At 37.8% G+C, this 72,089-nt stretch overlaps 2 protein-coding genes across 2 annotated transcripts; one reads left to right on the plus strand and one right to left on the minus strand.

Annotated features, from left to right (window-relative positions):
* Positions 1-3,877: 3,877 nt before the first annotated feature.
* Positions 3,878-15,455, plus strand: LOC145780555 (voltage-dependent calcium channel gamma-4 subunit-like). Its single transcript, XM_082592182.1, has 4 exons — positions 3,878-3,960; positions 12,578-12,664; positions 14,258-14,401; positions 15,262-15,455. Exons 2-4 carry the CDS (start codon positions 12,613-12,615, stop codon positions 15,453-15,455), a joined length of 390 nt encoding a protein of 129 aa, XP_082448308.1. The 5' UTR covers positions 3,878-3,960; positions 12,578-12,612.
* Positions 15,456-22,265: 6,810 nt separating this feature from the next.
* On the minus strand, positions 22,266-52,143 carry LOC145781383 (serine/threonine-protein phosphatase 2A 56 kDa regulatory subunit gamma isoform-like). The gene is made up of 16 exons (XM_082593174.1): positions 52,024-52,143; positions 47,094-47,144; positions 41,113-41,278; positions 39,758-39,957; positions 34,762-34,872; positions 34,026-34,118; positions 33,398-33,528; positions 32,744-32,803; positions 32,413-32,521; positions 31,751-31,804; positions 31,050-31,220; positions 29,403-29,530; positions 28,793-28,894; positions 27,715-27,787; positions 26,503-26,658; positions 22,266-25,809 (listed from the first exon to the last, which is right to left on the minus strand). The coding sequence occupies exons 1-16, from the start codon at positions 52,060-52,062 to the stop codon at positions 25,675-25,677; spliced, it is 1,779 nt and encodes a 592-aa protein (XP_082449300.1). The 5' UTR covers positions 52,063-52,143; the 3' UTR covers positions 22,266-25,674.
* Between the last annotated feature and the right edge of the window lie 19,946 nt (positions 52,144-72,089).

Here is a 72,089-nt window from a genome sequence, read left to right on the forward strand (position 1 = left end):
ATGAAGTACGGTAATGAAAATTTTGCGAAAGTCTCTATAAACCTTCTCTTTAGATTAGATATTTCGATTCATCTGTCAGTTTCATTTGCTCATAGGCCTATGCTATAGGCAATGTGTGGGCAGTCTGGAAACTCTATCTAGCTCTATAGTAGCTATTCTTTTGCTGTTTTTTTTTTATGTGTGGGCTACGTCTTTGCAATGTAATAGGCAACTAACCGTGCCAACAACAAATAAAAGTATCTAATACAATGTGCTTCAACTCGTTTTCAAGGTTGTTTATTATTGTTTTCAGCTTGCTGGTTGTGAAGGTTTGTAGACAGAGCTCGGTTTGGTAACAGTATCCATTCTTGTGCACATACAACGGGTTAATTTAAAAGCGGTTGACTTCGTTTAAAACCAGCAGCAACTCAAAAAGTGTTGTCTTGTTACAGTAAATTTTGTTGTGAAACTGTAGAAAAGCAATTGGCATGCGAAGGTGTAGCTGGTCAAATAAGAGACGATTTCCTTTCGGGAAGCAAAATGCAAAACATGAACTTAATTTCATACATTTGAGATCACAATAAGACAATGGCATCTAAAATATGGCCAGGGGGCCCTTTGTGGTTATGTTTGCTCCTTGGCACAATCATAAAATTACGCTACGTTTTGGAATATGTTGTTTAGTTAGTGTTGGCACTTGATCTTAATATGACTATTTACATCTTCATTTACATTTGCATCTTCATTTACATTTACATCTTCCTAATCTTCATCTTCACCGATACCAATATCCATTCTCCTCAAGCAAGTATCTACACCGAAAAGTTCGTTTTTACAAAGGAAGGTTACCCCTGCCACCAAATATGTACTGCAACTTGTTGTCACTGGTAGCCAACATAAATCATCAACTAATATCAAAGTTTATCTGTACTAAAATCTTTAGAATTTATTTACAAGTAACTTGCAAGCCATCTGCAATTATTTCTCGAAGTTCAGTAGGCTATGACTGAGTATGTTGGAACTAGTATGTCATCAGGCTTTTTGAAGTGAGAATTTTCACTAGACAAATATTTTAACTGTGTAGTTCAAGCAAACGTCCAGTTGGAATGATTATAAAGCTAATTTTCAATTGCTCATAGTTTTTTCTTCTGATCTGCAGTAGCCTATATTTGACAAATTACACTATTTTTCAAGACTGTGGAGTCAGGCGAAAGTACACGACTCTGACTTTTCGGTGTATATCTGGCCGACTCCGGACACGCCAAAATCTCTCCGACTCTAGAGCTCTGCTATTTCTACAAGATATACTGTATACGTTACGCCGCGTGTTAGGCTACGGTACATTTAATGGGAACAACTATTCTTCTTTCATGTGAGAGATGTGTAACTGTTTGTTATCATAATATTAACGTTTCGCAGTTAGGTTAAGTGATGACAAGGATCGAGGAAGTTGACAACATGAGTCCGGAACTGTTAAGACTATAAAGTTGTCCTTCGTTATTTAACGTCACAATGCATCATGGCGACCTTTACACAATTAGCAATTAATTCATTAATAGCAATCAACACCAATCAGCCTTATGGCGACCTTTATACGTCGCTGTCAGTGGGCGCAGAGCGACCATGTGTTTAGGCGTATGCTTTTTTATTAAATTTTAGTCTATCTGTATTTAAAAAATCCCTGGGCGCGGTTCAACCCAGTCAGCTGCACTGTTTGTTTTTCAACCACAAGTAGAGTGTGAAAGTTTATTGAATTAAAGTTTACTGAAAAAGTGATCACCTAAAACAATGGTCGCACTAAGCCACTGATCGCTATGGCTAACATCTATAACACAAAAAGGATCCTAAAAATTTGAAGTCAACTTAAATAAAAATGTCAGCACTGTACTGATAAAGGTCAACTAAAAGTACTGAGCCAAAGTCATGGGAAGCCATATAATTTTTGGCTGCATCAGTCCAATCCTGCTTGTCAGTAAAGTCTATTTTTTCTCAATAAAAAAGCAAAAAGAAAATTTTGTAAAACAGATTTGTTTATGAGAAGATAACGTTAGCTGGTGGTTAAGTTACGATATATGTGTGATAAAAATTAAACAGAGCCTTTTCTCCATTAAAAGATGCTGTAGCTTGCAACAAAGCGAAATTACGATTTTTCGATTGGATCTATATTTTACAAAGTAGACAATAATAAAACCTCATTTGCAAAGTTGGTATTTTCTTTGTAATTGACAACTGATCAATGATACTTTGAGTAGCCTACCTCTCTTGAGACTATTGCAATGACTTTTTCGCTGAACCATATTGGCTGAAAAAACTAAGAGTGTTGTGTTTTCGAGCTGCTTCAGCTGGTGCATTTGAACTAGAAGCCTTTGTTCAGTGCACAAAGTTATATCTGACTGGCAAGGTTAGGTTACGCTTCATAAGGTTTGATATGTCGAATCGTAGCTGAGTTTGTTCATGTATGACTAAATGTTTTGAACTTCGGCAACTAGTTCTGACCTAACTTTGACTAACAATTACTTCCAATACAAACAGACTAAATGTTTATAACTTTCTAGGAATACCATGTAAATGATTTTAAACAGCGATACACATATGTGCAATATGCATACATAAAACAAAAAAAGTTTTTTTAAATGTGCAATGAAATCTCTGATGGAGTGATATAGCAAGCAAAATTTTAAAGCTGACTGTACGAGAGGAAGCTAAGCCCTGTCTAACACCGTGACCGTTTACGTTCGCTGTTGTGTATTTTTTACATTTCGCCATCACACATACCATAATATGGATTAAATAAAAGCAGCTTTCAAAACAGTTTCAGTATTTTACGAACAAGGATTGTTTTAATACTCTGGCTGAAACTTTAATATGCAAAAAAGCTGTTAAAAACTTCAACTCAAATATTAAAGATAGTATGAGCTGCATTGGAAGATTCTTGGAAAAGATGCTGAAAAAAACAAAAAGACTAATATTTACTCGGGTAAGTGAAAAACACATTTCAAAGTTGTAAAGAAGCAAAAAAAAACGAGTGAACTTTTATGACTTGTTTCAGACTGATGCAAATAATTTATGAGAGTGTTTACATTCCCAGCTAACCAATCAGTTTCTTTTTGCATTGATTCATGGTCTGCAGACGTTGAATGAATGTAAAAAAAGATTGAATCGCTGAGTGAATTGCTATTTAGCTGAAGACTCTCTTGCAGAAGGCAGATTGTCTATTGAAGGAATGTGAAAAACGTCTTACTATAAATCTTTTTGCTTTGCTTTCACGTATATTATTAACCTTTATGTTGTGTAAAGATTAATTCCAATGTTAAAAAAGTATCACATGAGTAAATATTGCATTTTTACAATCTACACGTTGAGAAAATTGTAGCAAATTTTTAAGTTTTCGACGCCTTTTGCATTTAACCAAATTGCAATATTACAAATTATTCTAACCAAGGGGGTAGCCAACAAAATTTTTCTCGGGGGGCAAACAAGTATTTTTGTACATGTGAATGAGCCCGGCAGCGAGTCACGAGCACCCACAGGGAGGTCTGGGGAACATTCCCCAGAATTTTTGAAAAAATAGCTTAAAATTGCTCATTCTGAAGATACTTTTAGCCTAAATCAATACTAAAAATTTGTCAAATGATGTTGTAACAGAGTGTAAATTTTAAGTAAAAATATTTCGAGGGGGGAGTAATTGCTCTCTTTGCTCCCCCTCCCCTGACTACACCCCTGATTCTAAGAAAGCTTGACGAAGTCAAAAATAATTAATTTTCTCTTAGACAATAGGAATAACCATTGGATCTCTCTCCACCTTTGTGTTGCTGATATGCGCTTTGTTTGGGAGGAATTGGTTAAATCAAAGAACGTCGTGGACAATAAACACGTATTCTGCGAGCAAATCGGATGGAAGAACTTCTACAAATCAAATCGACACCCTTCAAAAAGAAGTCAGATCGTATTCAGGATTATGGGAGATATGCTGCGACGAAGGTAATGCATTAAAATATAGGCCTAACCATGGCTGTCACGTACTGTAGATTCGCCTTTCTCATAAATCTGGCATGGCCTTTTAACCAACGATGATATCAGAGAGATATTTTTTATTAGAGTGGCTTCACAATTTTTTTGGTTTTTATACACTACGGAATATGCTGCGGTCGTGATAAATCATTTTTACCTTGTGCCTTAATTCCGTCTCGATTTTTTTTTAGAAACTTTCACATTTTCTCGCTTCTACCATTTACGGCTCGGTGAAGTAGATCTCTGTTGTGAGGTATAGCTGCTTCAGCTTTGATGTACCGAAATAAGGTGAAATTGAACGGAAGACAGGGTTAAGCGGTTGCTTTTGCTGCTGCAGGGTAGGCAACGCGGTTTCAGAATATGATGGAGAGCAATATTTCATACTTTAATTTAGTGAAGGTTTGAGTAGCAAACAGCACGACATTAGTACAAAAATTGTATGCTACAACGTCTTGAAGCAAATCAGCTTGATTGAACGTTCTCAACTTCAACAATTCACCTAAATGAAGAAGTTTATAAATTGCAGCCTCAAATTGCAGATAGACTTGGTAGAGTATCTTTGTTAGACCTGCAATAGCACACACTGAGTCTTCTACTTTACGAATTAGTTCATGCCAACTTGTTAAAAGTAAGCTGGGATACGTCCAGTGCTGTATTCGTAAAAAAAGCAGGGGGATAGGATAGGCCTACTGTCAGATTTTCCAAAATGATAAATAATACACAACTTGCAAAATACTAATCTTTATTCTACCATAACATAAATTATTATCAACATCAAAATTGGACGAGAGGTACAAAATTTTTTTGTACCTCGGTACGGAATTAAGTTCATGGTACACCCGTGTACCATTGGTCCTCAATGGTTAAGTAGTTACAGTAGTTAGTAGTTGTCAAGAATTAGTAAGAATAGCATTGGCACTCTCCTTGGAAAACCAGAGAGTATACTAGTATAGTTGCTCGAAAAAGCAAAGAGTATACTGCGTATATCGCCGTATACCCTCGAATACAGCACTGGATACGTCAGCCGAGTTACAAAAATACTTTCACTAAAAAAGTGAGTAAATTGTCTAAAGTAGGCCAAAACTTATGACATAAAGCTATAACCTCCATACTGCATTCTGATGGTGCTTAGGCTATAGGCTACGACCACGAGCAACTTTCAAGCTTTCGAAGGAGGCAGTTTGTAAACCCTTTCCGAATTTCTTAAACTGCAACATGCAAAAGGATTGAAAGAATTCATCAAATACTAAGCCTGAAGTTTGCTTAAAGATCTGAACTTTTTTTCGCAACATGGGCTCAGCTTTACTCCGGAATAGCATAAAGCTTTACAGCTTTATGCCATGGTTTCCATCCACTGTTGATTTACATTGATGAAATACAGTAGTTAATTTCAGAAATGGCTGAAATTACAGAAATACAGTAATGATGATGATGATGAGTAGTTAATTAATAGGAATAGTTACAAGGTTGGTCCTATTTGAAAACTTAAAAACTATGAAAACCTTTGCATTTTGTTATTTCCACGCTGTGATCATCAGATAAACACGCGCCGAATACATGCACAGCCAAATCGCATTGGAGGATATCACAATGCTATGTTTTCAGTTCTGTGCCATGCTTTGACTGTTTGTTTTATCATGAACTTAAACTTTTCACTACATATAAACAACCCTGCGTTTCATCCTGTATACTCAACCAGTGCTCACTTTCAATACCTACTTGTATTGTATTGGCATAGGCTATGCTATAGAATTATAGATATACGAACATGATCACTGAGAGCTGGTCAGTCACAAATCCAATGTCTTTAGACTAGTATTGAGACTGGAAGTCTCAACACCAAGCTTAATCCTTTTGAACTAATATTTACAACAGTTTTGCTAACATGAATGTCAGAACGAAAAGTACTAGTTACAGTTTCAAAACCTATAGGTTGAGTTCTGGTTTGCTGGAGTTTACATTAAGCCGTGGGTGGAGAATAATTTTATGCGAGCATGTGGAACATAAAATTGAGTTCCGTCCGGATTGAGTTCCGGTTTTCTCTGACTTTAACTAAGCCCGGCCAAACAAAAAATACTACCTCAGCCGGTAAGCGAGTCCTTTTTTTCATTGATTTAGCGTCTGCAGACGTTGAATTAATGTATAAAGCAACTGACTTGTAGGCTAGGGTTTGAACTTGGCGAGTAAGCAACCTTGTACCATGATATTTAATCTTTTTGTTTGAACAAACATTAAAACAGATACAGCCGCTGATTTCACTTCGTAAGCTATACTATTTGAACACTGTTGTTTTAAATGCCATCGTACGGAACAATGTTTTGAAAATAACATTTGTTACAATATATTTAGTCATTTTTGCCAACCTAAGAAAACAGCAACATGCAACATTGATCACACATAAAGTAACAGTTAATAGATTGTTGACTGCGTGTTTAGTCATAGCTTTATAAGTTAAACGGATATCGATCTACAAATATGTGAAATCTCGCCTAGCTTGCATAATCTACCAGTTTTGTCAACCTTAGCGACCTTTATTCCTATCAACTGTGTACCAACTACGACTAAATAAGCTTATGAATAACCCATTCAAACCTCATTCGACCAAACACACACTCTGCAATAAGGAGGTAACTTGTGAAAGCTAGATGACATGATAAATTCCCTTTGTTTGGAACCAATGTCATTTTTATTCCTTGCGACGCTATACACGGAAACTACGTCATGCTTCATCGATAAAACGTTTAAGGTTTCGTGACACGTTTGTTTTTGTCAAACTTTTTGACAAAACAACCCACATCCATCACGCAATAAACATGGAATGAAAGTTTTTTTTTCTCAAGTCATGCATTTCCGATGTTCACCAATCAATGCTGATGAAAATTTTTGTAGCATTCTGAGGTCACCTCTGCAATGCAAATCCGGACGTTATTTTAACGTTACTTTATGTGTATCGCGCTATTGTGAAAGCTTCTCGCACTTTGCGCTATGTTCATGGTTTTCGTTGGGTTCATGCAGCTGTTCTAAAATTCAACAGATACAAAAGCCGTGGCTTTAAGCCAGAATTTTAAATAAGTCATCTTCCCAGAGTCCTTGTGCCTTGCCGCTAAGACAAAAGTGCTAAAGATATTGATAAACAACGTCTTATATCATGTTTCTTAATCTATCTGCGGTTCTGTCAGTCTATTTATAAAGTCAAAACTACCCTTTCCTTCACAACGAACTTTTAAAGTGTGGTTGCCAGATCACTTTCTTTCTTGTTCCTGCACAATCAGTAACTTTGCTTCATAAATTTCCCAATTAACAGTGAAAATAATCACCTATGCTTTAAGTGATAAACTTTTTTCTAATCCCACAAAATATCAGCAGTCATCCCATTGATTAATATTTGCATTGCAAACCACCCAGCAATCAGAATAAGCGTGGTTTCAGCCAAGGATTTATGAGCAGTTATTTCAGCAATTGCTTCCGTTTCCACACACTTTTCATGTGGTCCACCACAACATCAAAGTAGCAACAGATATTGCAAATACAAATGGACAGCGGACATCTTTTGAAACGTACATAAAATAGCGAACCGGAAAAGAAAAAAAGCTGCTTTCACGCCTTGTAAGGTTCAGCAAGTATTGCATCATATTTACATATCAAAACAACATTAGCTTTTACCTCAATAAGTAGAAAGTGGAAGTAACAAAGTCAAATCGTTACTTTCGCGCCTGCATTCCCAATTCCCATGTACTTGAGCGGTAACGGCAACAGATTTCAACATACACAACTTAAGAAAATTGATAACTTCAAATGTCTTATGCTGACACTGTTGACAGAAGTTTTAAACCTTTTTCCCGCCATCTGACGTTCTATTGAATCTAACCGCTTATCAAATTCTATGTGTTTCTTCCTTTTTCAGTTTGTCGTGTGCTTTCAATCGTTAAATCATTGGTCTATAGTCAGGAATTATTTTCGATGAAGAACTCAACAAAAGTTGTGATCAGAAATTCAGTTGTTGGGACAAACAATCGCTAAGATTGTTTGACAATTTTTAGGGTGAGACTGCTATTTAAAATGTTATGCACTTGGATGGCAAGCACTAGCACCAGCACAAAATGTATCACATTATCACAAAAACTCCTATTAATTTATTTTTGTTTCGTTTTTAATTCTCACATGTGTTTGTGTCCAACTTTTATTGATTTTAAACGGAAATTCATTGGTGTTTTCAAATACAACACTGAAATAGGTAGCTACAAACATAAGTTCATAAACACAAAATTTCCAACATGCACGCACAGGTATAGAGGCCACTCGCTCACATTTAGGTGCAGTATGCAGTTACAAAGTGAACTGTAGTAAAAAAATATTGATAGCAAGAGATGTTAACTGCCTTAAAATGGTTTCGTTTAGTTTTGAAGAAGTGAACCAGCGCAACACAGTTTTGTGCAATCATTTATTGCAACTTACATAAATAAACGAGCTGCTAAGTAAAATAAAAACGTACACATAAGCCAACTATGCTTACTGCAATAGCATGCCACAATGTATCAGCAAAAAAATTAACCAATTTAAATTTGAGACACTGTAATGTTCATCCAGTACTTGTTGACTATCGGTATGTTATCTTCAACGCACCCAACATTGGCAAGAAATGGTTTAACTGGAAAAGCATGTGAAAGTAGTTCTCATCCTACGCCCACTTAATCACAACAAACATGACATATTGACGGATTTGACGTAATGCATATATCGCATATCCTGTATAGTGTATATATTCAATGATAAGTATGATGACCCGGCAACAACAACGCGGCGGTGCAAACCAGGTTGCAGCAACAAGCATTTGCGGATGCGCGTCGGCTTGCTGATGACATGGCGCGTCATAGATACGTGACGTGACGCTTCATGCCGCAGAACCACTTCAGCGGAAATGTGAAAACGTTGTGCCGGTACTTCCGATGTGAATTTAGAATTTGAAGCTGTGGTGTAGCGTGGCCACTTTTAGGTGTTCACTTTTTTTCAGCAAAATTTAGTCTATTTGACCCCCTGGGTGTGATTCAACAGAGTCAGCTCTACTGTTTTAGTTTGTTTTTTTTACATACAGGTAGTTTATATGTTTAAAGTTACAATGAACACCAAACAAATGGTCTCGCTAGGCCACTGATTTGAAGTTATATTTTAAAACGTAGCGCAAATGTTTCTTGAACTTAAGGTTCTGACGGTCTCTTTACCATAACTATACTTTTTGGCAAATAATATGGTAAAATCGATAAATGTATTTTAGCTAAAGTAGTGTAAAATAATGGATAAATGTCTGACCAAACAGTTGAATACCGCTCTGGAAGTTATTTATTCAAAAATTGACCATTAAATTTGACAATTAAAACATTTATCTGACATAGCCTATGTCTTTGTTGAGCAAATAACCAGCTTGCTTTGAGCAATAGGCTACTACACTTTGATTGCTGCAACCCTGAGGCACAAAAACCAAATACAATCTTCGCACCACTTGGGACTTTCGCAAAAAAAGAACTATTAAAACGATCAGAAATATAAATAAACACGGCTGATCTGTGAGTAGTTTATCGACTAGAAATCTACCAATCTACAATCATCAAGTTTTCGTAATTAAATTAAATGCCTAGCCTTCGGCATCACGCCTTAGGTTACAGCTATATTCGCTGGCCACCGCACACAAACAGTTGGCTACTTTTGGCCAATTAGGAGTTTGCATTTAGCCTTAAAAGCGAATTGAGTTTGTGATCCCTGACCTAATCTATTACTCAAATCAAAACTAACTTTAAATTTGATTGCCATGCTGTCTGTCTATATATCATACTTTCAACAGGGCTAAGTTAGTCGTAAACAAACACTACATGAGTAATAATAATCAAGATGAGTAAGTGATGATCAATTAATTAGTTTCTTCAAAGCTTTCAGTGGACGAACGACAACAATATTAAGAACAAATGACACCGCAATTGACTTCGAGTAGGCTAGTCAATTGCAGGGACAGACCTTGAATCAAAACCTTTAGCATAAGATATCAATAGATGTACCGGTAGCGGTAGGCTATGCAAAAGTGTTAGGCTAATGCAGTGATGCTTAATCTGAGTAAAATTTACCTTGGGATAGGCCTAAATTGTTATCGCCTTGGGGTAAATTTCTCCATTCATTTACTTGAAGAAATCATTTACAGTAACTGCCATTGGCAACAACTACTGCTTACAAATTACTGGCGGTCTTTCGAAAAGCAAACTGGGCAACATATATTCTAACTTTGTAAATCAATACTTGCAGCTCTCCCTTTGTCATTGTGACTTCGTTTTTGGCTTTCATAATAATGAACGACGGTGCCTCCAACTAAGGTAAAGTGAGCATTGTTCATTCACATGGTGAGAACCTAGGTGTAACCTAAAGTTGCTTCAAAACAAGAGGCCAACTGTTTCAGGCAATAAAAAATTAGCTGGTGGAATTATAAAAACTCAAGAAAAGCTTCATACTATTCTCTTGTGAACTTGAATTAGAAATAGGCACAAAAAGTACGATAAATTATTTATTTATTTCACTCTCAGCTATTTTTAGTGCATACTTATATCAATCATTTACTAATCGAGTAGTAATGACCTCGTTTCACTTGAATAAAATGATCAAAGTGGTACTTGCTGCTACTCTGCAAAGTTGCAATGGGGGTTGCGTAATTGTGAAATCTAAGGTCAAGGTGCAGCCTTGAGAGGGTGGAATGTTCAAGCGGAAATGCGCTAAATCTCAAATCTATTGAAAGCTCGTGGATTAGTTGCAGATTGTAAATTATTTCAGGTTTACTTATGTAAGCCAGTTATTTTGAAATGTTTCAAATCTCATCTCCTACTCTTATCACTAATGAATAGGCTATTCCCATTCCTAATAGTGGACCCTTTTTCTGCGCAACATACAAAGGAGTTACATGATGAAAGAGCATCTGGCATTTCTTCTGAATAGCCTACCACGTTGAAAACAAAAACATTACTTTTACAAGTGTAAAGCTAAAAACATTTATCCACGCAATAACCAAAAATATATCAATGCTGTTTTATTTATTGTCGCTCGACGAATGTTAAGTTTTTTACCATTGTACTTTTTATCTTTTTACTATAGTTAATGATGTTACCTAATCATTGCTTCCCACCTATCCTCATTTCTACAGTACATACAAGAACACAAATGTTCTTGAGGTTGGAGCAAGGACAAAATTTAGGCTTGCAAATCACCACGATACTTTATGAACGCTTAACTTCTGTGATGCTGGCCGTCGCCAACCAACCTACGCTGAGAAAGCTTAATTTTCCAGATCCACAATAGCCTACTTCCCTACCGAAAAACAGTAGCCTACAATTAAATAATGGATCTAGGCTTTTTTGCCTACATGGTAATCGCTACCTTTCTGATAACAGCAGGGTCCAATAACATTCAAAATCATATGTTCCGGTCACCGAATTCAAAAGTGTTGTATGAAACTCCGGACGTAGCCTGACAGTGTTTTGTTGCTTCATGAAACACCAGCTTATGCAACGTCTTTAAACGTTTGATGAGATTCGTGACGCGTTGTTATGGTTTGATTGAAGTAGCAAACTGCTTTCTAATCTTTAGCGCGAAAAAAATAGCCTGAGAGTTCGCTCTGGCTACATTACGGTACAATGTTACAGATATAACCCAAAGACTTTAACCCAATCACTGATGTCAATTTTGGAAGAAAAGATAATTTATTCACAGAGATTGCAAAGCAAAAATGAAATAAATTTGAGAAGGAATGCAAATCGCAAAAGACATTGCATACTGCACCGTCAACTTACATTGATAGGCTACTAAAAATGTCTTTACATTTTTTTAAATGGTCAAGCTACGCCTTACACTAGATTTGCACTAGATTTATTATCGCAATGATAAGTGTAGGCCTGATGCTACTTTTCACAAGGATTTAGGTGTGATCAGCTCAGTAACCTACACCTTACTGTTGAGAACTGGCGGTCTATTCAGTAGGCTAGGGAGTGAACACTCAGCATACCACATACCTTAGCCTACAATAGCAAAGGAGAAAGGGAAGAGGATAATGGTTACTATTACAATATTCTATTGCTAAAGGTTCCATTTCAAAATCAAACATGATGGATGCTACGCTTTTCATGAAAATTGGCAATTTCTGGCTTACATAGTTGAAATAGAGACAAAACGTTGCATTAGAGCAGATATAAACATAGACATTCTAAACATTTTAAGCCAAGAACCAACATTCTAGCTTAACCTGTTTCCAAGGTATGAAATTTGACCTCCGGATGACCTTTAGGGGTCATGGGTCACCTGAGTGTAGGTTGCACGAACGAACCCCAGTCCCCAAACCATCTAAAAAGTTGGTTCAGGTCCATACGCCACTTTTGGTACCGTACATATTAATTTGAAAAAAAAAATTTTTTCACTCCTCCCTAAGTTTATGGTCTGATTCTGAAATATATCATATGGCAGCCACATCAGCGTTTTTTTTTTTAGCTTGAATGGAACAAGGACAGACATAGCATGGGAAACTGTAATTTTCTGTTAAATAGGTTTCTTTTTGTCTTTACAGATATTTGTCAAGATCAATGCAAAATTTTAGATTTCATGAAATCTGACTTTGAATCGAAAACTACAAGCTCTTCTCTATATCTAATTAGTAAGTATTAGCCACTATTAGCCTACCACAAAATATACACAAACAAAAATGAGAAATAACGGATATGGCGTTGACTTTCCAATTATGCAAACCTGGTTCGACTCCCGGCTTCAGCTGGTTGTTGAAAACACCGCTCACCTCTGCCTAGGGTGTAATAAGTTGAGTGGGCATAGTTGCTGAAGGAAAGGTGGCCGAGAAAATGGAACTGGCCAGTGGCCACCCTACTCTGCGTAGTGCCGAAGGCTTACTACAATGACAATGAGAACCTTATCTTCTCATACACGACACTTGAATCAAGTATGGGATCACCTTTACCATTTTTTGCGGTAGTCAGAACGAAGTGGACCCCAAAAGATTTAAAGACAGCTATGAAGGAATATTGCGAGATAACAACGAAGAAGAGATTGATATCATTGAGATGAGCAGACGTAGGATGGCCGGCAGATGATAATCGGTAGCGTTCAAAGAGAAGTCAAAGGGATGCTTTTAGGTCTAAGCCCAGGGTCATATTAGGGTCCCGGATTTTTTTTACGAGGCTAAAAAACAAAAAACACTGTGTATTGGTTGGAGATTTTATTGCTTTATTTTTATGTTTTGTTTGGGAGACCCGGCTCTTATTAGCATCGGGCCGAATGACCCCCCTCCAAGGCTTTGATGATTATGATGCTGATTATGAGGGTCACAAGCGACCTAGAAGAGTGATAGCATCATATTTCTGCATTTCAGGCCTACATTTTATTTTTATGTGAATTTTTTCAATAATTATTTTTGTGCATGATGTTGAAAGCGACTCAAGCGAGTGAATTTTGTCTCCTAGCTCTGCCTGTCTCCTGCCTTCTACGACAAGTAGGCAACCGACTTGAATCTATTAATAGGCTCAATAATTCCAATTAAAGCGAAAAATATGGAAGCAAAAACCACTTTGGGACAATGCAAGACAGCAAAGCACTGATGGGACCGCACGCGTTCAGGAAAGGCTGCAGCCATCATGAAAAGCTAGGATATACAAACTCAATCCATCCGAAGAACTTAGACTAATTCTATGATATAAATTAAATCTGAAAATAAAATGTACAACGGAGAGTCGGAAGTATGCTACATGTTTTAAACAGTACGATAGGCCTATAATAACAAAGTTAATCACACTTGCTCTTGCTGGTTATTAAAATATTACTTTTAGATGAGATGAGTTTTGTTTGAACTACATATTATCTAATGGTTTTACTCGCTCCTGGAAACAAAACGAGAACAACTTTACAAAAGGTACCCTATGCTGAAACTTCACCAATTTAACCAATCAGAGTTCCGTTTTTTTTACAGATTGTGCCTGCTGTTCAATGCGATTTGCGTGGATGTTTTGTTTCACAAATTTTAGCCTAGTTGAGTTGTCAATATGAAGGATTGTAAAGTAACTAACAACTAACCTGTATAAATTATGTCACATGTCGGAGGCTATAACAAATTGTATATACTTATCCAATCTTTTCTTACCAATCCTATGCAGTAAAATGGACGTTAACACTTGAAAATGGCACTAACAGCCCAGTTTAAGATATAGGCCAACTGCATACAATTGATCTATTTTGATTCCAGCCTCTCTTCGACGTTGGTGTATTCTCCCAATTATAAGCCTCGTGATGGAAGGAATCGGAATTCTATTTTTTCTCACAAGTTGCTGTTTATTTTCTAAAAGATTAAAACTGCCTCTTTTTGGAGGGGTGCTATTAATTTTATCAGGTAGGCTATGTCAAAATTTTTTTTATTTAAACACTTGTTTTCACAGACGTTTGTAATCTACAAACCATTGAAAACGTTCACACAATTGCAGAAAATATCACCAACAAAGATGTTGATTGTTTTCAAAGAAGTACCGTAGCTAATAAAACCAAGCAAAATGTGGAGTAGGCTAACCAGAGGCTAACCTACACGAAGTGCAATTTCGCGAATAAACAAATTAAGCCAACTAGAGCAAGCCGTTTAAAAACACAATTTGGGCTATCGTTTGGTATCTTGAACTAGTAGCCTATGGGCTACATCTTTACGACTTTTCCATTTCCCAAAGTTTCTTTTGAAAGCGGTCTACGGTGCTCTTATGGACTGGAAATCAAAGATTTTATTGATGGCTAGTGGATATTTAGCTCACTGTGTAAGGTTGCTTCAACATTCTTATCAGGTAGGGGACTGCGCACAAAACAAAATGTAATGAAGTGAATGATTGATTTTTCACTCCCTCAATTTATAAAAAAAGTTTTAGTTTGACCTTCGTTTTAATGAGCTAGAAATTATTTTTTAGTTATGTTATATCGGTTCCAGATATAATGTGCAATCAATATTCTTGAATTAGACATAAATTAGATTCAACGCTTTTATCATCCGCAATGATATTTCGCTTGCAGAACTAATTATGAAATGCAGAAATTATTTGACAACGTCAAACAAAGAGACTCCTATGGTACTAAAAGAAAGTAGCTTTTCTTATTTCAAAATCCTGAAAATTTATGACCAATTTCGTTCTGATTCTTAGCCGACTAGTAATAACCAAGAAATGAGTGAGCAATAGCAAAGCTTTACTAATAAGCATCTCGTTTTTTTCCCAGGCTTATGTAATGTCTTGGGAATTATTATCTATATTTCAACCAATGACAAACTAGGAAAACGCAAGTCATTGGATGCCCAATATGGCTGGTCTTTTTATTTTTCTGGAGGAGCTTTTTTCTTCAGCGAGATGTTGGGGGTAATGATGATTGAAGATGTGGTTAAAAAGGTTAGACAGTTGGCGTGGTTTAATTAGTTTTAATCTGCATTTTACAACGCTATTTTTCAATGCAGGCTAGATTTCAATAAAACATCTCTGTTTTGTTCAGAATTAGTTCAGTTTGTAAAATAATCTAGGCCTACACTATAGTCTACTTAGGCCACTCTCTTTTTTATTTCAGCCTAGCGGTCTAACTAATTTGTTATATAGGCCTTTTGATAAATGGATAAGTCAATTGACCCAGTTTGCATCGATTATCCTGGAAGTGACAATTAGTTTGTAATCTACAGTAGCCTAAATTTCAAGGTAACCAAAGAAACTAAAGAAATGGAATCTGACACTGAAAGCAATTCAGACATAAAAACTGACTGCAGACAAAATTTAGATCCACCTCCGTATCCACCAATAGGGTAAGATAGTTTGTAAACATTTGTTTAATTGTTGAACAATAATATTGGTTAGTAGGCTAGTTGATTAGCCTGTGTCATGCTTTAACAACTATGAACAGCTTTTGAAAAATACTAATCAACTGTGTGAAACCTTCAGTCGCCTAGGCAGCAGGATGGTTTAAACTGCAAAATCCATCTTCATAGCCTTCTGTATTTTTTATTCTATAATATGCTTCAGCCAAACAAGATATAATGCGGTGAAATAAAAATCTCAAGGTTATGAAAAAGGTTAATAGTAGGTTTTATATTCTATAGGGTCCTATAGCGATGTATTTCTTAGCCTATGCTTCTTCTAGAAAGGCTTCGGTAAGAATCAGCGGCTTGGTTGTGTGAGTTAGTAAACAACTTTCTCCCGCTATAACTTTTCCCTTTGTAGCCTATTTGGATGTTTGAATAATTTAAAACACAACTGGAATAAAACCTGGGAAACAGTGTAGCCTATTACCTACCTGCCTGTACTCACGTAGCCTACGGCTGCGCTATAGACCATTTTCCGGGTGTTTAAATTATTTACACTGTAGCCTGAAGCTCGAACATCCAAGCTGTTGTGTCGAGTGAGAGAGCCTACTGTATGCAAGATTGTGAACGAAATTGTTCTTTGCAAACAGTCGGTAAAATATTATGTTGTACTTTTCTTTTCTACACTTCAAAAACTTTGCCCTCATACTTAAGTACAGTATCGAACCGTTTAATGTCTTGTCTAATATTTTGCGTGTTGCGTGGAAAAAGAAAATACGAACAAACCAGTGGTAGGCTATGTTGTAAATAAATAACACAATTGATCACATGAGCTACGCATGGACTAGGCCTATCTGAATAATTGTTCTTTTTCGATGATCAAATCAGTAGCCTATCGCAAACATTTCAGTCAGGTTTATTTTGTAAGTTCGGTTGGCCAATAAAACAAAAGGTTCACTGCTGGAATCTTTTTGTAAACCCAGTTGACTGTATTCGATTGGTTTCGGCTCAGCAATGCTTTGTCCGGTATATTATTGTTATAGGGCTAGGCTATAACATCGAAATAACCTATTAACCGAAAATAACTGCTAAACTGGACTTCAGTTCTTTTATGCCTTCGACTACGCACGTTTTCCAAATGTTTTATGACAAAATATCAAATGTGGTTTGAAATGACGCCACTATTAGGCCTTTCTGTTTATTCAGATCGCAGGAGTTTTCACAACATCATTCTCCCCTTCCCCAATCAGACAGTGGGTTTAACGAAATGACCTTGAAGAGAGATAAACCAGACAAGTTAGCTTCAAGTCAACAAGTGTACGATTGTGACAAGCTCAACCGAGCAAAACTCACTTCAAGAGTTACAAAGGTTATAAAAGTCCCCACTGAATTAATGGATGACACTGCGCCAAAGACTAGTCCGTTAGAAGGAATAAGCGATAGTTTCTACGTCAATGTTAACGGTAAGCAGTCGCTATTCGCAATGTTGTTTTACTGTTAACATTTAATCACCACAGAGACCACGATGTTTGTTTTATAGATGCTACTCTGCCTCTCGTAGCCTACGGTAATGTTTCACTACAAAAGATTTGCTCTTTGTAAAGTTTACTGTAGACTAAATTGCAATGCCTATAGTCTATGTAGTTTCTCTAATCTCCAACAGCTGAACAATAGCAGTGAATCATATCGAAAACACAACATAGGCTAAGCCAATGGCATAGCCTCCGTGCCAGACAACCATGAGACTGTTTAGAAGATTTTACAATTCTAGTAATCAATCCGCTCAGAAAGCGCAGTGAATAAATAACACCTCTCTGCAAGAGAAAAAACAAATGAAGAGATGATTATACGAGCACTTCGCATTTGAGAATCGCACTTCCAGAACAACTGTCCATTTGGCGCCACATAGAGGATAGAAGAATGCTTAAAATTTCATGGAAAGATAAAATTACAAACAAAGATGTAGGCTACTATTTAGAATGCAAACCCTCTGATGCAAACCAACACAAAAATTGTACACACAATTAAAACAAGAAAATTGAAATACTTTGGCCATATGATTCGCAATAATTCTTTTATCAGAGATTTCTATACAAAGACAACTAGAAAGAAAATTGAATTGAAAACAAAATATGGGCAGACCACCAAGAATTTGGACTAATGATATTATAAAGACTGGTCAGGACTTGATTACAAAACTGAAATACAAAAATATGACAACAGAGAAACTTAGCACTTCAATGCCTCCAACCCTCCACTAGAGGTAGGGACGATGGGCGATGGCACAGTTGAGTGTGTCATTTGCATGTTGCACTTTGCTCCTCCCTGCCGCACTCATAAATTGCGAGTGGTACCATCCCTGGAGCCGTGCTTGAGCGGAAAAATCCGACACCAGTGCCTAGATGGTTGAGCTACACCCAGACTTTTCTTGGCAACAGCATTCCAGTTAGGAAAAAGGCCAACGTCAAAAATGAAGCTTTGAAGTCGTGTGGAGTTCTTTCTCACTCCATGCTTCATTAGGGGTCAGTTATGTGCACTCATGGATTTATCTTCAGCAGTTTTCATCAAGAGTTGTGCGTCCTAATTTAAATTGTCGAGGTTGCTTGCTCGCAGACTCATAAAGCCTGGAATGAAGCATGTGATTGAAATTGATGCTGCGACAAAAAAGGGACAGGATGTTTTTTTCCAGAAAGTTTATCAGGCAGGATGCCTGCAGGAAATGGGAGGTTGCCAGTGGTATAGAATAAAACAACAAAACAATTAAAACGTTTTAGACATATCAGGCTATAGATAGGCCTATCAATAATAAGATCATAGCAATTTAAGTGGAGATTGTAAAAAAAAGAAGACGAAGACTACAAACTCAAACACAAAAAGAGCTATAGGCTACTTAAAACATGGATTGAATTGAACACATAACATCTTCTGCAGCTTCCCTTCAAAAGAAAAGACTGGAAAAGTTTTGCGTTTGGCTTGCTACCTGTGTCAGGGCCAGGCAATTGAATTTGAAGACGGTGTCATAAAAACAACATTTTAAAAGAATCAAAATTTTTATTTTATGTTTATTGTGACAGCATAGGCTAGAGGAGAAGGTTATTGGCGATGCAATACTACAGAAAACTGGAAGCAAATATAAAAAGTAAAATTGTCAGTATTGCGCTTTTGAAGAAGCTTTTTCAGTGTATAAAATCAAGAGATTTTAGCAATCAATCGAGAGGTGACAGCAGACAGGGCGAAGTGAACGTGTAGCCTACCCACTTCACTGAGAAGGCCGGAACGGTGTGCCACAAAAATGCAGTTAATTTTCTTCTCAAATATCCTATCATCTTTACACTTTTGGACATATAACCCCTTGAGCTTATAACATACGATGTGCTCACTGCGAGCTACATAATAAGTTGAGGAGTTAATCTTTTTCATCATTCAGGTTAAACTAACCTATAGCCGATTCACGACTATTAAAACACAATTAATCAAGTGCTGCTTAGTGCCACAGCCTAATGTATTTTTGTGCTTTAAAGATTTATCTTATCCGTTCGATAAAACGCCATCTAAAGTTTCAATGAAAAAATCGATGTCTTCAAAATGTCATCCACCACCAGAAGCCGCCGACCACGAATGCCAATGCCACCTAACACCATTTTCCTTCCAAACTTGCCCAATGGCTGCATTTAACAAGATAACAGATGCACAGGGTGGCATTCAAGACACTGTAGTGTCAACTTCTTTGAAGGTCAAAGATAACACTGCATCTAAAAAGAATTACAGCGGTGAGATTAATGGGCTAAGCAGCATTGTGTAGGCTATTCAAAATGATGATTAGGCCTAAACTTCTGTAGCCTACTATAGCTCCAATAACTTCTTTTTTGGTAATTTTGATGTTTTTTTTCGCAGTAGGATTAGCTTACTGTGGAAAGTTTTGAGAAATGTGAGGATATTTTACGTTTAGTTACCAGCAGGTTGATATTATTCTAGACTTAAAACTTAAACTCTTAAACTTAAGACTTAAACTCAAAGTTTTTTGTTTTTTTTTCGCAGGTATCCCGCAACGTCTTCTGAAGAATGTTCGAAATATGGTTCAGTTTTCACAGACGGATTTCAATGCATCACCTTCAACGAGGGCTCGTAACATGTCGTTGAAACAAGGATCATCTACTGAACCTTCCGCATCAAATCATCTCCCAAAAGATATTTGGAAGAGACATTCAACCATTGACAGGTCACGAAAGCTTATGAAGCGAAACAACAGACGTTTGGACATTTATCCAAGATCTGGTTCCCTCTTCAAGCAATCTGGATTAACTACAAGAAATAATTATGAAGAAACAAACAACAACCTTAATAAAGCCTGCAAGAATCGTGTCGAGGCCACAGCAACACCAGAAGAAAGTCAGAGAAGTCAATCAACCAACATGCTTCTGCAAACTCTTTATCATTCGGTGGGTGGGCGGGACTTCGCTATAGCGGATTCAACAAACCTATCTAGAAGCGTTGCTCATCCAAGCGCTACAAGTCGACTGGGGATGAAGTATTCACATAGTTGTTGCAGCAGAACAGGAAAAGAAACATGGCTTCCACAAACTCAGGCGCCACATCGATCAGAATCCACGACGAATCTCCAACGCACGAAAGAAGCAAGCCAGTTAATGAGCAATTCCCTTCCTTCCGCACGTAGAATCAGGAAATATCCAAGAAATGCAATGACAGACGACTTTCTTACACCGGATACTTGCATGGAAGGCAGAGGAACCGCTATTTAACGCGGCAACGCAAAAACTTTTGCTTGTTGTAAGCGGCTGCCAAACTTGACGGAGAGTCGATAAATTTGGCTAAACTTGCAGAGTCTGCTTACGGAAAAAGACATTTGTTTGTAGGCTGCTCAGTGCTCAACCTGTTGTCACGCATAGCCTACATTAGTCCTGGTTACATACTAACTGATTTTACTTAAAGTGCCTCTGACAGGAAAATAAATTCGCTAAATTTAGGCTACCTAAGATACCAAAAAGATGACACTAACAAACTTTTCTGACCAGCAAATCGTAAAAAATATCAACAGGCTACTAAGTTACACGCTTGCAAACTTTCGTTGACATGGGCGAATCTGGCACTCATTCAATTGCGAAAATAAAAACGGCAACACCGCTGTGACGTCACAGTAAGCGGGAAGGATACATTCTTTCTCTGTGATGACTTTGTAAAGTATCGTACGGCTACTGCAAAACGTGAATGTGTGGGGCTCTGTTGATCTAAAGCATGCGCAAATTAAGAATTACCGAAATGAAAAAGTGAACTTATTATTATTATCAGGTTTCGATCAAATAGGTTGAGTTTACTTTTATCAAACAACATCTCAATTCAATTGAAATTGCAGTTTCATAGGGCTACAATTTTCATACCTTTTTATTTGTCCTAATCTGGCTATAGCCATTTGCAGTGTAACAACAGTATTTCACAAACAGCACCTTTGATTTATGGTTGAGGCAATGCCTACAAATTGCTGTTTATGTGACATTGTCAGTGACAAAGACCGTGTGCTTTCTTTTCCCACAAAACAAGGTAGCCTACTGAAAAGAAAATGATCAAAGTTTTCTTCAAGTGTTCGAAAGTGGGATGGGCCGTACAAAACTAGTCGTATATGTTCACTTCACTGAAGATGATTTTGTTAATACCACTAAAGTAAAAATGCCTACAGGCATGTGTTGGAGTGTATACTACAAGGTGATGCTCTCGGAAGCAACAATCGGATTGTGATGCCGTCATGCATTGTTTGGCGAATCCGAAACAATTTTCCAGATCCAGATGGCCGTTACACAGGATTTCAATGGCCAACTGAAGGCACATTATGAGAGAGAGAACTTTTATTTATTTTTGAATAGTGATGATGAATTAAATATGAATGATGATTCGTACGATTTCTTCATTTTTCACTTAAAGTATATTTTAGGATTTGTAGGAACGTATCCAGTACAGTTTTATTAAACTGCAAAAAAGAATAAATCTTCGAAAAAAGCAACCGCTTGTACCAACTCCGACCAAACTGTGATCCACCAATTACATCTAGGAAGCGTTTGTTTCATCCGTTGCTAACGACGTCCACGTAGGATGACGTAATACCACCAAAGTCGTCCCAGAGCAGTGAAATATGGAGTTTCGCCTGTGGTGGCGCTGCGGAGCAGTCGTTTGATTAAATTACGCCCTAACCAGTCGAGCTACGAGGTTAAGATTAAAAAGATCGCTAAGTGTAATTCTGCGCTAGGAAATGCTTTAAAAAGTTACTATACTTGGATCCCACCTGTCAGGGGCACTTTAATGCGTTTTGGTTTTGCAAACTGTTGCATCATTCCAAAGACCGAGCACAAAAACGCCAGCCCAAAGTTCATTCAAAGCATAAAAATTTCACGATCTACAAAGTCTGCTACATTCAGGAGGCAATTGCTTCAAACAAGCGTCGACTTCGAAACCAGGTCTCGAGACCCAACCCGTCTTCAACTACACCTCAAGACTGTGGTTGGCGTGAAATTGTTTTCACGCCTTAGAAACTTGATCTGTGTGTTTAATTATATCACTTCTTAATCGATAGTTACGTTTTCTTATTTATTGCCTCCTGACGTGAGGACCTAGCTACGGTCTGGCTTAAACTACTTCACTGCGCCAATCTGTTGCACGGCCGCTAGTTGGTTACCTGATTTTCGGAGCTCACACCTGTGGCTTGTTGTTTTGCAAAACACATTTCAACAGACAATCATATTTATCTGCGCATTTTAGACAAACCACATATAGCAAACATTAAATAATGTAAAATCGATGCAATTTAAATCGTGGCCTAACCAGTTATCAACTCTTCAAATAGCAGAATAGATTCAACGAAAAGAGTAATTATTTATACAAGCACTCACTACAAGATAAAACAAAGAAATGGAGAATAAAAACTGTACGCAAATAGCAATACATGAGAACATCTCATATGAGAAAATCCGCCATTTTTCATTCCTAAACGGAACGACAACTCTTGGGAGATGAAACAACTACTTTTGTCTATTTAAGAAACGAAGCACTGCTTGGAAAACTTCTGCTTGGTTTATTGAACCTCGTTCGTTGGTGGTTGACAATTTGTAGCTCTGTAAACACCGAATCTATCATTTTAATATAGGTTTAACATCATTTTATTGTTGAAAAGATGCAAAAAAAAAACGGAAAGATGCCATACAGACAATAACGATGTAAACGAAAATAGGTGACAACCCAAAAAATTAAAAATCTAAGAAACCTATTAATATTTCTATGGACTGTTTTTTTCGGCCACCCTTTTACATGAAGTGAAACACTTGAATTCTGCGATTCCTCAAAAACGGTGCAATTTTTTGAGAAAACATTTTTTTTTCCCGTTTCTTGTCAGGCTGGACGCAACAAAAACACATTTGTCTATTTTGATAAAAAAATTGTCGGTCTTGCAAAGTTGAACACCGACAAGAGTTTTACTAATGCAAACGATGAAACTTTCTCACAGTAAACCAGTCTTTTTTTACATTGATTCAACGTCTGCAGACGTTGAATCAAAGTAAAAAAGGACTGGTTTACTGTCTGGAACAGTATTGACGCGTGAAGATAAAAAATAAATAGAAGCATTCATGTCAACCGTCTTCAAGCTCGCAATCAACACAAATCCATGAGGTTTTGTCATTTCGGATCAAATTAGAAATCGGATGCGACCGGTAACAATAAAACATGTTGCAAGAATTATATTTACGTTACAATACAGAAATAGCTCGATAGAAAATAAAAGACGCTGTAGCAAAATCACATATATAAACTACCTCTGCGCGAAAGCTTTCAAACATTCACGTCAAAAATGTTTTTTAGATCATGTATTTACGAAATAATCACGTCTGCTTACAAAACGACAAGAAAATTATGCAGTTTAGCAAAATTCGGTCCTTTTTACAACGGTCCAACGTTTACAGACGTTGCATCAATGTAAAATGAACCGATTTTGCTAGGTGGAAGAAACCAGAAACATAAAGGTGGCACATGGTTTGCGTGTTCAAAGCAAAACTAGACAAAGAAAGTAAATAGACTTGCTCCTTGCTGAACTGAATCAACAAAAACAAATAGTTCTCGTGACAAATGACGTACGTACTGTCGGTCTTTATTTCGTAAATCACTATGGAAACAGACGCGGCAAATGCACTTTCGTTTGTAAAAAAAGCCCGCCAAAATTAATGCCATTAACTGGTCAATGAAACAGCACAGAATATGTGTAATTAGCTACAGGATAATTAAAAAGACACTTATTGAGCAAGTTGGGGCAATAATCATGCAAGGCATACCTAGACAGAAAAAAATCCGTCATTTTTACATTGATTCAACGTTTATGAACATAAAAATGATTGATGTTGCTGTCTGGGTAGTTGTTGCAAATTATTATATTCATAAAAGACGTTAAGGTCTCACAATAAAATCGTAATAACTAACTCTAACATAAGAATAGACAACTGGGCAATGGGCAATTGCCTACTTTGTTGACCAATGACCAGCCAACCAGATTATTGAGAAACAAACAACCGAACAAAAGCAAGATAGTTCAAATCGTATCTCAGTGGTAAACATATCCATTCGCTTCACTGGTACGATGAATGAAGTTGTGGAAGAAGTTGAAATCGGTGAAACTGGTCGTCTAACTCCATCAACATTACGCACACATTTGGAAGGAGATATGCTGACGCCACTACACTGGCAGCAAAATCCGTCATTTTTCCATTGATTTAACGTCCGCAGACGTTAAATCCATGTAAAAGGGCATATTTTGCTGTCAGGGTATAAGATTAATGGCATCACTAAAACAGCATACGTGTGCCATTCAACATCGAAAAATCAACTTTCATGGCTTTTTTTCTAAACATCACCTTAACAAAGAGACCGATCAATTACAATAGAGCTAGGAATGAAGTTGATAAACTGAGCACTCCAGGCCGATCAAACCACAAGATTTCGGTGCATCTGTGACCTAGTGAGCAAATCAGTCACTTTTTACATTGGTAAAAATTGACTGATTTCCTGGCCGGGGAATTGATTTAACCTCGGGCAATTCTGCACCCGTTCCAGTTTATGGACCAGCTTTTGTCACATCGTGGGTTAATCTGTCCGGAACCAACAGCAGTTAGGCCGTCGCTCAGTTTGCGATGACAAATATGACGTGAATTTCAACGAATTTTTTTTTTTTTGGTTCGTGTTAATATAATGCTTGTTTCGTCGGATAGTCGACAAAAATAGCAACTTTCAATTCGATTCTCAAGGGGGAAAAAAATCTATTTCGGTCAAATCCCTGATCACGACGGCGAGCAGATGTTTAGCGGTTCGGCATAAACAAGACAAAGAAATTTGAACTATAGCGTACTTAGACGATGATTGATTGCTAGACGATATTTTGACTCAATATAATTCGTACGGGTCCATAACAAAAAATTTGCAAACCATCTTTCCCGCGACAAACTAAACGTATTTACAGATTGTGTAATGTTAACAAAGAAAATGTGTCGTAACACACTTTTTCAATGTAAAATTTACTTAGAAACAAAGAAATTTTTTCAAAAAAATAAAAATAAAACAAGTCCATTAAAAAAAAACTAAAGGAATTACACGGATGAAGCACTAGAGTTTAAATTACGCTATATTAGCGTTATTCAACATTATACTAACGTACTTTATTAACTTCAAGAACGGCACTATACAAGCCAAAAAAGATCCTAAACCGTCCAAAGACATAACACAAGACAACAAGTGCTAGAAAATTGTCTAGTCATTAATCCCATCACCTCATACCGCTAGTCAGACAACACAGCTCATCATGTTCAGCTACCCTCTGAGCTGGTAGTCAAGTGATCCTCAAGTCGTTTATGCGATGCAAGGGCCTTATTCGTGTACAGATCCTGCGGTAATTCGGACTTGCGTCTCACAAGAGGAACACTCTTTCCTTTCTTGGTGACCTGTGTGAGTAGGCAAAGCTGCTAAGTTCATGTTATGACTCTGCGCTGGCAAGGCAGGAATACAAGTTGCCGAACGACACGGGCGATGGTTTGAAAGGAACATGACGTTTGAAATTATTTGCAATCTTGCTGCGTCTTAAGTCAAGCGTAAAAAATTCAATCATTAGAAAGTAAAAAAAAGACTGTTGTTCTTTTAAATAAAATTAATGATGATCGTAATAATGCAAATAAACAGTAGTATTACTCAAGATACTATGATAATACCAAATTAAAAACAAATAAAGAGCCTATAATGTAAACACTAAACTTATGTTCAGCAAACTTTTGGAATACTAGGCTGTCCTCACGTTCAGTGCTATTGAAAACAATTTAGTCATCAAAACGTTTGCTGAACATGAGTTTAGTAATAGTATCGACAATTTGGGCTTTTTATTTCTTGATTAAAAACTCATTTCTTCATTATAGTTGAATGTGTTCAGACCAAACAATTAGATTTGGATGAAGTGAACAAAAAGGCACAAAATGATAAGGTCATGAAAGGCCAATCTACATAGAAACACTTTTAAACATGTTGAGTATTTTGCAAAGAGATGACAAGCCATGCTCTCGGTGGGTGTCGACCTGTCGCCCTCTGGAACATCGTTCTGGTAAGTCGTGACTCGGCCATACAACTGACAACGGACTCAGCCTCACCTCCACAGCTTCCTTTATGACGTGGTCGGGTTGCAGATCCGCATCAATGCTATCCGTCTCCATGTCATCCTGGCCAAGATCAACCTGCATGGCGGTGGCATCCCCTCCTTCCGGAAGACTTTGTGGAAGAGACCGGTTGCGCATGAAATCCTTCGCCTGACCAAGAAAGGCAAGCATGATGTCACAACACTGACATTTTGTTCAAATTGCTATCAGGTTAGTTACAGTGTGGGACATATCAGCACGGTCGGAAACCATAGCAAAGGCGCGGGAAGCCGAAGCAAATTTGAAACGAGAATAGGGAACTGTTCAGTGGGAACCAGGATTTGAGAACCGGGATCCACATTTCGGGAATTTAGTGAGTTTTTGATTTCCCGTTTTCTCGAGTAACAATTCCCGTTTGTTTTATGCAAAAAGCCAGGATGAGAACAAGCGATCAGCTGGTTCACAGAAATCAAAAAGGTGATAGGTTCTAGAATGCATTTTTCGTTTTGATGATTCGATATGCTACGCCCTAGTGTTTGTATTTACAAGTTGTTGGTTTACGGCTATTAGCAGCCCGCCTGCAAAAACGCAAGCCGCTGTGCAGCCCAGTTTCCACATTGTACTTACTGTGTTGGCTATTTCTGCTTTTTTAATGATTCACTGCTAGAATAAAGACAGAACGCAAATTGAACGAAACTGCATTTATTTCTCCGCACCACCTTATGCTGAGTTCCAAAACGGATAGTTTTATTTTTACCCGATTGAATAGTTGAAACTCAATTTCCCGACATGAAAACGGACGTTCTAAGCAGGTAACCAACTCAGAATACTGTCCTCAAAAACCCTGTTTTTTTCCTGGTATTGGGTTAAATTTTTCACGGTTTTCCGGAATTCTTTCAAAACCGGGTAATCGAAAACCTTTGTAGGAACGTATACCGGTTGCCAGCATGGTTACATAACGATCACCTTACAAACAGTAACTCTTAAAAAAGCATTAACTAATGTAGTTGGTATGGAAAAAAGGCTAGGTTATATTTAAAACTATTGTATTAGAACTACTGAAGATCTATAGTTAGTCGTGCTAACTTAAACTCCCACATGTGGCTATATTCAATTATTCATACTTGTTATCATTGAGTAAACCAATAGTAGTAGTATGCAATAAATAGAGAAAAGCAAAATAAGTTAGTTTCTGTTTGCAACTTATTTAATGCACTTCCTACTTACCAGGGGACTCTTCAAAGCCAGACTTTGGAGTTTCGTCCAAAACTCTTCACGGTCCTTCAGTTTTTGCGTCTCCCTGAAAAATTACGTAATTTTTACGTAATCAATTTGCAGGAGTGAAATTTTCTTTCGGCTCATAAAGTCAACTTTTCAAAAAAACTGATACTGCTTCGACTGAGGTAATAACAGAGATTTGAACGTTTTTTTTTTCGGTAAGTTGTTTTCGTGGCTATTATAGAGGTGCCTACCTATACCGAAACGAAGGAACTTGTTGCGAGAAAAGTTATCTCAGCATAAAGTTATCTCAGCATGATGTAAAATGGCGCTTATGGATTGTTTGAATGCTAAAAAATAGCGAACATTGACCAAACACTACGTCTATCAGTCAACTAAAGTTTCCCTCATTTTTGCACGGCCTTTTCTTTGAAACTTTTAGGATTGAATTCACCAACAGCAGATGATCCATCGATTAAGTAAATCGGCCGATTATGCGTCTTAATTCATAAACTAATTTTTCTGTGCACTAAGATTAAAACGCCGATTACTGATCCACAGATACACATTGCGCAAACTGATCCTTAATTAATTACTGCAACAACTAGCTTAATCGACGGATTAAACGATCCGTTGTTGATGCATACAACCTTTAGTTTCAATATTTTGTGTTATATACATATTGTAGGAGCTTGAAAAGACAAATCAACCATTACAAAATATAAACAATCGCTTATCACCAATTTATCGAAATCGAGCATTAAGATTTATTTTATATAATATTATTCGCTTCGACTTTGGTTATAATATTTAATATCTTTTCAGGAATTACAGGTTTAAAGGTTTTTTTTGCAGATTAAATTACAGTTGTAATATTTAATATCTTTTCAGGAATTATCGATTCATTACTTTTTGCATGTTTTTCAGACCTTCTGATGATCCGTTAAGTGAAACAATTTGTAAAGGCTTCAGATAGTAATAACTATATTTGATTTAATTCGCTCTGCTTTGCCTTTTTGCTTGGCATTGAGCACTTTTTGTAGTATTAATAGTTTTCATTGTTTTTAAGATTTATTTTATATATTACTTTTGCTTGTCCAGCTTGTACTGTTGGGTGCATTCATCGAACAAGGTTTGGTTCATTTCCATGAAGATCTTGAGAGCGTTGTAGATGAGACCATGGATGGTCCTGGGTAGAAAAGAAGCGGTTGAGGATTGACAACACTTTAAAGCTTGCATTTTGTCACTGCTACCTTTTATTAGACCCTTGCAATGTTATGGCAAGTGATATTTTTTCCCATTGAAGGTCAAAAATAAAATATGAAACTGAACTGATTCACCTCAATTATTGACTTTGGAAAAGTAAAACTAAAATTTACTTCAGTTTACTTTCAAAAGTATTAAATACATTGATTTGACGTCAGTGAAAAGTGAACACACCACCACCGTTTCGGTTACAATGTCCAACTTGTACAGATACGGTAATTTGAAATATTTATGAGCGCCACAATACAGATAGATAATAGCAGCCGAAGATTATCAGGGAGCATCTTAACTCTGCATTTGCAATGCCTGGCACCTTAGCGTTCCCTTGCACACAAAAACTACTTTTGCATAACGAAAAAATATGGTTAAGGCAATAATGTATAAAAAGAATCGCTTGAAACCACTTCGCCATTGAAATGGAATTCACTCACTTGTTCCAGTGGGTTTTTGAGTTTTTATACAGAGCTGGAAATATAATAGGCAAGATGGTGGCTGTGTTGTCACTGACAAGGCTCATAATGTATTCGTTGTTCCAGTAATACAAAGCTCTTTCAGCGACCTGAAGAAAATTGGACAATTACAAACTAACCACAGACACACAAAACAAAGCAAGCTAAAACCAATTGGTCCACAGCGTAGCATTTTGCTAAGCCTCGCATTCTCCTGCAAGCTAATGGTGCTGTCTAATGGTGCTGTCTAATGGTGCTGTAAAGAGTGAGATATTAATTTAAAAGTCTATTCCAATAGCTGGAGGGGTGACCCAGCCAGCATATCTGTTCTGCATCGTTCTGACGTTGAAACGATGTACAAAGCGACAATTTTGGCCGACTGGGTAAGTGCATGGTGATTCTGTAAAGTCTAAAGTTTTAACACCCACGGCCAGGAAGTTTACGCGAAGTTTAAACTCTGATCAGTTTAAAGCATGAACAGATGACGACAGTACAAAAAAGAAGAATTTTTATCCCCGAAAGAAAAAGGCATGCTGGATATACCCTGGCGCAGTGAAAGGAGTTCTTATACAAAATGAACTTTCGGTTCAACTCAATAAAAGCTGCTTCAGTCAACACCTTTAAAATTAATTCGAAAAACCGTTTCAAAAAATGAAAAACAAATCCCGAAAAACTATTCTTGATAAAACAAACACGCGGCGTTCAAATAATGTATGTTAATGTCTTAACTACGCAAACAGCCTCAGATTGCATAAGACAAAAAGTAGATTTGGTGGTCTACAGATAAACTTTTTTTCGTGAAAAAAGGTGATTAGAAAGCAGTTCCAATAAATTTAAAAAATAAAAAATATTGGTGTAAAATATCCTAATTTGTATACTTTTCTTCAGGAAAAAACTCAGTATGCAACACAATAAAGTTTCTGTAAGCACAGGCAGAAGTAATGAAAGAGTTGGAATTTTCTTCTATTTCAAGATAACTTGTTGTCGCCTACCGAACTGAACTACGTCCAATACGAGTTCTTGCGGTTTTGTTTCAGACTCAATAGTGACTTAAATGACAAAACCAGAACAAACCGGTTACAGCCAGTTAGCAGATAGTCGCACACCATATTGCTTCAACGAGGCTCTCAAACCCAAGCCTATATAGGTAGTGCTGCAGCATACACACACAGTGACAAAGACACAGAAATGAATATGTTTGCTTTATTTTCGACCACATCAGTGATAATTTAGTGCCAAGCATCGGCTTCATCGCCAAGATCCAATATCTAATAAACATTTCTACAACAGAATGAGCTTTGAAGGTCATACGTTAACCAACCGTTTTATCAACGAGTGGGCTGTGAATTTCTTTAAAGATTTGGAAGTAAGACAACGGGAAATAAACGATGACGCTGACAGGAACATGGCACGACGCAAGTTTCTACTGTGGCCTCCCACACCAAGCCGTGTTACGACAAAGCGGTGACAAGTAAAAAAAGGCTGCTGTGAGGCAGTAAGATTCCTTGACTCACGCAAACTAAATTTGTGAACTTTTTTAATGAAACCGAATCTTTTATCTTTAACCAAGTGACATAAAAATCGTTAACGTGCAAATAGAATTAACTTTTTTTACAAATTGAAAAGGACCTGAAAGTGTGGACTTGAAACGCATTGAGCCAACTTCTTGAACAGTGGAACCATGATCTTGGAAAACTCCGCTGGCTCAATGACATCCAGGATCTCCTCCAGCTCGTTGATGAACATCACTTCCTTCGGACTGTGGACTTTTGGCCAAAACTTCAACAAGCCATCAATGACCTTTGAATGCAAAAAATATGTTTATATGCAAGTTTAAAACCTAATAAGCAACAAGCGTTCTTCGCAAGTGATTTAACATTGCATCACAGAAAAATAGAAAGCTTGGGAAGTTTATTGATAACTGACAAGTTCTTTCAGTAAGTGTTTTTATAAGTTAGTGTTAGTATGATACATGTCAGAAAATTAAGGTAAGCTGCGAATTGCGATCCAACAAATCCACTTCATCAAATCTACAGCGGAATTTTTTTGTCAACAAGTAAAAACAAGCAGCCTGTTTGCGATTCGTTAACAAAAAAGAAATATAGAAAGACGTGAGAAGTTATACAAATGCCTATATTGCATTATGTCCTTGAGCAACAAAAAAGTAAAAGTTATATGTATGTGTTTATTGAAATTTGTTTCTCCAGTGACATGTTTTAGCGCTATAACATGACTTGAGACTCTACGAATGCTCATTCAAAAATGGGAACATAGAAGGAGCTCAAATTCTAAGATATCTATTGAAATAGAAGTTCAGAAAAACGACTTACAGGTTTTGTTAAAGTTGAATCCTTTTCAAGGAATTGTAACACGCAATAAGCGAGCTGCAAGCGAAAAGAAGATCGTTAAATTACTTTAAGACAGTTCAGGGAGATCTGGATGAATCGAACAATGAAAAGATAATCTGATGAAACTGCAACGCTTGATCGTACCAACTCAAATAGCAAAATCCGCCATTTTTACATTCAACTACTGCAGACGTTGCATCAATTTATAAATGACGGATTTTGCTGTCTGGCAACCACAACGGATCGATATCACTCATACAAAAGATGTTCGGGATATGGCGTCCTAGTGTAAGATCACTTTGAAAACTAACCGAAGTCGTAAATCAACGAGGTATGGTCGTTCGCTGGCCTGGTGATGGGCGATAAAAAAGTTTAAAGCTTGTGAAAGATATAAAATTAGCAAATTGAATTCTTCTAGAATTTAACTATCGCATTGGGCCGATTGTCAATCCTTGTACCATCTCAAAAAGACATGATGGCTTAAGACTAGGACCTTTTGTTTTTGATAGACGACGATCGTTAATGGTGTTGACTGCGAACTGTTCCTCAACGCCACACTTTCCATCCAGCCAGAACAATCAGTCATTTTTTACACCGATTCAATGTCCACAGACATTTGAAGCACAGCAATGCAACTGACTCACTTGAGGATGGTACACCGTTAATGATCGGGCTTTGTGCAAAGGAATTAAGACTTGGACTAAAAACACTTTGTGCTCCTCTTTCAGGGGCAGGGCGAATCCATTGATGATGCTTAAAAAAAAATTTTTTACGTGAATTGCGAAATGCTGAGGCATCGGACTTTTGTTTTAACAAGGATTCCATACTACTGTAGTACGTCATAAATAGTATACCAGTTAAGCAATTAACCAAACGTGATAAACAAGGCTAGTCACACTTGCAACAACCGAGCTAAGGACCACTGGTAATTGAAACGAACGATTCTAAGTCGACGGCTGTTTATTGTCCACATACCTGCCAAGTATCTCCAGCAGCTCTGCGATCCCGTTATGGCGCTCCGTCTCAAAGATAAACCTTCAATTGCACAGAAAAACGTTAATAGGGAAGTCACTGTCCATGCCACATTGCTCGTACTATTACTTTTGTTTCAACGAGGAAAATTACACTCGAGAGCGCCTATGAAAGTGTGCACAAAAATTTATGAATTATAAAAGAAAAACACAAAATGATTAACATAAAATACAATTATTGTTCAGAGCTTTTTAAAGAATCGCAGTGATTTTGAAAAAGAAAGTTGAGATACTTGGTAGAGCCTTGCCAAGCACAGCGTCTTTGATATGATATTACGAACGGTTTCCAATTCATGCAGCTCATAAAACAAGTTTGCTTTGTGTGTCGTTTAGGTTTACAACTAAATCGTTAACTCACAAACCGCATTTGCCACATAAGAAACGATCAAGCCTTCTCTAGCTTCGGATAAATATGTTACATATTTTGACAGAGGCTGGATCATTTGGTTCTAAATCTACAAATTTATCGATCACGGTTTTGCCTGTTCGGCGGATTATAACTGTTCAATAAAACGTTTCTTTCCTGCTACTACAACGGTATTTTGACAGCAATCCCCCAGCAACAGTAGCTTTGAGTTTGACAACTGAGCAAACCTACTTGTGAAATATGTTGTTTATGTGTTTACGAATGTGTGCTCTCAAGCCCAAGAATTTTCCATAGATTCGATGCAGGGTCGTTTTGAGAAAATCTCTTTCTCTCGGATCTTCGCTGTCGAATAAGTTTAAGAGCTGAAACAAACACAGAATGTCAGGCGATGACCCAATCACTGGAAAGTGATCAACGAGCTTTTAAAGTAGATCGTAGATTAACCTACAGAGTCAATCCCGGCTTACTGGACAACATCAGATCGAAGCTAACTTGCTTCAATGAAGCAAGTCTGTGTTGTAGTTTGAGTATTTGTTCATTCACCAGCCCAAGTTAATCTCCGAACGTGCAAAGCAAGTGACTCCGTAAAAATTGTACAGAAAAATGAATTTCGGAAATCGACAAACTGTTCGATTAGATGGGATAGACTGAATATAAACTCAAAGCAAAACTAAACTTCAGTTAAACTTCATTATAAACTGCAATCCATACAGGGTTGAGGAAAAGACTGCAATGCAGCCACGTTAATATCGTCCCTTATAGGTGAAGTCCACTACCCAACCGCATGGTGTGGCTGAAAACGATTTATATAATTAACGTTGCGGTACTTTCACACCAATTTGAACAAGTTTAACCATACCTCCAACACGAATTTTTGATCAATGTATTTCTTTGCAATGTGAGGTTGAAAATCTGGTGATTCCAAAAACCGAAGAAAGAACTCGTAAACCAACTGTAGAAGATGAACAAACCAGTTTGTGGTTATTTGGATCACACCGTCATAGTCAGTAATCGTCATAAGTAAACCATACCGAAAACTTTTTCAACTAATAAACCAAACGATTGGTTGAGGTTTATGTTGTTAACACCAAAATGTCTTTTAAAAACAATTCGGAAACGGCATATGGCAGATTAAGTGCGTTGTGGTCTCACAAACTCACAATTGCGTTGCGCAAACAAGGGATTCAGTCAGCAGAGTTAAACGAACAAACCCCGCTACAATACAATGAATCCATTGCAAAGGTTAAATCAAAAGTGAATTTTCAAGTATGTCTGTTTGAGTTAGAAATTGCCAAAGAGCGAAATTCAACCAGAATGATGCCTTCTTGCTACACGTTTCCAAAACACCTTATTAGACTCAAACTGTGTTTCGAAAAGTAATCTTTCAACACCTTCGTTTACAAGGGTATCATATGTACTTGGATAGCTGCTTAGTGACTGACTATACTGCACTGCAAGCGTTAAGCCTTATTGGTTTACGTTTGACACAGAGCATACGACATCATAAAAAATTCATAAAGAACAAATATTTAACAATGTGGTTGAAGCGTGCACTGTGCAGGATCACAGCTAGATTTCGTGATCCCTTTCCTCACCTGGATGTGAGGCCATGAAGCCTCCAGGGTAGGTTCATCTTCCTCCGGATCAAATTCGGCTCCTGCTGGATTGGATAATGGAGGCAAGGCTCGGAACGTGTTCACTGCAAACTGAAATGCAACATTACGAATGAAATTTTTTAGTTTCCAATAAAACAAATTGGGAAAAATCTACCAGCACCAGTGATCAGATCAAGCTTGCAGTAGAAATTTCAATTGGCCTTGTCACAAGTTGCTGAAACTGCACCAGTTTGAATCCAAGAACAGCTTGGACCAGGGCGAATTGATTATGCATAATTTGTTATGTTAATTTCCGATGTCCAAAGTAGACAATCTTATAATGATACTTTTTACTATACAACAGCAATGATAGAGCTTTGGTAGAGAGTTTGTTTTGTTGAACCATAGACAGACAGAACAAAGTAACTTAACGGGTTTAATCTAACGTATTACACATAAAAAAAATAGAAGACAATTAAAATAAAATAAACTCCAACATTTTCGACACGTTTTTGTGTTTCTCACCAGGAATTACAAATCTGCAATATGCATGAAATGAAAATTATAAAATAAATCTGACTATGCACTATAACTGTAACAACATTTCGAACTGAAAAGCACAAACTTTTTATGTGTAATGCATTATGTTAAACCCGTCAAAAATACTTTGTTTGTCTGTTTATGATACAACAGCAATCTCCTGCGATTGCTGAACCATTCAAACGAGGTACTTGAGGTTTTACGAAGCAAATAATTCGCTTGGAGGAAAGGCTTTTTTGCTTAAAGAAATCAGTTTCATATTGTAGAAAATGTAGAGTCTTTGTAGACGTAACATTATAAGAGATAAATCGATCATAGCTCTTGTTATAACATGGTCACAAGGCGAGCGGTGGCCAACACCCAGCTGGCAATGTCACTAGACGTTAAAACAACGTTAAAGAGCAGCTTTTGGTAGCTGGGTAGTAGGTATCAACTCAAATATCAAAATTCCACTAGTTTGATATATGGGAATATCGAAGGTTTTAGTCAGAAATTCTAAATAGAAACTGTACATGCCAAGCTCAATGCAACAAAGAGATTATCACAGTACAAAACTCACGACCTAGAGAACGATACCAAAGTAAATTGCGCTACTGTTTTTGTTATATAACAGTTGATACCATGAAAGTTAACTTGTATCTTAGTGGGTCGCTCATGCTTAGTCAAGTGAGATACCTCACCAGCATCTTTACATCTCTTTCAACATTTGACTCATGGCAGGAGTTGAATAGCCTTGCAACGCATGAATAAATTTAACTGCATAAGTTACATACAGCAAAGGCTGCCGTAGATTGACATTTGCATACAACTTTCAGTGCTGCAAGTTTGAAGACTCTTCAGGCTGATGAAATTACACTGAATGAACTTGAGACAGAACCGGACTGAAAGACATTCAAACTTTTGAATGCGCAGGTCAGGACTTATGGAAATGCAAATGAAGCGGGCAAAATTTGCTCTTTATATCGTTTTAACATCTTCTTATTCTTCTTTGCGTAGCATGCCTGTTCCAGGCTTAGATGCTCATGCACTGCTCCTTTCGGTTATCCCGGTATTGAACTGCATTGAGAATTGTTGCGGTTGGAAAGTGAAGATGATCCTTGAGGTTATTAAGAAAAGTGAGACGCTGTTTTCCACGAGCTAGTTTTTCTTTGATCTTTCCACAAAAAGCAGTGTGATCCAATTGTTCTTTCCTCATGACATAACCAAAAAAAACTTGTTCGTCGCTTGATGATGTTTTTCAAGAGGGTTCTGGTTTGATTGGTTTGAGTTAGTACGTCTTCATTTGTTTTGTGGCTCGTATATGATATTCGTTGCATTTTTTGAAAGAACCACATTTCAGCGGCGTTTAAATATTTCTGAGTTTCTTTGCTTAGCATTCAAGTTTCACATCCATCCATACAGCAAAATAGGAAAGATATACCACGTTAACACACGCTACCATATTGTAAATTGTAAATTTTTGTTTCGAAGAATGTATGCAGTGTTTTAGATAGCCTGTTTCGATTGAGCAATTCTTGTTTTAATCTCTTTTGCATATACCATCATTCGTAATGAACGATCCAAGATGTTTATTAGAGTTGACTTGTTTAATTGGTTTGTTTGAAATCGATATATTGCAAGTTAGAGCACAGTTTGTTTTCTTGGTAATGACCATACCTTCAGTCTTTTTAGTGTTAATAATCAAGTCAAAATTTTCGCTTTCTTTATGAATTGGTGTAACTAGTTATTGGAGTTTTTCTTCTAAAGTGGCAATTAGCACAGTGTCATCTGCATATCTAGTATTGTTTATATTCACAGCTCATATTTTAATTCCTTTGAGATATTCAACGGAACGCATGATACGTTCACTGTACAAATTGAATAGTTTGGGAGAAAAAAACACAACCCTGCCTTGCTTGTAATGTATATGCTGTTCATATGCGTATCTTTGCATTCTATCGGTAGTAGAGGTTTTGTATGACACTCAAATCCTTGTCGTCGAGATTAATTTCACGCCACATTTCTCAAAGCTGTTCAGTGTTCATGTTTAACTCGATCGAAAACCTTTTTGTAGCCAATAAAGCAGAGACATGGATCGACCTACATTTCAATAGCTCTTTTACCAATCGTTTGGAGCAGAAATATTGCATTGCACGTTCCTTTATTTGGAACAAAACCATACTGTTCTTCCGAAATTTCAGAATGAATTTTTTGTTTTGTTTTGAGTAAAAGTACTTTCATAACATGACTCATGAGGCTGATGGTACAAAAGTTTTCAAATTCATTGGTTCCTGGTTTCTTAGAAAGAGTAATAAAAACTGATTGTTGCAATTCTTCTGGAATTTCACCGCTGTTGTGGATCGAGTTAGCGAGGTTTTACAGAAGATCAACACCAAGATTTTCAAAAGCTTTGGTTGCTATGTTGTCGGGCCCCAAAGCTTTGTCACTCTTGACATTGCTTATTGCGTTTCTAATTTCACTTTTGGTTATGGTTGGTCCAGTCAGAGGTTCTGAAAAACAGAAAGGGGTCTTTCTTCATCGTCATACAAATCTTGTACGTATTCTTGCCAGCAATTTAGTATATCTGTCTCCTCGAAAAGCAATTTATTGTCTTTACTCTTAAAGCATCCAGCTGTAGCTGCAAATTTTTTCTTGTTGTTAATTTCTCTGATTCTTTGGTGACAACCAGATGAATATGCTGAGGGTCCTTCACACATGTTTTCAATTTCTAGCAACGTACAACGTTGCTAAAAAAGGACAACTGTTACCACGCGGGAAAATCAAGCAGGTTTTTTGTTGTCTGAGTTTGTGTTTTTATGTGTACTTAACTATTTTTGTTAAGGTGGTTGAATGTAGCCACAGGCGGCAAGTTACTTTCTTTACTGTATGTCAACGAACCGAGATTATAATCAAATGTGCTGTAGATCACACCAACAATGCACAGCTAATAATTTGACAGTAGCCTACTTATTTCTCGTTTGTGATCGGTAGGATCGGCACTGTGAATTCACAAAAGGTCGACACTGCCTCAGGCTTAGAAGATGAACGCCGTTGACAGCTAGGTGGTCTGTAACATTGAAGTCACTTTTGATTTTGTTTTCACCCAAAACGCAAGTGCACTCTTTCTCGAGTGGTGTTAACCCAGTCGAGAAAGCTTGATGTTTTATAAGTACAGAAACTTCGTGCATAGAGTCTTTAAGTTCGTATATGTAGTCATCGCCAGCGCAAGTAGACACCACAGTCCACAGTCCTAATTATTAATAGTTGGAATAATAAAGTTTCATTTGTCTAATGCGTCGTGCCTTGCATAAACCCGTGATGTCACGCCAGCAGTGAAAAACGTTAAGCAAAACTAAAATATTACAATACAAATATCCGCTTCCAAATGCCGCCTAGCTGTTTAGCTGTGGCGATAATATTGCAAACCACGCACGCAAATCAAGCCATGCGACTGAAAGACTTAGGCTTAAGCTATTGCTGCCTTCAGTTGAAATAATTGCCAGTTGATCAGAGAGAAAACAGAAACGAATAACCAGTTGATTGTACCAGAAGGAACAGCTACAATTACACGTGCAATTATTGGATTATACTTTGAACAGAGTGATGTATTAAATTCATACAAAAAAGAAGTGTGAAAAAACTGTCACAAATACTTCACTTAGACCTGGAACATTTAAATGACAAAATCTGAACCTGGTATGTGTCTAATTGTCCACCAACTTCAGCAGACACGTTTCATAAGTGAAACCTCATCACAAAAAACACCTCAAGCATTACTGAAAGGAAACCTACTGCAGTTGACTTCGTACAGATTTTGCACTTGTAAACATCACATTTGATAGGAAGCCTCTCATTACAAAATTATACCAATTGCTTACTAACACTTACATTAACAACACTATAACATGAAAGTAAATCACAATCGTCACGAAATATAGCATTGTGATTACCTTATTATCAATTTTACAATGTTGCATATGAACTGCATGTAATGTACAGCTTGTGTAGTTCAGTTAGTGTACAGCGCATGTCTTACCAACTACATTGCTGGAAAAATGCATTGACAAGAACACAAAATATTGTTTTGCAGACACGCAACCAAGTCGTTGCTATCGGACATTGTTGTTGACACGAATGCCATTAAAAAAGATAACAATCATGCCCTGTTCCTTTTGCGATTCAAGCAAGCACGTCTACTGTTTGAATCCACACAATTCGTGGCAGCAGATCGGCATGGAAAGTAAGCCATTTTCGTCTAGCGCGCAACTTAACCAACTAGTTGTACATAAAAATCAATAAAACTAGCGTGTGGCGGCCTAGCCAGGCAGAAAATACGTTAATCCGTCCTTTTTCACGTTAATTGAACGTCTAGAGACGATGACGTTGCAACAAGGTGAAAAATGACGTATTTGATAGCTGGGATCACATGTGATTAAATATTTCACTAAGTTTCACGTTTCATTGATATTAGGCTCACCATGTGCACAGCTTCTGGGTATACCGGCTCTGTTATAACCCCGCGGTTGTGGGTGATGTATTCAACCATCTCATTCAGCCCGCCACGTTTTATTTCCTTCCATTTTAAGTCACTCAGTGGCTCGGAAATGAAGTCAAAAATAACGCAACACTGCTGCAACTTGCGGACGAACAAGCTTTCCACGTCGTTCGGGGCGGCATCTGAAAGATGATGGTGATGAATAATAAAATGGTGAAAAGCCTGTCAATTATTTATGATCGACATGGTAGAAATTTGAAAGAAAGTCAAATAATTTCCCCTTCACCATGATTGTGGCAGTACATGCCAACGTAGGGTCGTACATTAAGATGGCATAGAGACCAACATAAAGCTTGAAATTCGGAATTCAATTTGCTATTTCAAGTTTTCTTGCTGTTCTTCTATTGAGTCTTCTTCATTACGCTTGTAACCCATAGACTAGCATATTCTTCAGCAATAAAAGTCGACTAAAAGCTTTCAGTTTCTACAGCTGATGATAAGACATGAGAACACAAAAAGATGGGCCGTTTCTTTGGGGCTCAGTGCCTCACAGACATGAAATTAAAACCGTCATTTCAGTGTAGACTCGGTCATAAGCTCTTTCCATTCTTTGAAGCCAATTGTTTATTCTCGCTAGAATTAAATGCTGGACGCGTGTTATCAAGCTTCTTCTTGACAAGTGCGCAGCAGTTTGTTGATAGAGAGGACGTTTCTCATAACTTGTTTCTTGCTGCCATTTGATAGTGATTATGAAACTTGTGTGTGACTTTTTGTAGTCATCATAAAATAACGTTAAAGTGTCTGATCCATGGAAAAGATAATTTTCTTAACCCATCACAACTGGATAAGCAGCAAATTACCATGCCATGATCTGACGTTTTCTTCAGCAGAAAGCAGTCGTCTTTTTTAAAATCATGAACAATCAGCACATAATAGCTTTCTCTTTGCAAAGCAACATCGATAGTTTCAAATTAACTGATTGTACGATTTCTAACTCAAAATTACCATTTCATCAGTAGGGTGGTTCAAAATGGTCGACTTTTGAAATGTTTACGGGTCACCCTCCCAAAAGCTTCCATTTTATACAAAAACACTGTGTGTAAAGTATTTAAAAAAATATTAATGTTTAGGAGTGGCCCAAGGCCCCCAATATTTTGAAAACCCTTGACGCAAACATATAAGTGTTGGGGTTCATTTTTATCAACATGGTGATTGGTGACTAGTGAGCACTGTCATTTGGTGCACAACAACAGTTCAAAACATGTTATTTTAAAATATCCAATTTTTTTAATTTGATCAAAATTATTGAATGACCAATTGACCATTGACCAGCTTACCTTTCAAGGCCGGTATTTTTACCAGCTCTCTATTTTTTGTAATGTTGAACCTAGACGAACTCTGTCTCTTCTCTTTCTTTACCAGTGGGACACCAGGCTGGTATTTGACCTTGTTCAGTTGAGTGACAGGTGGGCCAGCATTGTTTTGATGAGCTCCAGATTTCTTCTGGAAGGAAAGATTGCAAAAATGTGATGTTTGCTTCTATAGCTGAGGGAATACCAAATGAAATATATACATTTTGAACAGCAGAGTGGATTGAAATCTGCTACATTTTGAATATTGTGACATGACACCTGATGATTGAGGATGTTTCTCATTTAATGCTCTATTTAAGACAATACCAAAGAGTAGTGATTTCTAAGAAACAGGTAATCTACGGTATATGGAGAAAACTAAGCATAGACCAGTGATTTTCAACCTATTTGTATTGGCAGACCCCTTGCGGTGTTCTTGTAGGTGTCGCTGATCCCTAAAAAAATTATCTGAAATTCTAGTATATTGCGTCTACTAATGAAACAAATCTTTCATAAGTCTGAAAGCGACACAAGAATTTACTAAACTCGCGATGCACTTATGACAATTGGTGACATTGAAGAAATTATGTTATGAGCTATGTGTTGGCACAGTACAGGATCAAAACTCAGTAATCTATATGCTGATTTGATGTTTTCTATTAATTTTATCGAAAATTAATAAACTTTTGCAACCTTCACAAGAGTAAGAACAATAACAGTCTAAATAATCTTGGTTAAAATACATAACTGAATGTACTATGGTTGTAGAGTAGTAACACAACACTGACAAGTTTCAATAGAAGAAATAGCCATTGCTGCCAAAAATATGTGAACGTTGTAAAGACTTCATTTTCACTATATACCGTACATAAAAACTGCTATGTAAACAATAAGTAACCCATTCTATATAAAGGTATCCTGTTTCTTTTGACAAAAAAAATAGCAACTGGTGTCATCTATAACCTTTCACTCCAAGCAAGACACTAAAAGCAAGATGGTGACTAGACCATATACACCGGTACGGGTACATTAGGGTGTACCATTTTGCAAAAAGTTTTTAGAAATTAGTGCGGCTATGTATTACGGGTTTCCACTTCTGTTAAAAAGTATTTTGGTGGATTTTCAGAATTTTCCCGCCAAAACTGTGGTTCTGCCGCCAATTTGAAAAAAATGGCGGCCATATAAGATATCATGAAAATCTACAGCCTTAAACTGGCGTAATGTGATCATATAATATGTCGATTACGGGGTTTTTGGGGTCACAGAACACGAATTTGGAGTCAAAAATGCTCTACGACAACAATTTTGAAAAGTGAAATTTTACCACTTGAAATGTATGGTGAAATTTTACAGACATGGACACAACCTGACCAAGAATACCTCACCCCAGAATGAATATTCCTGAAATATTGTCAAACTTTTAAAATAACAACACGATTCATTTACAAACAAATTGAGTTAATCACTCTCAAACATGATCCATCCCCGTTTCTTCTGCATGCTAATTCCTTATGCTTCAGCCCTGATTGATTTCATTTCCCAGTATTTCATCAACATAATAGCCCACCAGAGTTATGCACACACTCAATTCACTGAATTCTTGATGCATTTCTTTAACAATTGAGTTTGGTTGAGGTAGCTTTTTTGTAATCTGAGAAATGTTCTCTGTGCCTTTGCACGACAAGCAAGAGAGCTTGCCGGTGGCTCTCGTCAGAACACTTGTCAATAAAATCACTGATTAGCTTAATCCCGCGTTCCGCAATACCGTTGAGGCGTTGACCTCCCTTACGTTCAAAACAAATTTGTTTAGTTTCTTATAGCCTAATCACTGAAATTTTTCCATTATGATACTAGCATTTGTTGCCACTCTTGATCAGTAAGTTCCAAATTGCTTTTCCAGTTGTTGCCTCGAGCAATGTAGCCTACAAGCACCTTACCACTTCTCTGAATTGGCCGCAGTCGTACCAAACACCCACCACCAATGGCACCTTTCACTCTCCAGTCTTCCACCAATTTTATTACCGCCTGTTCCTGAGATGATCCGGTGCCGTCTGGTAGCTCAGGCAACCCCAGCAGCTGCTTCATTTCTGCATTACTTTCATCATCAAAACTAACGCCAGACACATATACACAGCACTGTTCTGATGAAACATTTCCTCTCATTTTCAGAATCTTACAGTCCCAGTAAATTATTGCCAAATCAGGGGGCTGAAACTCATCTCTGATATTTTAGGAGTGAGAGGACCTAGTTTTATTAGCCAGTATATGAGCTGTTGTGACTGAGATATTAGTATCTTCGACTTGTATGCCGGACGCTTTAGCCACAGCGAAAATTGTTCTTGGCCGATAGCTCAATTCAAGTCGATCAGATGTTACAGTTGTAGGCGACATAATACCCATTTTCTTTGTCTTCCTTTCAGGAGTTTTCCAGTTGTCACTGTCACTTTCTGTTTCTTTATCTGTACTTAAGACCAACTTTACTGTTTTCAGATTGTCAGCAACATCCTCTCTCTATTTCCTTTCACCAGCTGCGCTGTGTCATTTTTCTCTAGCTGTCCCGTCTCTTCTACAGAGCATCTCTGCCAAATGCGCAACCTACTTGATCTCGCTGGAGCTGATTTTTCAGATGTTCCAGATCTATCTCCCAGTCGATGATACCAGAATGCATGAGAATTGGCCGAATTGACCAAGTAGTCTTACATATATTCAGAGGATCCTTGAGATTTTCTCCCATATCATGCAAACGTTTTTTTGAATGAATCACTATTATTTCTCTCACGCCTGGAATCATGTTCTAGTTGATACCAAGTTTCATTCAAATTCCTCAGATGCCGGTCTATATCCGCATTTTTAACAATAACCTTACACGATTCCTTCTCTGTTCAGGTTGCTTCTCGTTTTTCTTACCAAATACCAAACCCACACCAAAATGATGTTTCCATACCTGGCGAATTTCCTCCCTTGCCATCACGATGGATTGGTTGATCGTTCTGTGACTTTCGTCTCTGAGGAACAACAGCCTAGCAAGAACGTCAGAGCTTTTAGGAAGCTTAGCAACACCTAGTCTTTCGCTAGTGTTCTTAATGAGGAAGTACTTTCTTTTTGGTCTTTGTGCCAATGACGGGTGTGCTTCACCGGCCGTCTCATTCAGTGGCATAACTGATATGAATCTTGTAACTTGCGCACGATCACTAGCTACTCTTCGAGTTAATGTAGCTAATGGTGATCTCCGTCGTGTAGAAGTAAAGCATTTACCCAGTTGGGAGAGTTCACTTCGGTTTTTTGAACCTTTTGGTCTGCCGTGGGGTACTCTTCTGCCGTCCATTAGTTAATAAGTAGGTACGTTAGTAACTATATAAGTCACAGGCTACAGCAGTGGTTCTCAACTTTTTTGACCCACGGACTATTCTCAAGCTCGCCTATATATCCGCGGACTCAAGCTATATATTAACGAAAAATAGGTTTCCTCTTTAAGAGTAGCCACTCTCTCAAGCACCTTTCCTCGTGACAACCAACGAACAGTTGAATGGAACAAAAGCCCACTGAGTTCCGCTCCCATTTCGTCACACAAAGCACGAAATAAGCGAGTGTTCAAAGGACGAGATTTAATATAATTCACCACAGATACAACCTCTTTGAAAATTATGGCAAGATTTTCTTGTATTTCTTTTGTTGCCAAATTTTCTCTGTGGAGAAGACAACTGAACATTGAACAACCGAAATGTTATTGTTTTTCTTTTTCACAAAACTCATGAAGCCTTTCTTACTTCCCATCATGGCTGGAGCACCATCAGCACAAACAGACACGCAATTAGACCACTCAAGCTGATGTTCTTCAAAGAAGTAATCCACTTTCTTGAATATTTCTTCTCCTGTGGTATTTTTAGCAAGTGGACGGCAAAACAGAAACTGCTCAACGAAATCATTTGTGTCAAAATATCGCACAAACACCATGAGCTGTGCATCACTTCCGATATCGGTTGTCTCATCCAGTTGCAAACTAAATCTTTCACAGCATCTTATGGCAGCGATTGTTTGTTGCAGAACATTTCTTGAGAGTTCTTCGATACGCCGCTTCATGGTGTCGTTTGACAAAGGAACCATTTCCAGTTTGTTAGCAACAGCATCACCACACATTATCCTGGCCATTTCAACAGATGCTGGTTTAATCAAATTTTCTCCAGCTGTGTGAGGTGCTTTTGCACAAGCGATTTTCCATGCAACCGCAAAAGAAGCACGCACTGCATGACTGTGAGAATATACTATTCCTCCTCGAGCAGTTGGGCGATCAATGCGACTTCGCTTCACCTGATGCTCTTTTTCTTTAAATACTTCAAGAGATTTGTTAACAAAATTTCCATGGTTTGATTCTAGGTGCCGACGAAGTTTCGTGTCCTTTAAAGAGCTGTGAGCTAAGACTGTCAAGCACAAAACACACTGCGGCCTCACTTCGCCATTCACCTCAATCGAAGTAAATCCAAGCTTCAAGTATTCATCATTATATGCAAAAACTTGTTTTCTTTTAGCCATTTTAAGTAATTCTGTCTGAGACTGTTCACCAGGCATCTAATCTAAAACTGACTGTGTTCCCACCGGTAGAACACAGTCAGTTTTAGAACTTTAGCCAATTTATTATGACATTACAAAGATAAAGTTGGTGAAATAGGAGCATTTTACGTTTTATTTGTAATACAATATGAACTGACTACTAGCAAAAGCAACTGTGCTCGCGGACTCATCCAGGCCCTTCCGCGGACTCATTTGAGTCCGCGGACTCGGGGTTGAGAAACACTGGGCTACAGGCTACTGTAGACTAGTTAGTAGGTTTTTATCGGATGAGAAAGTACACGAGAAAGTACATGCTAATTTTTCCCTTATGCTGATTGATATAATCAGACCAACTAGAAAAGTTTATGCATACATGCATTTTAAGGTGAAAATGACAATACGATGCTCTTTTTATGTGAATCTGCAATCCAAAACAGTGTGGTCACAACTATATGTCAAAATTTACTTTACAAAATTGTTGCCGTAGAGCATTTTTGACTCCAAATTCGTGTTCTGCGACCCCAAAAACCCGTAATCGACATATTATATGATCACATTACGCTAGTTTAAAGCTGTAGATTTTCATAATATCTCATATGGCCGCCATTTTTTCAAAATGGCGGCAGAACCACAGTTTTGGCGGGAAAATTCTGAAACTCCACCAAAATACTTTTTAACAAAGGTGGAAACCCGTATCACATAGCCGCACTAATTTCTAAAAACTTTTTGCAAAATGGTACACCCTAGGGTACATATAACCTCTTAGCATCCTCAGTAGTAATTATGAAGCTAATATTTAACACTTACCTTTATAATTTTATTTGATACATTATACATAATGCCATTAAAAACAAACCTCACTTTTTCAAACACTAAAAAAGAGGTTTAAAATTTGATTACTACGATATCAAGTTTCATGTAGTCAATCTGTCTGTAATTTTTGACAAGAATAAAAATATTAATTTCATTTCACTTTAAAACAGGAAGGCAAGAAAGCCAATCTTCATGTCCACCCTTGGGCATGCTTTTAAGTATCCTGCCAAAGACACAGCCACATGCTCATTGCTCGTGAGAGTTGTCGAACTGGCACCCTTTCAAAAGTCGGGCCAGGGTTCTCACCAATCAGCAATATAGCCGACAAGATAGAGCTGAAGGAGCTTGAGAAATAATTTTAACCTTATTTGACAAGCAGCTGAATGTTTTGTCAGCGAAAATAAAATAAAATACTGTAAACAGAACAGTCTGGTGAACACAACAACTAATCACACTCGGCAATGTTAAAACTAATTTTAAAGCAAATTTTTCATCAAAAACATAAAAATATGTTTGTGTGTGGAAAGTAAATCTTGACATTCAAATTATGTAAAACAGGTTTAACTACAAGTCATATAAATTTAAATAATCTCGAAGTATGGTACCTCTTCAGCTTCTTTTGACTTTGGTGCAGTAGAAGCCACTTTTGCCTGACTCTGAAAATCGAAACACACAATTAGTCTTTCTGAGTAAAAAAGACAGAGCTCAAAATGCAGAAACATAACTCGTATTTAGCAAATGCGAAATCCACTGAAAGTAAATGCTTAATCATTAATCAATGTTCTGTAGTAGTAGTGGTAGTCCAGTTTTAATCCGGTGATGTCCCCGTTACCGAGGGTGGCCGGATTCACCTCCAAGTGCCGCAATCGTCTTCACACCCTGCCTCCACATCGATCTGTCTAACGCGTCCTCTCTTGTCAAGCCCACCTTGCTGCTTTTGTTCTCATATTAAGAAACTGTTTATAATGCTGAAGTTAATAGTACAGTAGCCTACTGTATATGATATATATAAACTTTTTCATAAAACCAAAATAAAAAAGAGGCACATCATGTAACCAAGCCTTGGTTCAGTCTTGACTTTTCGAATTAGCATATGAACTTGCATCAACACTATCAACAGTTGAAATAGTAAATTAAGTCGGTCAGAATCGGTGGTATTTTCAAAGAAATAAAGAAAGGTAATCGGTACTGTAGTAAAATGTATACTAAAATACAAAAATGATTGAAAAATGTCTAGTCTTCTGTTGGCACATCCACTGAAGAACAGTTTAAGGCATCGTTAAATTCATTAATGTCAAATTGTCAAGAATATGTTTAGACACCCAATACCATTTCATCACAGGTGATCAAATATAGAGAAATCATATTAATAAAATATCCAACTCTAGGAGCTAGGTTTTCATGCCTTTAAATGATGCATTTATTCAAAAGAAGTCAATTTTCAGAGAAAACATGCAAATAGGGTATACATTAAAGAAAGCATGGAAGCATATATTCTTCAGTCATGAAAAGTGTTTTGCAATTGTTCATTAGTGGCCAAATTCCATGCTAAAAGCACACTTAACTTCTTTGAATTAAAAATTGACAAACCTTTGCAACACACAAATTAAACCACTTTGAAATCATGACTACGATATATTTTAAGAACACTACACAGTATATACAGCTACCGCAAAATGACTTCGGACCTTTTTGCGTACAGCAAAGTTTATGCCAGTTTGTAGCTGTGCATTTTACATCAGATCACACAACTAACAATGAGCATTATGACTAACAATGCAAAGATTGTGAAAAATGTGAAGAAGATTTTAATAATGACAAAATATTAAGATGGGTCGATTGTTTTTATTAAAAGGTTTCATTGTATACAAAATGTTAGTTTTTCTTGAAAACTTAGAAAGGTCCGAAGTCATTTTGCGGTAGCTGTATATATATGCCCAAATTGCCCATTGAACTGAGCTGACAGCTACTGTACTGGAATACACCACACTGCACAAAGCTTGCAATGTTTGCATTGGGTAATGCAGTGTATAACATATTTTCAGCAAATGATTTCAAATTTAAAAGAACTAGCTAAATAAATATCATGGTAAAGCTAGTTTTTTGAGCTTTTTAATTAAATGAACTGCGGGAATATAAACTGAAATATCATACAAAATAGTTGGTTGTGGTTTCAGATTTACAACCTTTATGTGATGACTAGGGCCGGCAAAAAACAATAAAGTCAAAATTTTTTAAGAACCTTGTCTGTCAACGAATCAAGGAATAAAGTTGTTTTCAGCACCTGGGGGACTGTTTTTAAGAAGTTTATAGGTCAAAATAAAGTCAAAATTGACAATAAAGTCAAAATTTGTCAAATTATGGCTTTTGACCAACTTTTTGTGTTTCTTGAGAGTAATTTCTGTCAAAATCCTCGTAGAAGCATTGTAAATCAGGAACTGCGACACAATTAAACCATATCAACCCATAAAAGCAGGAAATCTGTCACAATGCCCACTTGGATCAGCAGTAACCTTTATCAAAAAATTGTCCATTGTTTATTCATTGTTATGTTAGGTATTTAAATAATTCTTATAAAACACTTTCTCTTCATAAACGTGGTCTTTTCGAAGATCAACAGTTGGGATTATAGGAATAGCTTACTGACATTCTGTAATACAAAAATGCCTTTAAATGAAGCAAGCTAAATCGTCTTCAGCAAAAGTTAAAGAGATTTGACAAGATTTCCTGGTGAATTTAATGCAACTCCCGGGGGTGATTTGAGGTTCAATTTTTGCGAGTATATAGTGAAGTGCGATAAAAAGTATTTTGTTGAAAGCCATAGGAAAAGTAAACGCCATCAAGCTGGATTGGAGCGACAACAAGCATTGCAATCAAGGCAAACTTTTATTGAACAAGCTCCTTTTATAGAACACGTTTGGGTCTAAAATCGACAAAATATTATGTTTGGGTAACTGGTATCAATTCAAGGAAAACCAGGTCCTGTGGCCTCTACAAATAAGCAATTTTGTTAGGTCAAAATAAAGTCAAAATTTGATAAAAATAAAGTTAAAAAATTTTTTTTAGGTCAAAATAAAAATGGCCCTAGTGATGACATACGGTACACACTATGAATAACTAGGCTCATCTGCAATAGGCAAATATTATACAGTGAAAAAATTATGTAGTGCATACGGTATATCTTCGTCCACTACTACATATTTAAATGAAAGGAAAAGAATTGATAAGGTCAACAAATGAAAATTGGGAGCTGGTATACAAGTCCCCCCCCTCCCCTTGGTAACTCATGACAAAGACATGACTCAACTAAACATATAGGGTGAAACTACTTTACTTTTGCTTTACTGTTCACACACTTCAATCCACATGTTTTGGTCAATTACTCTTTGTCATGAGCAGTAGCGCACCCAGAAAAAAAGTTAGGGGGGGTTAATGCAGAAATGTCAGCCGAGTGATTTGCGACAATAGTGACAGTGACAATAGGCCAATGCCCTATTGCCCACTCCTTTGATTAAGGCACTCGCAAACCAGTGGTTGACGGCCGACGGGCGAAGCCCGACGGCATGTTTGCCTAAAACGACACCCAGCGGCGGGGGATCCGGGAGGCCTACTGCAGACAAATTTGAAAAATTACTTTGAATTTGGTGCATTCTGAGAGCATTTTCAACAAAAATGTGGGTATGAATATTCCTGTAAAATGGTGCTGTCTGGTGGCATAGCAAAAGGATAAAATCATCTTTTCTTCAGCATTTTTCAGAAATAAAGCTAAGTCTCTATGTTTTCTTGTTGCTAATTCCTGGCTGAGATATTTGAATGTTTGGTATTGGCAAAACCGGGGACAGGGCAAAACTCGCTCTTTTAATGCAGTTTTGCTTAAAATTAGGCAAACTTTGTTTTAAAGACATAAAGAGACTGAAAGCACCATTCTCAATGTCGTGACGTAACACGCATGCCAAAGAGGAGATTGAAACCCCACCCCTCCCTCCCCAGCTACGCCACTGCTCACAGCCCACAACCCACCGGTTGCCGATACATCAATAATAATAATAATAATAATAATAATAATAATGGTGTTGCAAGCACAGCAGTGCTTTTTCACCTTCATAACTTACGTATCAATATTAAAAAAAAAAAAAAAAAAAAAAAAAAAAAAAAAAAAAAACGAAATAGAATACCAACAAGGAAGTCATAAACAAGAGACAAAACACCAAGAAAAACGAGTCAATACTGCCTAGATGATACATATCTTATTTAAGGCACAGCATAACACTAAAATCAAACAAAAACACCTGGGGCTGGAGACACCATATAAGATAGAATATAACTGTCAGTAGAGATAGGTATACAATACATCATACAATAATGGGCTACATACGTTATATACTGTACAAGTTACAAGATGTACTGAATGTCAGCATTAGTAGTATCAAGAATCATTCTCTCAATCAGATTAGAAGTTGGCCTAGTGAGCCCAATGCTACTAGCACCATCAGCTTCCTCATCCCTTCGTCTAGTCTACTCTTGCAATCTTCTAAAGATTTCGACTTTTTGTTGTGTATGACAAAATAGAATTAGCTTTCCGTTTGCCAACACAAATAAGTGTGAAAACAGCAAATAGCACGAAAACAGTTTGAAACAAAACACTAATTTTGTAAACAATAAATTTGATGTGGATGTTTTTTCTACTTTCAAAACATTCAAATTTAATTCGTATTTTCAGCTAAAGTCCCAGACGCCTTCGTCTCTCTGCTCAAACGTCGTAGGCTATACAGTTTTACATGTCAGTGTGATTTGGCATTGACGTACAGTACATCTGTATGTCAATGCCAATTGCTCAATTCAAATGCCAAATGCTTCAAATACCAAATGCTTCAAATGCCAATGCCAAATGCTCAATTCAATTTTCTCTTTCGCCTTAGTTGTGTGATGTTCTAGGTTTTTCCCATATCATGGAGTGTTTTTTTGCTCTGATCCAAAATTCTCTGCCTACTCATAATTTTACGCAAAGACAAATCCCAATTTAACACCAAAATTTAGGAAGCACTGTTAATCAAACGCTATAACTCAAATTTAAACAAACAATTATTTGCTGGAGGCACGTCCATTTTCTTCAACATTTACTTGATGTATCACCTTCCCTGTGGTGCAAATTTTTTTCTAGTTATTTATGTAGTTGCCAATTTTACCTTAAAGAAGTTGAAATTTATTGCATTTCTTTTTATATATTTTCAGATTCCTGATTAAACCGAAAACGTTCAACTGTTAAAACTATTTGTAAGTTAAATATGTAAAATATATTGTTATAATGCTCAGCCCTGTTGTATTGTTGTGTCTTATTCATACCTAACCTGTAAGCAAAATGTATAAATGAGGAGCATACAAAAACTTCATTTTTAGTGGCCGGTTTGGGGAGGCTTGAGCCCCTTAGCCCCATGCTGGGTGCGCTACAGGTCATGAGTTGCCAAGGGGGGAGGGGGGAACTTGTATACCAGCTCCGAAAATTGTTATAAATATATAAAATTATAAAAAACTCACTTTTTCTTGTTTTTCTTTTTTCGCTTTTGAGTTTGGCATCTTTTTACAAATTTACTTTATAAATTGCATTTCTAAGACAAGAAACAAATATATTTTTTAGCAAAAGTAGGAATGTAAATCTCTGAAAACAACATTACATTATATAACGACATATAAAATCCAGGGATGAATTGCAGCAAATGCAAACAAAGTGCTCAATGAAGCAAGGCAGAGCTTAAACAATTACAATAAAACTAACATGGATAGTGAATATTATTGGATAAGTTATGCACTAGGCTACAGTACTGAAGGTTCAGAATTCAGATGTGGGCAAGAGCACACTACTTTTGTAGTATTGCTACTATTTTGGTAGCGATGGCAGTGCTGCATTTTTTTGTTGAAATAATGGCTGCAGTAGTAACACTATTTTTTTCCTAATGTAGTGATAGTGGATGGCATGGTATGACTTTGACCTGATGACGATTTTTCACTTAATTGTAAACTTCTTGTTTTGTTTTTCAATGACCAGGATAATTTGAAAAGTTCAGTTTCGTTTTTGTATTTTTAATTAGGCCTACTAAGAGACTCAAATGCAAAAAAAATTAAAAATGGGCCTACAGTGGGTAGTTTACACTTGAAACTGCCCACCAGACACTAAGGGGTCACAAAGAAAGTTACGGTATTTTCTGAAATGGAGTTGCACAAAAAAGTTGGACATACCCTGATAAGTGACCACACACCAACCAACGGACAACCAAAAATCAGCAAAATATCTATTTTATCAACAAGAACATCAAAGACTGTTTAAGATTCACTTCTTTAGATGTCTATTTGGAATCATTAACAATATCAAATGAAATTAATCTAAGGCTAATTGCAAGTCTTTGTTTAGCATGGATCGCTGCTTACTAGCTTATTTTCAATCGTAGGCAGCTGTCAATGACAAAAAAGCGGTCTACGATTTTTCATCTTTCTATGGAAGAACTTTCAAAGTATTTTAAGCTAACCTAAGCAAGACTGATAAGCCCAAAATAACCAAAGACTATGCACATAGAAGTCGCAAGCTGGATATTGCCTTGTTAAATGTCAAATAAAATATACAAAAATACATGGCAACTCTGTGATCTTTTTATTAAAAAGAAGGAGTATTACACCAACCAGTTTTTGTAAACAAAGAACAGAAGAGTATAGCTTTGGTAGTGTTCCAGACAATTGTTCACCTAATCAAACGTCATATAAAAACCGTTCAAGTCTACTGAATATTACGTCATGGAAATTCCTAAAACATGAGCCAAAATTGCACCATCGTCCGTAAGACTTGTGTCAAACCTGTTTAAACCTGTTTCAGTTGAAACCTGTTTAAACATGAAATATTGCGTCGCACGAACTGCTGGCGTGCCTTTGAGTTATCACAAATTTTTCTGATTCATTCTCGAAGTTGTTTGTTGGAAGTCGGTCGCACATTTAACTGGTTTATTTAGTGCTTGCTAGCTGGACAAATTCTCCGTCTTTTATCCAAGTAATCTGTATCGTAGTGACAGTTTTTAGAGGTGTAAGGCGTTGCATCTCGATTTCGATAGCCGCGGGCTAATTTTACAGGAATACACTTATTGAATAGACGTTTCAAGGAGTGTTTCTTTTTCGGTCACTACCTGCAGACAAACGGATCCGGGAACTTGATGTTACAATTTTCCCACGAAGAGATTATGGTTTACCGCTGTGACCATAAAAAATAAAAGACGAGTTCTTGTTAGCTGGTAGGCCAAGAAGCACTAGAAGCACACAAAAAATAAAAGACGATTTTTGTTAGCTGGTAAGCCAAGAAGCACTAGAAGCACACAAAAAAAATAAAAGACGAGTTCTTGTTAGCTGGTGGACCAAGAAGCACTTGAAGGCAAAAAAAAAATAAAAGACGAGTTCTTGTCAGTTGGTAGGTCAAGAAGAAATTAAAGCAAGAAAAAATAAAAGACGATTTTTGTCAGTTGGTAGGTCAAGAAGAAATTAAAGCAAAAAATAATAAACGACGTGTTTGTTGTCAGCTAGTGCAGAAGAACTACTTAGAAGTACAAGAAATAATAAAAGAAGATTTGTTGGCTGGTAGTCTATAACACTCTTACAGAAGCAAAGAAAAGTAAAGACATTTCTTCTCAGTTTGGTACTGAAGAAAAATAACTTTGACATTCATTGGCAAGAAAGAAGATTAAAAGACAATCCATCTGTGCTTGTAGATTCAAGTGGAAGAATCCAAGCAAGTTTTGTGGACTTTATGACTTCATACTCGTACAGCTACGGTATCGTGCATTTAAATTCTTTTTTGTATTTTTACGGTCTTTGCAGTTAATTTTTTATAACTACTGTAGCCTAATAATTTTGTGTGTTTGTGTAACTTAATTTTTTTTAATTGTTAAATTTAGCCCCAACATTTAATATGTCTACACTCGGTGGCGACAAGGACTCGACCGCCGTAGACTCGACTGAGTTTAAGCCTGATGATGTTCTTTGCGGTCGGGCAGGCCATTCTGGGGAGGGACCCATTAACGATGAGGCTAAGTCAGTTCGAGAGGCCCGGCATCTTAGACGGGATATTTTGACTCAAATTGGGGAACTTTCTGTAGCCCTAGGTTCTTTGAGTGATAAGCAGGAACTGTTAATTTTTAGATCTAAGTTATCTACTTTAGAAGAGGAATTACGGCATTTCCATGCTCTTTTGACTAAAATCTTTAACTCTGCAATCTTGGCAGAACTTCGTGATAGGATAGATCCCGAATTTAACTCGTTAAAAAATAACTTTGAACAAAAAGAAAGTGAGTTCTCAGATATGTTGGATGCTGACATACATCCTGAGGATAGCGCCTCAAATGTAAGCACTAGGATGTCTATGACTTCGTCTCGGATAGTGGCACAAATTAACCTGCAGCTAAGACGAGAGGAGCTCCAGATACAAGCTGAGGCCGAAGCGAGAGCTGCTGAGGCTGCCGCGAGAGCTGAGGCCATTCGAGCTGAGGCTGCCGCGAGAGCTGCTGAGGCCGCCGCGAGAGCTGAGGCCGAAGCGAGAGCAGCTGAGGCTGCCGCGAAAGCTGCTGAGTTCGCACTCAAAGACGCTCAGTTGAGGGCTGAACAACGTAAAGAGGTAGTTTTAGCTGAATATCGATCAGAGGTGGGCTCTCGGCGTAGCTCTAAAAAGGGCTCTTCTAGGCATTCCAGAAATGAACATCAATCGCAGTTTAATTTACATAACCTTTTCCAAACGCCCGTTCAACCTGTGAGTGGACCAGGGCAATCCACACGTTTTCCAGCTGTTTCAGGAGGTCTCGGGGCCGCGGCTAAGGGTCTTCCGAATGCTGTAGAGCCAAGGTCTGCGAATTACAACCGAACTCCTTCCCCAGAGCGTACAGGTCACGGGGCCGCCATTAGTAGTAGCCTAATGCTTTGCCCCCTTCACAGTTTTCTGCGCCGCTAGGTTTTGATCGCCCAGCTACACGTAATTTGGGTGGTTGTGAGAGGCGTATCTCGTCTCCTGATTTTAACGTGTGTGAGGATCGTGATCGGGCTGTGCACGTGACTGAGCCCACTCAGCCCCTTAAGGGATATAGCTTGTCTTCTCCCGCTAAATCGAGTTCTCAACAGCAGGATTGCTTTTTTGAATACCAAAATAGTAGGACGTTTTTCGATAAGGCGGCCTTGATTGGTTACGATGGTAATAATATGCCATTTATCTTCTTTAAAAATCGTGTTACGGCCTTAATGGCAGCTTCGCCCTTTAAGGGGACTCGTTTGACTTTGTTACAAGCAGCTTGTGTTAGGACAGCTGCGCAAACGATTGCTAATTTGGTTTCTGACACCCCTGGCTTGTCAGAGGAAGACAGGATAGAAATGTCGTTAGCTCGCTTGTCCCAGCGTTTTGGGGTTCGTGGAGGTCTTTTTGCAGAACCGGAAATTAGAAAGTATCGCTATGGTAGCAAATTGACTTCGACCTCTTCCAGTGATCTGAAAGAGTTTAAAGATGAATTATCGCAGTGTTTGCTTTACGCGCAAGCTTATGGTCAGCGTGACAAATTGGAAGGACGTTTTGTTTTGGATTTGGCTAAGCGACTCCCGTTTGACGCTAAGCAGCGTTATCTTGACTTTTTAGGTGATCAGTATGGTGGCACTGATGAGCCTACTTTTCAGAGTTTGTTTGAATTTGTAGTACGGGAGGAAACGCGTAAGTCGACTGATTTTAGCATTATGCTAATGGGCGATTCTGGTGAGTCGCAGCAATTTAAAAAGTTTGGCAAAGGAAAATTGCCTTCATGTCCGGTTAGGCAGACGTCCGTAAAACCCCATGATGATGTGATGTCAGGGAGTTCGCAGTACTCGACTGTTGTTGGCGCACCGCACGGTGGTGAAGCCAGACGTAAAAACCTACCGGCATGCATTTGTTGTTCGTCACGTGGTCAAGTTGAATATCATTTTTTGTCTAATTGTAAAGAATTTTTGCGCTTGACACCTAAAGATCGGAGAGATGTCATTGTGAAAGCTGGCAAATGCTTGAATTGTTTGTGCCAGCATATGGTTAGGGATTGCGTTCATGCAAATAACTGTCGTAAGTGTGGGCCTAACAACGATAGGAAACACTATTTTCTTCTGCATGATTTTTATGTGACGTCACATGATTCTCTGGATTCTGTTGGGAAAGATGATGCTCGTGCCAGAGTTCCTGTGCGTAATGTTAAGATTGGAAATGTTAAAGCAGCCTTTAACCGCGTTACTGCTGCTCGTGTTTTGAATCCAATGACTGGCAAATCGAAGTTGGATGTATTGTCAGCATGATCCTGGTTCGCAGTTGACGTTTGTTTCGAGTGATTTGGTGTGTGAACTTGATCTTAAACCGTACGATAAAGCGTCGTTTAAAATGGATACTCTGGCTGGTCAGAAACCTACTTGTGCTGACTTTGTCAAACTCAACATCCAGTCGTTAGAGACAGATGAACTGTTTTGTGATATAACCTCGGTGGTTAACCCAGCTTGGGCTGATGATGTTAAAACTTTACCGCATAAACAAGATTTAAATGGTTTCCGTCATTTTCATGACGTGAATATGTTTCATTTGAATGATTGTAGTACTGTAGATGTACTGATTGGGAACGACAACGCTTATTTGATGTGTGCAAAAGAAGAGCGTGTTGGTGAAAATCGTAGTGAACCGCATGCTTTACTCACTCCTCTCGGTTGGTTGGCTTGTGGTGGTAAGTCACCCTTAGATGAAAGCGTTGCTAAAGTGTGCAGAGTGCAGACGTCTTCAGAGTCGGATGTCATCTCTGGCTTTCAGCGTAAAATTGAGTCTCGTGATATGGAAATAGCAGACCTGAATAAAGTCATTCAGGATTTGACGTTGCAAAATGAAACCTGTGAATTGTCTCGCAATGATAAGTTGGCTAGAGAACTTGTTGAACCGAATATTGAGTTGAAAGATGGTCGATTTGAGATACCTGTTCCGTTGAAGGAAGATATTGATCTACCTAACAATTTTGTGTTGGCGTCAGATAGAGTTGCTGCTTTAAGGAAGAAGGCTTTAAAACAACCTGAACTTCGTGATTTCCTTACTGACACCATGAAAGATCTTAAATCAAATGGCTATATTGAGCGTACTGGTGAAGCAGGAAATGTCAAGGGATTTGAATGGTATTTACCATACTTTGTTACGTCACAATTAAAAAAGCGCATTGTTTACGATGGCAAGTCTGAATTTCGAGGAACTTGTATTAATGATGTAATGTTTCGGGTCCTGACTTGTTAAACCCTCTGGTAGATGTCTTGGCTAGATTTCGGCTTGGTAGATTTGGTCTCATGGCTGATGTGACTAAATGCTTCTTTCAAATAAAGTTACCTGAGTCGCAAAGGGATTTGTTTCGTATATTGTGGTTTGAAGATGATGACCTTGAAAATGGTAGGATGGTACCATTTCGTTTTTGTGTACACCCTTGGGGAATAAAGAGTAGCCCGTATATCGCTTGCTTGGCTATAAAGAAAATGATCGAGCAGAATCCCAGCAGCGCTGGTGAATTGACTCTCTGCAATATTGCAAATAATATGTACAATTGTACATGGATGATTTTATATTTTCGGCTGATAGCTTAGAGGAAGCTCAGCAAATCACTCATGAATCAATTGCTTTGTTTGATAGCCGTGGGTTTAAACTTGTTAAGTGGAGTGCTAACAAGGAGGCTATGATTGTTTTGTCAAATTTGGATAATGAGATGCTTTCACCTTTGATTCGTGACATTGACTTTCAGACTGAAAATATGACTTTGCCATCAGCGAAGACATTGGGTTGTGTGTGGCAAACCGAGTCTGACGAGATGCGTATCGCATGTTCCTTAAAGCCCTTAGCTAAACACACGCGCCGAAGTATGCTCAGTCAGCTTGGACAAAATTTTGATCCGCTAGGCTTTGGAGCGCCATTTTTTCTAAAAGCACGCCTTATACTTCAGCAATTGGCGATAGACAAGTTTGATTGGGACACCGAGGTCCCTGATAGCTTTGTTAAAGAGTGGGAGTCGTGGCTTCGCTCTTTGGACCTGCTTAAGGATTTTTCGTTACCGAGATGGTATTTTGCAAACTCTGGTGTGTGCAGTCCGGATGATATTGTTTCATATCAATTGCATGGGTTCAGTGATGCTTCGAATCAAGCTTTCTCTTCTGTTGTTTACTTACGTAGACTGGTTAACGGAGTTCCGAGTGTGTCTTTCGTTTTGGGTAAATCTACCATTGTTGTAAAAAATCAGTTTTCTTGGCCGATAGCTAGGAAAGAGCTTGTTGCCGCTTTGAATACAGCAAGACTCGTGAAGCAGGCCTACGAGGCATTGAAGATGCCCGACTGCCTTAAGTATTTTTGGTGTGATTCCCGTACTGTGTTGCAGTGGGTTAAAAACCCTGATTTACGTTTGAATAAGTTTATTACGCGTCGAGTTGAGCATATTTTATTGTTGTCTGGAGCCCAGGATTGGCGTTTTTGCCCTACCGATATTTGCCCTACCGCCCCGTTAGCTCAGTGGTTACGCGCCGGGTTCAAGATCACGCGGCGCTGGTTCGACTCTCGGGGTGTGCGTTTGAGCAACGCATTTCAGGACTGCTCTCCATTCAGCGGCACCTAGTGAATGGAATAATTTCTCGGCAACAACACTTCAACAATCGGAAAAACTTCACTCTGCCAATCTCGGTAACCGGCCCTGCGTCAAGAGCCTCTACAAGTATGCAAACAAGTACCAGGAATAACCTATCAAGGCTTTGTCAGTCCGAGGATAAAGATTCAAAACCAAACCAACCAAACCAAACCAACCCAGCTGATGTTGGCACAAGGCCAAATCTTATTACAAAGAAAGAATTTCGAGAGTTGTGGTTAAATGGTTCTAGTCTTCTCTACCAGTGTGAGGAAATTCCATCTGTAGAAAATGCCACTCCAGTACCTGTCCATAGCCTATATCTTCGTGACGAAGAGGAGTCGCTTGACGTTGGACAGGGTGGTCTTCACAGATTGATCGAGGCCGCACCTTCTTTGTATGTTATGAAAAAGAGAATCGCTTATTTGGTTGCTTTTGTTGAATTTTTGTGCTGTAAAACGAGAAAGTGTAGCTTTGTGAAGCCAAAACTGGATGCATCTTATCTTAACAGTGCTTCAGAGTTGGCTGTGAAGTTTGTTCAGAAGAGCGTGTATGGCGATGTGGTACATTTAATGACCAAATGATCGCCGGATGCCCTTGAGGAAGTGATAAAGCGAGGTAGTGTTGGCGCTTCGCAACGTGAGAAGGAACGCTTGAAAGAATTACGTTCACTTAAAAAGTACAGACCTTGTGTAGATGACGCTGGTGTAATCCGCATTGAAGGGCGCTTAATTAATTCTCCCGAGATCTCTCTTGAAGCAAAGCATCCGATTGTTTTGCCTTCGAAGCACCCCTTCACTAGGCTTGTTGTACTGTCGCATCATAATGGAAATGCGCACTGTGGAGTACAGCACACTTTGTTGTCTACGCGACAGAAGTTTTGGATCGCTAATGGTAATGCCTCCGTGAAGAGGTATCTTAATGACTGTGGTGTATGCGCGATTGAGAAAGCTCGACCTATAAGGCAGCTCATGTCTGATTTACCTTTGTCTCGCACAACTGCGCATAGGAAACCCTTTTTTGATTGCGGCTTAGACTATCTTGGACCTTTAACCTTTGTTGAAGGTAGAAGTCACAAAAAAGCTTGGGGACTCTTGTTTACATGTATGGCATCTCGCGCTATTCATGTTGAGCTGGTTACGTCATTGTCGCTGAGTGATTTTTTACTTGCCTTTACAAGGTTTACAGATTTACGTGGGCAGGTTAATGCTATCTATTCCGACAATGGAAGTACCTTTCAGGCAGCATCTAAGAAGTTACCCGAGTTGATAGAATCAGCTGAATTTCACAACGCCCTGAGACAGAGAGAGATAAACTGGGAATTTATACCTCCGTATGCTCCGGCGCAAGGTGGCGCCTGGGAGGCAATGGTTAAACAATTTAAAATTGCATTTTTTCACATTTTGGACTCTTCAATTCGTAAGCCCAATTTTATTGAACTGCTTACGTACACAGGCAGTGCCGTTCGGATCGTGAACGAACGCCCTTTAGTACCTTTGAGTGACGACCCTAGGGATTTTACTGTCATCACCCCTGCCTCACTTTTGACCCCATACTTAGACCCATACTGTGCTGTTGGGCAACCACATGATCGTGACCAATTAAGAAGGGATTATCGGTTCAATTTGTCACTTTCTCAGCAGTTTTGGAGTAAATGGATCGATTGTTACTTGCCAGGTCTTCAGGGCCGGAAAAAATGGCTAAAAATGGCCGAGAATTTGGAGCCTGGTCAACTTGTAGTGGTAGGTTCTCTCCAGGACATTGGTAAACGTGGGAAGTATAAACTTGGGAGGGTGCATGAGGTAGTTCCACAAATTAGGAAAGGGAAGCCTGTGGTTCGTAGAGCTAAAGTTGCCGTCTGCAACTATGATGAGAGTACGTGGAAAGTGAAAGTAGACTATGTGTTGAGGGATATTTCGTGCCTCGCCCCCGTAAAGAACACCTAAGTGTTAGGGTTTGAGCCTGGTTTTGTCTGCGGTGGCCGACACTTGTCTGAGCCCAGAACAGTCGGTTATTATCGCAACCATTGTATATAGCGTCAATTTTTTGCTTGTACCTACTACCTATGGTACCAATTTCATGTATCGTCGTGTTTATTCTTATTGCTGTTCATTCTTTGCATGCCCTTTGTATTTGCGTATTAACTTAAACGTGAGTGATTCAAACAATTTGTGTATCATGTGTTTTTATTCATTGGCTCACAATTGTCGTCAATTCTTTTTTAGTTATGCCATGTCAGACTGTCATAACTAGGGGCCGCTATGTTCCAGACAATTGTTCACCTAATCAAACGTCATATAAAAACCGTTCAAGTCTACTGAATATTACGTCATGGAAATTCCTAAAACATGAGCCAAAATTGCACCATCGTCCGTAAGACTTGTGTCAAACCTGTTTAAACCTGTTTCAGTTGAAACCTGTTTAAACATGAAATGTTGCGTCGCACGAACTGCTGGCGTGCCTTTGAGTTATCACAAATTTTTCTGATTCATTCTCGAAGTTGTTTGTTGGAAGTCGATCGCACATTTAACTGGTTTATTTAGTGCTTGCTAGCTGGACAAATTCTTCGTCTTTTATCCAAGTAATCTGTATCGTAGTGACAGTTTTTAGAGGTGTAAGGCGTTGCATCTCGATTTCGATAGCCGCGGGCTAATTTTACAGGAATACACTTATTGAATAGACGTTTCAAGGAGTGTTTCTTTTTCGGTCACTACCTGCAGACAAACGGATCCGGGAACTTTATGTTACAATTTTCCCACGAAGAGATTATGGTTTACCGCTGTGACCAGGTAGAGAGGTACTTTTTAAAAACCATAGACAGACAATCGATAACAACTTAATAACATTGAATTGCATAATTTAAAATTAATACAGAAATGAAATAGATACATAATTTCAAACGTTTTCGGCAAAACTTTCTGCCCTCTTCAGGAAAATATCTTAATTCATCTAAACAAAACAATTATTCGTGAAGAGGAATTAATCAGAAGCAAAAGATCAAAAAAGCTATCTGATCTCGTTCACGGAGAAAAAATTGAATTGATAGATTACCCTGACAACAGTAGACCGTGCTGCTAATGTGACAATTGCTTAAATGACGAGAGGAAACTTAGGAATCTCAATTATTTTATTTTCGTTAGTTCGGATTGTTGGTAGACCAGAGCCACTATATAGTGCTTATATAGCTATTAAAAGTCTGAATGCCGAATAGACCTTTTCCACAGCTCTATGCAATGAAGCGTGACGTGGAAAATAATCACGCTGGCTGCTTCACTATAGCCTAGTCCCGGTCAGCAACCAGAAAATGCCCAAGCAGTAGTAATTAAAAATATTTTCAATCCAGATGTTCAATAAGGTCATACGAAGGTTATACAGCACAGTGGTTGGTTGGTTTTGAATCTTTATTCAAAACCAACCAACCTCGGACTGACAAAGCCTTGATTGGTTATTCCTGGTAGTTTCGCATACTTGTAGGCTAGAGGCTCTTGACGCAGGGCCGGTTACCGAGATTTGCAGAGTGAAGTTTTCCGATTGTTGAAGTGTTGTTACCGGGGAATTATTCCATTTTCTAGGTGCCGCTGAATGGTTATCAGAACAATATTATCAGAAATTAGGTTATCAGAGCACATTATCAAAAGGACTGTAATTTGCAAAAAAAGTATCCACGCATAACTTATAATGAAAGTTTCCAAAGTTCTATCACTACATTAGGAAAAAAATAATTGGCGATTATACGATTTATCAGCCAATTTCTGCTTTTAAAGATGTGCAGCCTACTTCAATGACGCAAACACTATGTAGAAAATGTGAAAAAAGCAACAGATATTAGCACCGTGTCTTTACAAGCTGAAGCGTGTGAAAAATTAAATTGCATTGTTCCGATTTTGAAGGCTAACCTAAAACCTTCAGAATATCGTCATTGTCATTATTATTACATAACTGAAGATTGATTGATGGGTTTGACATTTATCTTCGGACTGGGAAAGGTTCTTTGAGAGCTTAATCCTGGTAGTTTCGCATCCTACTTGTAGAGGCCTTGAATCACTGACGCAGGCCCGGTCCGGTTACTGAAATTGACAAAATGAAGTTGCCGCTAATTGTGTTGAAGCGTTGTTGTCGGGGAATTATTCCATCCACTAGGTGCGGCTGAATGGAGAGCAGTCCTGAAATGCGTTGCTCAAGCGTACACCTCGAGAGACAAACCAGCGCCGTTTGATCTTGAGTCGGGCATGTAACCACTGAGCCAACGGGGCGGAAGAAGCAGAAGAATCTTGGAAAGGTTTCAGGCTCCTGAAATTATTGCGGGCCCGGGTCCAAAAGTACCTCCTGGATCCCCCTGTCAACGTTATTGGGTGAGAAAGTTTACATAATAGGCTACTCGAAAGATTCGACAAGTTCTGGGTTCAGTTCTAGAACGCGCAGTCGTGGCACGACTAAATGAAACTGAATAACTAAGTTAACTTGCTGTAGCCCACTCTTACAATTGGCAGGGAATAACACTTCAACAATCGGAAACTTCACTCTGCTTATCCTGGTAACCGGCAGAGGTGTAAGCTGCACCTACAGGAACCAGAGTTTTGGAGTATCTAAGGGCCGAAGTCTCGGTTTTCGGCCCGACTCTGGCCAGAGTCTGAAGTTCTTGGAAAAGTCATGAGCCAGAGTCCGTTTTTTTTGCCAGTTGATAGCCTACATTTAACAAACAAATAGGCTAGGCTATTTACCCAGCTGGTATTTTTGTTTAGGCTACTAGGTACTAGCCTACTAAGGTTTTATTTTCCAAGCTGTAAGTTAATAGCCTATATTCATTTAAAAATGTGCCCTTCTTTTTATAACAGGAGATAAAGAAGATTAAGGCTACCAACTGCTGTCTCACATAGTGTTATACGTAGGCCTAGTAGGCTATAAAAATCTGGATTGTTGGTTTATGTTTTGCGTTGGAGTTGGATTGGAGTTTGGAGACAAAATTCCCAAAATATTTGGAGCAGAATGGGATTTGGAGTTGCAAACTTCGGAATTGGAGTGGAGCAGGAGTCAGTGACTCAAAACCTCTACAAGTATGCCAAACTAGTAGGATTAGCCTAACCTTTCATTTCTCAGTTGAAAGATAAACATTTAAAACCATTCTACTCTACCAACCTTGGTGCACGGGCGGATTTAGCAAGTAGCCTTAGGGAGGGAGATTTCATCAAAACACAATGTTGTAAGTTATATTGTGCAAATCTACATTCGTTCAACATTACAGTTATCCGACCTTGCAAATAGGCTACATCGTGAATAAATTTATTTTTCTGCGTTTTAGAGTAGTTGGGTGGTTAACGCCCCCAATCCGCTCTCTATTGGATCCGCCACTGCCTTACTGGTTCTTTTTTATTGCGTTGCATCAATGATTTGTAATCCTCCTGCTTGTTATCACAAATGAGCGTCAAGTGAAACGGTTATATTTATCATTCGCCAATTAGGCGGACTAGCCTATAGCATTTTTCTCAAAGTTTAGAACAATACAGAAGACCGTCTATGCATACCCAGCTCTCAGAGACAATGGTTAAGTGTGATAGGCTACTGCACGAATATGCGCATTAAGGGTTTTGCTCCATTTTGATACCACAAGCCGAAGTTATTTGTAATAATCTTCCATACCGGTTCCGGTTGAAGTACAGAAGTGAAGACAATTATGTCCTGGTGCTTAGGTCCAGACACTTTATAATCCAAAAAACATAAAATCTCTTCATGGGCCAAATAAACGAGAGCTTCTTAATTAGGTTAGGTGTTGTTTTACTTGTTTATTTGTTCAGTTGTTGTAGGGAAGAAAAAAGTCTTTGGTTTAAGGAAATGCAAAGCTGTCTGCTTTTTGTTTTGTTCAATATTTAGTTCAATATTTACTTTTCTTTTACCAAAAAACAATGTGATTGAATGCAACCCAAACGAATTTGCACAACAAGAGTGATCACTGACATATCAGATAATTCCAAGTTCAAAAGAGAATGCTTGCAAAAGTGATAACTCAAGTTTTGTCTTGTGGTAAGGATCCTGCTAGTTGACTAACGCAAGGTGACGCTGTATAGCGTTGGAGTAGAGTAATCACTTTTTTTAAATTTTGTTAAGCACAATAGCTGTGAATATTCAATTTGATACAATTAGTTTTTTCGCCTTGAAATGTGAATACAAGCTTGATACACCAATAAACGCAAACAGATGACAATAAGTAATTAAAACCAACAAAGTTAAACAAAATTGTTTTAGCCTACAAAATGAAGATAAGCTTGATAAGGCCGATTTTACCTCAATGTAAATAAACGAGTGTAGTTATGACTGGAATTTAACGTCTACAGAGCGCAGACGTTGAATCAATGTAAAAATGACGGATTTCACTGAGTTATTACTACATAACCTATTAGGATTAGGCTAATAATTCTATCAATAAACAATAGCCTAATTATAGCTTAGTCCTTTAACTAATTATACAAAACAAAATCAGAACCACAAGTTTAGGATGAAATAGTTTTTGCTGAACATTCGTAAGCCTCAACCTGAGCGCTGAGAAAATTGTGCCGCCTTTTTTCAAAACGAAACGAAGCCGAGACAACTAAATTTTGCGTTGAAACGAAACTGCAATATTTCAAAATCAGTTTTAAAGCATTTTGTATTTCAAGAATATGCCACAAACAGAGTAGCCTACTTGGTACCCACAGATTCTTAAAAATATGAACTTAAAAACAGTTTTGGGCGTAATATTTCTTAACACACTACGTTTTCATTTTTTTGAAGAAAGTTAAAAAGAAAAGAAATTCCAAAAATTTCTCAAAATGTTACCAACAGCGACGGCATCTCTTTTAGATTAAACGTCACTTCACTGAATGTTGTGGCACGTGCTTTGTTACGTTGCCATTGTGAAGAAATGCTTCGCTTTGGCCGGCACATATCGCATTTCCCCCAAACCATTCAGTAAATCGGTGCGATTTTTCATTAATGGAACGTTAGCAGACAATGTTGTGATAAAAACGCAACGTTGGCTTGATACGCAGAGTAAACAACAGTGCATTACATCAGCGTCACGTGTCGCGTGATGTTGTGACGACACAGATCTTGTGATGCTTGCTTTGGGCTATGAATTTTAAAACTGGTAAGATTGGCTTTTTTCATCGTACAAACGTCTAACAATGCAACTAGCCGTCATTTTCCCATGATTGAGTACGTGCATAGAATTTTAGTCCACCCAAGGTGGCCATTAAAAACAAGGGAAACTTTGTGGCGGAAAAAATAGAAACAAGTGGCACATGACAGCTCATTTTGTTAATCAAACTCTCAAAAACCAGGTGCTTCCCCTGAATTTATTTCCCCGAGTTTGCAAAGTTGGACACGTCACCAAGTCGAAGACGATTTCTGTCTGCCGACGTCTTGTGATCAATTCGTACACTAAAAAAACATAAGGCCACATTTTGTCAACCAATCAGAATAATTTGTGAGAATTCTTCTCAATTAAGTATTTGAAATGAAATGTTAACCATCCTTTTCTCTGTGACCACTCCACCAGATTAACGTTGAACAAAGTCACGTGAAATCCCTCGAGCGCTAAGCCTTCACAGCACTGAAAACATCACATGAACTCATTTCAAGAATGCTTTTAGCGACATTTTTTTGTCGTTAAACTATTGACTATCATGTCATTTTTTATATTATCCTTCATGATGCTAATACGCAAGAAATACATTGAAATTAACAAATCAACCAGAGGGTAGAAATGATCGCTTATACAGTATAAGGATTATAGGCTATACTAACGAAGTAAGTGTATGTTTCATGTAGATATGTAGATCTGGCAACGTTTTCTAGCAAAACCTACATATGAGGTCTCGAAGAAACAACAACCTAGACAGCAAAATCCGTCATTTTTGCATTGATTTCACGTTGAATCAATGCAAAAATGATGAATTTTGCTATCTGGGGAAACGCTTGTTGTAGGAACAGAACAAAAAATTGTATTGTTAAGGTTTAAATGATCGGCTTTAATTTTACACCAGCTTTTCAAGGTGAGGTATTTCTATTCTCACTTTCAACCAAGAGAAGTCACATTTTTTGCAGAGGTTTTGCGAGTATTGTATGTTTGAAAGTGGTAGTTAAGAGTTTGAACATAAAATAAAGTAAAATCTAAATCGTTAAATATAATCCTTGGCAATACCTTACGGTTAGTGGAAAACTTCCTTTTGTAGGCAATAATGAAGACCTTGTTAATAGTAGTAGTTTGTATGGAATTTTTCACATTTGAAGCTCGTTGTCTTTAAGCCCGTTTTTAAACAAATTTTCGCATTGGTAAAGTGTGATAATCATAAAACCATCGGGTAGTTCAGTCCAGGGATATTCTACAGTATTTTAAAATCAAATGATCAACAGGTTGCCTGCTTTTTTCTATAAACTAGAACAAATTGATGTGTTTTGATGGCCATGCAAGCATTGGGGCAAACTATCCCTAAGACCTTACATGTTGCAGAATGAGAATGACAGTAAATAAACCATACCATTGTTATTACTGCGTTCTTTTATGCCTACATTGAAAATAAATAACTGATCTACACAATGACTTGAAAAACGAAATGCATAAGAATGAGTTAATTGCATAAGTTACTTGAAAAAATCTAACATGTGTATGGCCGAAAACGTTCGTAGTTTATAGTTTATGTTCACTTTAATGTATTATGTTAAATGGCTTGTTGTTGCTTGGTTTTATCTGCCTATGGTTGAAGAAAGTCACCTCTTTACCAAAATTGTATTTTCTAGCAATGGTTGCACCATTTATCTGAAGAATGCGAAAGTAACAGCAGAAACATTCGAGTTGGTTTATTGCGTCACTGACATTCTGCACACCATGACCATGTTCATTCTCCTCAACATAAAATTTACGAAGTTACCCAAACAGCAAAATCTGTCATCTGCAGATATTGAATCAATGTAAAAACGACTGATTTGCTGTCTGGGTATGTATTGCAGTGCCGTTGAAGGCAAGAAAATTTTGTTCACCGAATTAGAAAATCAAACAATACGTTGAACAAAATCTTTATCATTATTGACAACAACCCTTGTTTCAGTTAGCGACAAAGCACGAGTTGTAGCTTGACTGCAATAAAAAATTAATAGTTTTGCGTTGTTTCGATTTTACAATGTTGCGCAACGCTTTCAAAACTCGAAACCGAGAAAAGTTAGTTGTAGCCTACTAGTGATTCAATTGATCGATTTCTTGGGTAAATCTGGACTAGATTTTTTCATGTTAACATTGTGTTGCTGTCGCATTTCGAAATGTGATGTCAGTGACAACGATACAGATATTATGCATCACAGTAGTATATGCACGACAGCGACATCAGAGAATGATTCAGCAACACTGCAGCATTGTATTATTCTGTAGACTGCTTTAGTGCAATAAACAAGCAGTTGATTTTGCCTGGGCTAGAATTGTTGAAATCAAGCAAGGTCCCATACAAAATGTTGCTTCATGTATTGCCATTAGCTATGCAGACAGCAGCCTAGTTATTGGAGGTGAACCTGTTAACCATGAACAATTGCAGCCTCCATGACCTTCTGGCTATGGCAGCATCCCAATAAAGTATAGACTAATCCGAGAAGACAAAAGCGAGGGTGGCCCTGCATAGATGGAGCTGTTAAACGTAAGCTAAGTTTTGAAAGTATTACTGTAGCTAGCAGATCATTCTTTTTCACATCATTTCAACGTCTACAGAAGTGATGTAAAAACCGACAGCCAAAATATGTTTTTATAACTGGAATATGATCTTGACACTACAGTACATGTTTCGCAAAGTGGATTAGAGTGGGAAAGCTTGTCATGGACGTGAGTGTCTCAGCATGACAATAAATTACACAAACTTTTTAAAAAATTCCGAAGGAAGATAACGAATCAAATCACGAAAGAAAATCACACAGCAAGCGATGTCTTTGTCTTGTGTCGCGATAATTACTTTATTGCGAATTACACACGTTTTTTACATTGATTCAACGTTTGAAGACTCTAAATCAATGCAGAAAAGAGAGAAGAGACAATAGACATTTATCTATTTGAGATAGAAGTGGTCTGGCAGATGGTGGTGCTGCTGCCTGACGTGACGTGACCTACATTCTAACGGCAGTATGTCAACTCGTCTAGTCTAGTGGGATTGTATTGGAATTCGTCAGAAATATAAGCAACTGATGCAAGAAGAGTAGAACATCGAAGCAAACTTGGGTCACGATGTAAAAGTTTTTGAACCTACTTGGGTGGATTGTTGAACATTCGAGTCTTTTTGAATGGGAAACGTAAGCATTTTCTTTCTAGCGCATAGACGTAAAGACAAGGACCGTTTAGAAAAGCTGATCTTTACGAAAGCTTTCGTGATATCTCGAAATCTGTCAGTTTAAACTCTTTTTTTTAAATGATATCAAAACATAAGAGTTTGTTGTTGTATTCTCAGTGAAGTAACTGAAGGTTTGTGGTTGAGTGGGCTACAAGCATTTCCGAAATGAAAATCTTTATTTTTTGTTCCAGAAATTACATCGTGTTAAGCAAAGTTGTTGATAAAAAATCTGCTGCAATCAAGTTGTTGTCCAAAGTAAGCAAGGTGACTTCACGGACAAGGTGAGAGCTTTTTTCAAAAGTTTCACATACACAAATCTATTTAAAAGTTTATTTAAAAAAGTGCATCTTTTGCGTCTAAATCACTTTTTGAAATTTCATGTATAGCGTAACTGTGTTGTGTTTGTTTCGTTCTTTCGTAGCTTAGGCACGAGTTGACGTATCAAGTCAATGTTTCTCGACAAGTTGCTACTTAACTCGGTACGATATCGATAGCACATGTGGGCCCAGTGGCGTAGCCAGGAATTTTCAAAAAGGGGGGGGGGGGAATTGGCGTGATCGCCTAAGACGACACCCAGCGGCAGGAGGTCCTCCCCCAGAAAATTTTGAAAAATTTCTTTGAATTTGGTGCATTCTGAGAGCATTTTCAACAAAAATGTGGGTATGAATATTCCTGTAAAAAGGTGCTGTCCAGTGGCATAGCAAAAGGATAAGATCATGTTTTCTTCGGCATTTTTCGGGGAAATAAAGCTAAGTCTCTATGTTTTCTTGTTGCTAATTCCTGGCGGAGATATTGGAATGTTTGGTATTGGCAAAACTCGCTCTTTTAATGCAGTTTCGTTTAAAATTTGGCAAACTTTGTTTTAGAGACATAAAGAGACTGAAAGCATCATTCGCAATATCGTGACGTCACACGCGTGCCAAAGGGGGGGGGGATTGAAACCCCCAACTGCATGTGGCCATTTAACCGTCATAGCACTCCAAAGTTTTATTTACAGGAGTTAAGATCCCTGTTCAATTCTTTAAAAATTCTTTGCAATAATAACATATCGAACATTTGAAATGTTCTCGGTCAAGTTTATTCCTGCTTTCTATTGGCTTAATTTGTGCAAAAAAAATGTCGCAAATTTAAATACCCTAATTTTCCTCCATAATTTAAAACGTTCCATAATTCCTAAAGTTCCATCCATTTGTAATAGGATTTTTACATGGCTGTAGTTTTGCTTACTTCACAAAGCTTTTAACTAACGACGTGTTTCATCGATGCAGTTTATTCTTTGTAACTTTAGGTCTAGGTATATCATTACATAATTTCATTACTTTTTTGTTATTTTTCAAATATACGTTTTTTTTCCAGTCTATACGTTTAGGCTATTATTAATTATAAAAAAGCAGTCTCAATACGCTTACGCTACTATAATAATCAAGTACCATATCCTCTCAACAAAAAAAAACAAAAAATTGAAAAAAAATAAACCTGTTGTGTTGTTGTATGAAACATGCTCCACTGCAATTTACGTAAATTATGAAAACATTCAAAGTAACAAACTGAACCATTTAGTATGTTGTGTCACCCTACAAGTACCTCGATTAAAATATTCTTCTAGTATTATATCAAAATAATGTAAACATGAAATTTATGTCAGTTGTTTACGGGCTATAGCTTAGACTTAGATGGAAAGTACATCATGTTGCTGCAATCCATTTTATTTAATTCGGTTTTCAAATAATCTACAAGCTACTGATATTAATTCGCGTTTTTGTCAATAAAATAATGTAATTTTGCTTCATTTTCAGCAAACAAGCGGCTTTGGTGACACCTAGTGTTAAAGGTGATTCCACAGCAAACTCTTTCTCATCTTCCGAAGAGTCCACGCCAACAATTATACCAACTGATAAAGCCGATGACATTGACGTCAAGAAGTGGATGGATTTGCAGTCAACTGAAATGGAGAACTCTCAAATGGATGCTGTAGCTGGCCCGTTTATCCTCGATGATTGGGAAGATATGCTTTGCAGTTCTGTCGAAAGAGATTTTAGCTTTGATCGGAAAACGCCCTCTAGAAAATCTGTTGCCAGCGTTTCTTATCACGAGTCTGAAGGATACGGCTCTGACGCTTCTGACCAAAGCGGATCTGTGACGTCGTATGATGGTTCGTTTTTCTCATCTTTTCCGAAAGAGGACTTTTCGCAAACATCCAGGATTGATGCATTGAGCACTAAAAAAGACCAAGCGGAACCGGAAATGACAACTCTTGTTGATCAACCGTCCGTTTTAGTAAAAAAACTCACTTTGTCGCCAACACAGCCTTATGTATTCATAAGAACAAAAAGAAGCTCAAAGTCTGATTCACCGAACGCTCAAAAGATTACTTGTATTTATCAGATTCCCACTGTTGCAGCAAACCCATCGTCTGCTGCGGTCAAGAATGAACCACAATTGAAGAAAACCGTTCTTGTGAAAATTAACAAACCAACCAACAGGTAACATTTTAAAATACAAATGTAGGCTATCTTAAATTGTTTGCAACGTGATCTCTAAGGAACTCAGATTCAAAAATCCTATTAACTTTTGATCGTTTTTTTTTTGTTTTAGCCGAGGTCACCTC

This window comes from Aplidium turbinatum, chromosome 12, assembly GCF_918807975.1.
Source record: "Aplidium turbinatum chromosome 12, kaAplTurb1.1, whole genome shotgun sequence".
NCBI lineage: Eukaryota > Metazoa > Chordata > Ascidiacea > Aplousobranchia > Polyclinidae > Aplidium > Aplidium turbinatum.

What these genes read in the sequence shown, in the direction of transcription:
- LOC145781383 (XM_082593174.1), bottom strand. Translation starts at nt 52,062, where the DNA reads ATGCCAAACTCAAAAGCGAAAAAAGAAAAACAAGAAAAA. An exon ending in CTTCATGGCCTCACATCCAG is followed by an intron (nt 34,119 to 34,761) that starts GTGAGGAAAGGG and finishes CATCTTCTACAG; the next exon opens with TTGGTTTACGAGTTCTTTCT. An exon ending in ATTCAACTTTAACAAAACCT is followed by an intron (nt 31,221 to 31,750) that starts GTAAGTCGTTTT and finishes TTGCATTCAAAG; the next exon opens with GTCATTGATGGCTTGTTGAA.
- LOC145780555 (XM_082592182.1), top strand. Translation starts at nt 12,613, where the DNA reads ATGAAATCTGACTTTGAATCGAAAACTACAAGCTCTTCTCTATATCTA. An exon ending in CTCTTCTCTATATCTAATTA is followed by an intron (nt 12,665 to 14,257) that starts GTAAGTATTAGC and finishes TTTTGATTCCAG; the next exon opens with CCTCTCTTCGACGTTGGTGT. An exon ending in GGTGCTATTAATTTTATCAG is followed by an intron (nt 14,402 to 15,261) that starts GTAGGCTATGTC and finishes TTTTTTTCCCAG; the next exon opens with GCTTATGTAATGTCTTGGGA.